Below are 72,089 nucleotides of genomic sequence, written 5' to 3'. Positions count from 1 at the left end.
ATCAAAACATTATCAGATTTTAAATGAAGACTACCTTTAAATATGAGAGTTCTACATACAGTACACTCTGTGTTGCTAAAAGAAAACACCAAACTAGTTTATTACCTATTATGAAATCTAGTTTTCTCATCTTACCATCAATTTAACATTTTCGATACACTAAGTCTCTTAGTCCTCACTAGTAAAAGAGAAGCCCAAGATTGTTTTTCTCAAGTTTAAGAAATATCCATAAACAGAATGGATATTTTGGATAATCCCCTGACAAATCCTGGTTTAATAGTGTTCATTGATGGGTCTTATTTTTAAAATAAAAAGGGACAATAGTAGGCAGAATATTCAGTAACTACTTCAGACTCTCTTGTACCATCCAGTCTCCTATCAAAAATCAAATAGTCTCAAGTGTCCAACTTTGTGGTCTTCTCTAGAGCATAACTTGTTCTTGTAAAAGGTGGACAATACCAATACCAGTAATAAAATGATCACTGTTCTAGACAGCTTTCTTTAATAAAACAAAAAGATAAGTCCATGGAGAGATTCAAGAATTCCAATCATAGGATAATAAATTTGGCCCTCAATTCTGAAAAGAAAAAATGGTAACAATCTGGGTATAAAATACATAAGAAAAAATATCCGGTAATGTTAAAATGCCTGCCATTAAATAACTTCAAAAAGACAGTCTGCAAAAATTCTCTTTGAGACAGTCCATCAGAGTATCTCTTAAATTTGAACAACTTAGTTTTTTATAGTAGCATGATGACTGAGTTAACTAAAACAAGCTCCACTTGGGAAGTATGAAGCATAAAAAAGAATTTTTTTTAGATTTATTAAAAATTGATGCAACAAAAGAAAATTAATGCAATGAGGGGACTTCTACTTCTTTTTTGTAATGGAGTAAAAGGTAGTGTGCTTGCCATCCTGCCATAAATAACTAGAAAGTAAACGAAATATATGAAATAACTGCATTATGATAATTACTTGTATTAGAAAAAAGAAAACAGCAGCTCCTGGGTGGCTCAGTCATTTAAGCGTTCGACTTTGGCTCAGGTCATGATCTCCTGGTTTGGCTCGTGAGTTCGAGCCTGGAGTCGAGCTCTGTGCTGACAGCTCAGAGCCTGGAGCCTGCTTTGGATTCTGTGTCTTCATCTCTCTCTGCCCCTCCCCCCCTCTCAAAAATAAACATTTAAAAAAAAGAAAAAAAGAACAACATAAACATAAGATTACAGGTTAAATAATGAGAAAAAAAGTATAAAGTAATCTCAGAATATGTACAGAAAGTAATAAAGAGCAGCAATTAACTAAAACATGGAGAAGGAATAGAGAAACTAAACCCAAAAGTAGTTCTTTACAAAGATGGACAAAATTGATCAATCTTTATGTAGACCAATTTTGAGGAGTGAAAACATGACAACAATACAGATTTCAGAAACTTTAAAAAAATAGTAAGCAGATATATTATAATCACTCTTCAGAAGAAGTATGGATTACTATACAAAATTTGGTTCAGATGTCAAGACTGATGATGCCATATGCATGCCAAGAAGATATGAAAATGTTTATTACTTGCATGATGAAGCTTTTGGGGAGAGCAGAGAAGGAACCCAAGCTATTTGAAAATGGTTTGAGAGAGCACGAAAAGGAGACTGACTTGATTTTTGTTTTTAATTGTGGTGATGGGATGGGGTTGGGATGAGGGTCCCCTGTGTAGGTAAGGGCTTGCATGGTTTGAAATTCCCGTTGCTATCAAAGGCAGGAGCATACAGGCTCATTATGAGGCAAGCGGGAAACGCAACGGGCTGAGGTTTAAAAGCTGTCAGGACTCATACATCAACAAATAGAGTCAGTCTTTTTATTATAGAACATTATGAACAAATTTATGGCAATTTTATAACTTGAAATAGATAAATGATAGATTCAAATAATCAAAACTTGAAAAAGAAGCAATAGAAACTCAGTGTATATGTGTGGGTGCATATGTATTTGTATGGAATCAACTTCACAATTAGTATCTTCTTAGAAAGAACATAGCTTCACTGTTGAATTCTTTTAGGAAAAATTAGTGGCAAAATATGCAAACGTGATTAAAAACAAAACAGAAAACAATATTTACCAACTAATTTTGGGGGGCAAACACTGTCATCATTCCAGAAACAGACCAAGACATGACAGGAAAGCAAAAAACTTTGAAAATCTTAGGAATATCGACACACAGTCCTTAACAACATTTTAGCAAATTAAATTAAATGCTATGTAAAAAGCATAATACATCATGACCAAGTAGGAATATTCCAAGGATGCATATTTGGCTTAACATTCAAAATCAGTCAGTATAATTCATAATATGAACAGAAAAGAGAAAACTAAGACCATCTCAATAGATGGCAAATAGGCATTTGCCAACATTCAGTACCTATTCATTATTAAACAAAACAAAACAAAAGAAAAACAAAAACTCTCAGCAAGCTTGAAATGAAGGAAGCTTCCTAAATCTGATAAAGGTCATCTACAAAAAAAACCTGCACCAGACATCATATTTTGTGAAGTATTAAATGTTTTCTCCTAAGCAAAATAAGAGTTATGTTCACTGGGATCATATCTATTCATTATTGAACTAAAAAGGGCCTCGCCAATGTAGTGTACAAGAATAAGAAACAATAGGATTCAATAGGAATCTGTAAGAAACAAAGAAACAGTAAGAAACAAAAAGAGATTGAAAAGGAAAAATAACCTGTCATGATATCTAGACATTAAAAATCCTAAGAAATAGGGGCACCTGGGTGGCTCAGTTGGTTAAGTGTCCAATTTCAGCTCAGCTAATGATCTCGCGGCTTGCGAGTTCAAGCCCTGTGTCGCGCTTGTGCTGACAGCTCAGAGCCTGGAGCCTGCTCTGGTTCTGTGTCTTCCTCTCTCTCTGCCCCTCCTCCACTCATGCTCTGTCTCTCAAAAATAAACATGAAAAAAAATTGTAAGAAAAGAAAATCTTAAGAAATATATTAAAAAGCTTTTAGAAATAAGTAAATTTAAAACAATCAAAGGTACCAGGTCAACACAGAAGAAGCAATTATATTAAGTATGAATATTCTAACTATTCATGAATGAAATGTAAAAATAAATATGCCCTTTTTTAAACAAATTTTATTCTTTTTTTTTTTATGTTTATTTTTGAGAGAGAGAGAGAGAGAGTGTGAGCAGGGTAGGCCAGAGAGAGAGAGAGAGAGAGAGAGAGAGAGAGAGAGACAGAGACACAGAATCCAAAGCAGTCTCCAAGCTGTTAGTACAGAGCCTTATGTGGGGCTTGAACTCATGAGGCATGAGATCATGACCTGAGCTGAAGTCAGATGCTTAACTAACTAAGCCACCCAGGCAGTCCTAAATATGCCCTCATAAAAGCATGAAAGAAAATGAAATATTTAGTCTAATTTAAAAAAAAATGTGCAAGACATGTACATTGCAACCTAAAATACATTGGTTGAAATCAATTAAAGAATTCTATATATATGGAGAGATAAGTCATGTTCATTAATTAGGAGACTCAGGGCTATTAAGATTTCAGTTTCTCTGAAAGTGAATCTACAAAATCTCAATTTAAATCCTTCTAGATCTTTTATTTTTAAACTTACAAGCTGATTTTAAAATTATAAGGAACTATAATAAACTTAACAAAGCCAGAATAATTTTGAAAATCAACAGTGTTGGGCGATTTACATTAACTGCTTTTAAAAATTACTATAAAGAAGCTTTCTTAACCTGGACACAGTTGATGTTTTGGGTTAAATAATTCTTGCCTGGAACTTTCTTGTGCATTGTGGGATGCTTATCAGTGTCTTTGGCCTCTAGTAGCATCTTCTACTTCCTGTAGTTGTTGTGTGTGTGTGTGTGTTTTAAGTTTATTTATTTTGAGAGATAAAGAGAGCAGGGGAAGAGCACAGAGGGAGAAAGAGAGAGAGAGAGAGAGAGAGAGAGAGAGAGAGAGAATCAAGCAGGTTCCTCACTGCCAGCGCAGAGCCTGATATGGGGCTTGAACCCATGGACCTGGAGATCGTGACCTGAGCTGAAATCCAGAGTCAGACACTCACAGAAGTAAGCCACCCAGGCACTCGTCCTACCCTCTGTATTTGTGACAACAAAAAATGTTTCCAGACATTGCCAAATGTCCCCTGCAGTCCAGATCATTCCCAGTTGAGAACTACTGCTATAAAGTTGTGTAAGTAAGACAGTGTTGGTATTGGCCATGGGATCAAAATAAAGTTCGTTGGAACAAAATAGATATTGTAGAAATAGACCAACATATAGTCTATTGATGTTTTTTACAAGGTGCCAAAATAATTGAAAGAGAAGAGGTAGTCTTCTCAACAAATGGTTTCAGAACAACTGGATATCCAGAAGGAGAGCAATACATGTCAACTCTTACTTCACAACCTACTTAAAAATTAATTCAAAATAGATCACATTCCTAAATGTAACACCTAAAACTCTAAACCTGCAGGAAGAAAACAGGAGACAGTATTTATGACAATGGAGTAAGTGAATATTTTTTAGATCAGATCACTGATCTGATCATAAACCCGAGTGCATAAATTAAATAAGAAAAACTCCGTAAACTGTACTTTATCAGAATTAATAATTTCTGTTCATTTAAATACAGTTAAGAAAATGAGAAACCATGTTACCAGACTGGGAGAAAATACTTCTGATATTTGCAAATGACAAGGAATGTCAAATCATTCTGCTTTCTGCTTGATACAAATTGTTATCAAAAATGTATAAAAAAGCATAATACTTACCTACAAATATGTAAAAGAATCTATAAAGAACTCCTATAGTTGAACACAAAAACAAGTAGCCACCTTCCCAAAAAGAGGCAAATGATTTGAACACTTCATAAAAGAAGCTGAACAAATGGTCAAAATAAAAAGATATTTTTTAGAGGTTTAATATCATTAATCAATCAATATCATTAATCATTAAATCAATCATTTAATGTCATTAATGAATGCAATGAAACGTCACTACACACATCATAGAAAGGCTGAAATTAAAACGACTGACAATATCAACTGTTTGTGAGACTGTGGGCCAACTGGAGTTCTAATGCATTGCCGGTGGTAATGAGACCTAGCACAAGTATTTAAAAAAACAATTGGCTCAGTTTCTAATAAAGTCAATGAGCACCTTCCATAGTACCCAGTGATTGTACTTGCAGGTATTTACCCAAAAGATATAAAAATTTATATCCAGCCAAAGAGTTGTACATAAATGTTCTTGGAAGCTTGGTTTATAATATTCCAAAACCGAAATGACCGAAATGTTCAACAGGTAGAAAGATAAGCAAATTGTGGTATATCCATTTAAAGGAATATTCCTCAGCCATAAGTAGGAGCATGATATCTATCTTATGCATGTCTTAAAAACACTGTGCTTAGAGAAAGAAACCAATCACACACACACACAAAAAGTGTATATTGCATGATCCCATTTATATAAATTGCACTACCATAAATCTATTAAAGAGGCATGTAAGAAACTTTTGGGGTGATAGAAATGTTCTACAAGGTTATTTGTGTATTCTTTAGTTGGGTGAATCTTTTATGGGACCACATCCTTTTAAAATGTGTATTTTTATGTATGTAAATTATATGTCAATAAAGCTATGATACAAAAATTAAATAGAAATAAAAATAATTTTTTTCCCAAAATTTACATGTAACACCTTTAAGAGTAAGTTGTCTAGGATATAGCCCCAAAATGGGGATTTTCTTTCTTCTTTTTCTTGTTCCCTCGTTTCTGATCCTTCACAGATGATACAAAATGAAAGAGGAACTTAAAACGATAATTCCTAGGGGCACCTGAGTGGCTCAGTCATTTAAGCTTCCGACTCTTGATCTCGGCTCAGGTCATGATCTCATGGTTCGCGTTGGGCTCTGCATTGACAGATTCTGCTTGGGATTCTCTCTGTCTCCCCTCTCTCTTCCTGTCTCTGCCCCTCCCCTGCTTGTGCACTCTTTCCCTCAAAATAAATACACTTAAAAGAATTCCTAAAGGGAGGCATGCTTATTTTGAATTTTAAACTTTATGTAACTACTTATATATCTATTTTACTAATATGAACATTCTTATCTACTTACTTCATGAAAACAACCACTTTCATTATTCTTATTGTAATTGAAATAATTTGGCTTCTTTAGACAGGAACTCAATTCTTACTGAGTTTTACAACCTCAAGCTGGATATATATTAAATTTTTTGTTTAGGTAACTGTTTTGAAAAGTGCTATACCAAAATATTTATTATAATAATAGCTATAATAGCAATAGCTAATTTCTAATTACTCACTGAAGGTACACATGCATATATTTATTTACACATGAGTTTTTATATAAACTAGACAAGTTAAGAAATCTATGCAATAATAATTATGCAGAAACAAACTGTGCAGAGCTTATACTGGGATACTATTTTCATTCCTAGAGTTCTACTGCCCTCTGCTGATTACTATAGCCTATATTAATGGGGAATTAGAATCCATAGGAACTGTGTAGCTCCTGGCAAATACACGAAGACTGAACATAAAAGTAATAACCTCAGGATTATCTCCATCGGTTGATCTCAATTCAATGGTGTATTATATCCACTAAAGAAGAAACATGAATCTATATAGAGTTAGAATTGCATGGAGTGTAGCCCTTTAAAAGGTGAGGTGACCTTGGAAAGGAGACACCTTCTCATTTTATTGAAGTCAAATTTGAGGCTCTTAAAATTGAAGTGACTTTATCCAATTTAATTCAATGATTCGGTGGTGAATCCAGGAATAAAATATAGAGCTTGTCTCTATTCAAACACATCCTAGCCAAAATATACCTCTGCTGAACACATAATCACACAGATTTCAAATTATTTATAAAAACCAGATAGCAGAGAGTATTATGAAAAATAATTGAACGTAGCAACTTTTTTTTTTTCCCCAGGTACCCTTAAACACTATATACAAAGAGCTTCCTTCCTTCCTTTCTCCCTTCCTTCTTTTCTCCCTCCCTCGCTGCCCCGCCTCTCTGCTTAATCTTTCTGTGTCTTTTTCTTTTCCTCTCTGTCCCTCTCTTTTCCTTCCTCTTCATTTTTCCCTTTGAGTGTCAGAACACTAATTACTGAAGACACTGACAATGACTGATAAGAACAGTGTGAGGCCAAGATAAAGAGCCACATAATTGTTCATTTCCAGTATACATTCATATCAGTATCAGTAAATCTAGTATTGTTAACCCTGTATCCCCAAAAGAAAAATTTATCAAATGGAGTGTAGTGTTATGTCCAAATCTTTTGCCTTAAGCCTTTCAGACTTTGTTCCATATCCAAAGTTACTTAGCAACTTTTCTTCCCATTCCCTTCAGTGAGATTGTTTATAATACAATTGTTTTTATATTGTATATATAATCATTTATAATACCTTTATATTCTCCTTTCACAGTCTGGATTCCATCCCAGGCTCCCCAAACCTATTACATGATTTTTTAATTTTCATACATTAAGGTTTACTCTTCGTACTCTAAAGATCCATGGGTTTTGATTAATGCTTAATGTCATGTATCCAACTTATTATGGTATTATGCAGAATAGTTTTGCCGCCCTAAATATCTTCTTTGTTTTACCCACTCAGCCCTCTCCCCGAACTCCTGATAACCCCCATCTTTTTCTTTAAATTTTATTTACTTAGACATACAATGCAATATTGGTTTCAGGAGTAGGGTTCATTGATTCATCACTTACCTACAACACCCAGTGCTCAAAACAAGTGCCCTCCTTAATACACATCATCCATCTAGCCTATCTCCCACCCACCACCCTCCATCAACCCTCAGTTTTTTCTCTGTCTCTAAGAGTCTCTGGTATTGTTTTCCTCTCTCCTCTTTTCCAACCCTCCTTCCCTCTCCTCTTTCCCTTCTCCTTCCTTTATATTCATGTTTTTTTTTTCTTAAATTTCACATTTTAGTGAAATCATATGGTATTTGTCTTTCTCAGATTGACTTATTTTGCTTAGCATTATACATTTTAGCTCCATCCACATCATTGCAAATGGCAAGATTTCATTCTTTGTGATGGCTAAGTAATATTTCATTATATATCTTTTCATATCTTCTTTATCCATTCATTGGTCGATGGACATTTGTGCTCTCTTTAGAGTTGATATTGCTATTGTTGATAATGCCGCTATAAACATTGAGGTGCATGTACCCCATTTGGATCTGTATTTTTGTATCCTTTGGGTAAATACCTAATAGTGTAATTGCTGGATCGTAGGGTAGTTTTATTTTCAGTTTTTTGAGGAACCTTTATACTTCTCTAGAGTGGTTGTACCAGTTACCACTATCTGTTTACTGTCTCTATTGTTTTGCCTTTTCCAGAATGTCATATAATTGAATATGCAATATATAGCCTTTCCAGACTTGTTTCTTTCACTTAGCAATATACATTTAAGGTTCCTTTATATCTTTTTTATGGCCTGATAGCTCATTTGTTTTTTATCACTGAATGATATTCCGTTATAGGTTGTATCAGTTTTTTTTTAACCATTTATCTACTGAAGGTCATCTTGGTTACTCACACTGTTTAGTGATTATGAATAAAGCTGCTATAAACATTCACCAGCAATGAATGAAAGTTACTGATGCTTCACATACTAATAAGTATTTGGTTTTATCATTTTTTTAATATTAGACATTCTAACATGTGTATAGTGGTTTTAATTTCTAATTTCCTAATGACTAATGATGTTGCATATTTTTTCATGTACTTGTTTGTCATCTGTGTATCTGTGTATCTTTAGTGAGTTATCTGTTGGGATTCATTGTCCATTTTTAAATTAGGTTGCTTTGTTTACTTATTGAATTTTAAGTATTTTCTCTATATTTTGGATACAAATCCTTTGTCAAATATGTGGTTTGCAAATATTCCCCAGCTAGTGGTTTGTTTTATCTTTCTATTGTCTCGTTCTGTCTTGCAGAGCAGATATTTTTTATCTTAATAAAATCCAAATTAATTTTTTCTTTTGTGGATCATGCTTTTGGAGTCACATCAAAAAACTCATTACCAAACCAAGGCCATATAGATTTTCTCCTTTGTTTTTTTCTGTAAGTTTTAGAGTTTTGGATTTTACTTGTAGGTCTGTAGTTCATTTTGAGTTAATTTTTGTGAAAGGTCTGTATTTTGCTTTTTTTTTAATTTTTGCATTTTTGTTTTTATTTATTTATTTATTTATTTATTTATTTATTTATTTGAATAGTGATTATTATTATTCCAATACTATTTGTTGAAAAGACTATCATTTCTCCACTGAATTTCCTCTGCTCCTTTGTCAAAGAGCAGGTGGCTATATTCGTGTGTGTGTTTTTCTGAACTCTGTTCTGTTCCATTTATTTATGTGTCTATTCATTTGCCAATATCAGGAACCATCTGGGTTATAGTTAGTACAGTATACTATACATGGCCATCTTACATATAGTAAGTCTTGAAATCAGGTAGCATGAGTCTTTCAAACTTGTTCTTTTTTTTCATTATTGTGTTGACTATTTTGGTCTTTTGCCTTTCCATATAAAGAATAGTTTGCTGATATTTTAATTGAGATTGTGTTGAATCTATATATCAAGTTGGTAAAAAGAGAACTGACATCTTAATAAGTCTTCCAGTTACAAACATGGCATGTTTCTCCATTTACTTTGATTTTGGTTTCTTTTATCAGAGATTTTATAATTTTTCACATATAGATCATGTATACCTATAGTTAGATTTATGTTTTAAGTAGTATCTTTATAAATTTCAAATTTTGTCCTGTGACCTATAACCACTTATTAGTTTCAGAATTTATTTATTTATTTTTTTTGGTCAATTCTTTGGAATTTTTTACATAGATTATCGTGTCATCTGTAGCATTGTTTATTTTTCTTCATTACTTTTTTTCTTTTCATCAAACTGGGTAATTTCAATTGACTTGTCTTCAAGTTTGCTAATTTTTCTACCAGTTCAAATCTGCTATTGAGGCACTCCAGTAATTTTTATTTTCATTTCTTTTGTTATAATTTTTAATTCCAGGATTTTTGTTGTGTTCTTTTTTTTTTTTTTTTGTAAGTTTAGATCTTTGTTGATATCCTTTATTTGGTGAAACATAATTGTCATACTTTAATTTTTAAGTTCTTTGAGAATATTTTTTAATAGCCAAATTAATGTTTTTTCTACCAAGTCCAACATCTGGGTTCCCTGAGTGATATTTTGTGTTGGCTGTTTTTATTCTATATATGCATTATAGTTTCATCTTTCTTTGCATGTCTCATAATTCTTGTCGAAAACTGGGCATTTTATATAAGATATTGTAACAACTTTATATCAGAGTTTGTTGTTTTTGTTGCTATTTGTTGTTACTGTTGTTCTCGTTGCTACGTATTTGTTCAGTGACTTTACTGTTCTAATTCTTTAGATTGTTTTATTCACTGAAGTATACTACCATGACTCCTGTGAAATGTAACATAAAATGGAGTCATTTATGTCAAGGATTTTTAAAATGGAGCCGGGAGGCCATTAAGAAGGTGGGACTTATGCACACTCTCAGCTACTGGAACCATGGACTCTTGATTTGGGCCAAATGACGAGTATTCCAAGGAGTATATAAGAACAACATCTGCAACTTGTTACGGTAATGGACTTTTGCTTAGTCATAGACTTAGAAACCATTACATTCAGCCAAGATTAGTTTTTTGCCATCAACATCAATCAAACTTCTTTTTAAACAGTGTATGCAAGCATTCCCCTTTTTCTTTAAAAAACCCTGACTTTTTGTTCCTCAGGAGGACACAATTCAAGTTGCTACCTCAATCTGTTCTCCCTGACTTACAATCTGAGACTCCACATAAGTGTTTTTGTCTTATTTCAGTTCTTCCTCTTTTGTCAATCAACATCCCTCTTCTAGCTTTCTTCTGTGTTTAAATTCTAGGTTTTATGTTTAAATATGGTTTCTACAAGTCATCTCTGGGTCAGTATAATTTGCTGATCATCAGTGATCAATAAGAAGTTTCCTAAATGCCTGAGCCACTCGTTTCAAGGAGAACTGTGGATGAAGTCACCTTTAAACTTCAGGCAGCTTACAAGTCACCTTTAGCTTTTACTTCCTGCCTGAAGAGGGTCTCCTGTCAGCTAGAGAGAGTAACAGGGCCTTGCCATCTCCTGGACCTCTCTCTCTTGGGTGTATACAGACCTTCACCTATACGCAGACTTTTAAATCCCCCAAATATGTGATGGCTTTTCAGAGTTCCCTATGGTTGTCCCTTTCTTCAGGTTTTCCTTTTAAGTGTTTTGTCAGGTTCTTGTTTGTCTCAACTAAAATTACAGCCTGAGCAGCTGCAGTGTTACCAGCAAACTGTTATTATTTTTAGTTTTTCAGTAATGTGCTGAAGGTGGCGGTTTCGTTGTTTTGTTTTTTTGCTTTATTTTTGCAGAGTTGAGCTCAGAGTCCAATAAAATAATGACAAAACTGTGGGCACGAAAAATTTTCAGGAAGTTGCTAGTTTGTTCAAACTATTGACTGCTCTAGGGATACAGCTATGAATAGAGTCCAAAAAGGGGTCTCAAGGTTGGCTGTGAGACTAACAGCGTTTCTTTTTTTTTTTTTTTTTAACTTTTATTTTTTTATTATTATTTTTTTTAATATATGAAATTTATTGTCAAATTGGTTTCCATACAACACCCAGTGCTCATCCCAAAAGGTGCCCTCCTCAATACCCATCACCCACCCTCCCCTCCCTCCCACCCCCCATCAACCCTCAGTTTGTTCTCAGTTTTTAAGAGTCTCTTATGCTTTGGCTCTCTCCCACTCTAACCTCATTTTTTTTTTTCCTTCCCCTCCCCCATGGGTTTCTGTTAAGTTTCTCAGGATCCACATAAGAGTGAAACCACATGGCATCTGTCTTTCTCTGTATGGCTTATTTCACTTAGCATCACACTCTCCAATTCCATCCACGTTGCTACAAAAGGCCATATTTCATTCTTTCTCATTGCCACATAGTATTCCATTTTGTATATAAACCACAATTTCTTTATCCATTCATCAGTTGATGGACATTTAGGCTCTTTCCATAATTTGGCTATTGTTGAGAGTGCTGCTGTAAACATTGGGGTACAAGTGCCCCTATGCATCAGTACTCCTGTATCCCTTGGATAAATTCCTAGCAGTGCTATTGCTGGGTCATAGGGTAGGTCTATTTTTAATTTTCTGAGGAACCTCCACACTGCTTTCCAGAGCGGCTGCACCAATTTGCAGTCCCACCAACAGTGCAAGAGGGTTCCCGTTTCTCCACATCCTCTCCAGCATCTATAGCCTCCTGATTTGTTCATTTTGGCCACTCTGACTGGCGTGAGGTGATATCTGAGTGTGGTTTTGATTTGTATTTCCCTGATAAGGAGTGACGTTGAACATCTTTTCATGTGCCTGTTGGCCATCCGGATGTCTTCTTTAGAGAAGTGTCTATTCATGTTTTCTGCCCATTTCTTCACTGGGTTATTTGTTTTTCGGGTGTGGAATTTGGTGAGCTCTTTATAGATTTTGGATACTAGCCCTTTGTCCGATATGTCATTTGCAAATATCTTTTCCCATTCCGTTGGTTGCCTTACTAACAGCGTTTCTTAATCACCATGCCATCTAGCTGAGGAGGAAAGGGGGATAGGTACAGACCCAATTAAAACACCACAGACTCCACTGTTCTTACTGAGGTTCTGGAGTTTTTTGTAAATAAACACTTCAGTTCCGTTCCTTTCGTGAATTTCTAGATTTCTAGAATGGTTGAGTTTAATTGCTTAGTCAGTATTTTCATTGGTGTTTGTCACAGTGGGTTCCTTGAATGCTTTACCATTCCAGAAGTCAATATTTCTGAAATGTATCTAAACTGTATCATATTATACACAGTTTTTTGAGTCTTATCTCTGGCTCGTCGTTAAGGCTGTGAAAGTTATCCGTGTTCTCTATAGCAATTGCTTGTTCTTTCTTTTAGTGTGCTGGTCCATTTTATGAATATACCATCACTTATTTATTCTATTGTTTATGGACATTTGTGATAGTTCCAATGGGTGGTTATATTATGAAAATTCTTACGGTTTTGGCAGATTGTTAAGTAGCAGAAGCAGAAATCCTGTGTCATAAAGTAAGAATAGATTTGGCAGTGGATATTGCCAAACACCTTTTTGAGTTATTGTAAGAATTTGTCTCCCACCAGCAACTTATGATTATATTTATACTATTTTAATAATTATCATTAATTTTGAACATAAACATTTCAGTATAAGTTTACTAAACAAAGCTTATAGCAATTCAGTATATTTATCCTTTTCTTGAAAATGACAAGACCTTATAATGCTTTCTCAGTTAAGCTGTTCCCTATTTTGTTATTTAATGTTGTAGATTTGCCTTTTTATTTTTTTGACAGTCACACACACAAATACAATTTTTGATAGTCAACGGTAAATTAATTTGCTAATAGATTTTTCACTTTTTTGTTGTAATTGTTTATATACTACTCTGTGCTTTTGGTTTCCCTATTCTTTGCCGAAGTACATCTTTTAGGAGATATTTTAATTAAAGTCTGTGGGTCACAAATTGTCACCATCTTTATTACCCTAAAATGTCTTAATTTTGCTTTCACTCTTTAATGGTAATTTGACCTACTTTATAATTCTTGAACAAAAATTATATTCCCTCAGCATTTTAAATATATTTCTTCATTTTCTGATGGCATCTATGATGACCACTTATAGTAATAGCGCTTGCTGTTAGTCTAAGTACTTAAAAAAAGTTTTTTTAATATTCTTTTATTTTTGAGAGAGAGAGAGAGCAAGCCAGGGAGGGGCAGCGAGCGAGGGAGACATAGACTCTGAAGCAGGCTCCAGGCTCTGAGCTGTCAGCACAGAGCACGATGCGAGGCTCGAACCCACGAACCGTGAGATCATGACTGGAGCAGAAGTCAGACGACGCTTTACCGACTGAGCCGCCCAGGCACCCCTAACCAATTACTTTTTAAGTGGTCTGTCTTTTCTTTCCGTTAGCTTTTAAAACATTTCCTTTTGTTTTCAACGATTTTCAGGTTTACTATGATGTGTCTGTATTTTTCATTCTACTTAATAATCAGAATACGCTTCTTTTTTATTTTTTAAAGAAGCAGGCACCTTGGGGAAAGGTGTCTGCAACTCTTTTTTTTAAGCATATTTATTTATTTTGAGAGAGACAGAGAGAGAGAGAGAGCATGTGCAAGTGGGGAAGGGGCAGAGAGGGAAGGAGAGAGAGAGAATTCCAAGCAGGCTTCACACTGTCAACACTGAGCCCCATGCAGGGCTCAGTCCCACAAACCATGAGATCATGACCTGTGCCAAAATCAAAGTCAGATGCTCAACCTACTGAGCAACCCAGCATCATTTTTAATAGTCATACTTTTCCTTAATTCTAGATACATTTAAAATATTATCCTTTCCCTGCTTTCTTTTTTCTTGAAATGCCAATTAATTCAAGCTTTTCAATCTACCTCCTATGTATCACGACGAATTATTTTTATATCTTTACACATCTGTATGTTTTTTTTTGAGTGGTTTCCTCATTGTCATCATTCGCAAATTTTCTCTTCTGTTGTGAGCTGTCTAGAGTATGTTCTTTATTATGCGTGTATACATTTATTTCAGTAATTGTGTTCACTATCAGGATTTTACATTGATATATTTTTTTGCTTCATTTCTACCTTAATTTTTTATAATGCCTTATTTTTTATAAGATATTAAAGGTGGAATGAATTCCTTTATTTGTCCCTTTGAGGACCTAAATATGCTTCTTAAAAATTTCGTCTATTTCATATAATTATTTTATATGAACTTAATTAATATTCTGATTGTAGAATTTTGCCAGCTGTATTTATTAGAATTCTATGTTTTTTTTACATCTTGAAATTTTGGTTTGCAGCTTCATTTTGACAGAGAAATATTTTTTGTTTGTTCATATTCTTTCTTCACCCTTCTGTATAGCAATTAGACCCCCAAATGAGAACCAGGACTTATAGTTAATAATATTTGAGTGTTTCTGTTTGTAATTATGTCAAAGATGACATCAAATGAGTGGGTGGTTTAATTCAGTTCTGTATAGGAGGCTGTGTCTGCTTCTCCCTGCCCCCATAGGCTTAGAACTTGCTAAAACTATGACTTCAGGTTGTGGTCAGCAGCAGTTTCTTTGATTGTTTCCAAGAGAGGGATTGAGGATGCTCCTTCTACAGCTAGATTCTCTCTGAGCTTGGATTCAGAAACTCTGTCATGAGGAACACTGAGTTCTCAGTACCTGCAAGAGCTGAGTTGCCTGTATTGACTTGTAGTTGGGCACCACGCTTGGCTTTGCATATTAATTCTATTTCTTGTGAAAGGAATTATTTGTCTTATTTTTTGACACTATGTTTTATTTTGTTTTAATTATGCTATATAGTGTTTCTGTAGAGTAGAAGTTGCCATGTATTGTCCTATTGTATTAGTTGCTCTAATACCTTGCACCTAGTAAGCTTGATTCTACCTTTGAGTCAATTTCCAAATTTCAAGTCATTTTTCGTCCTTGTCTGCTTGCTTTAGTTTTTCATTAAACAAACATTTCTCCTAATTATTAACAAATTAGTTGTCATACAGACTGTGTGTTGCAAGATATGAAAACTACAGTGACTTATTACATAAGACACAGTTTAGGTGTCTCCCAAGTAATAGTCCTACAGTAGGCAAGAGGATGGAGCATGGTGGGTAGCTTTGCTATCCTCAACATTTGACTTCCACTCATAGATTATCTTCTAGCCAGACAAAAGTGGCTATGTTTTCTGTATCTGAAAATGATATAGATCATTTTTGCTCAAATCCATAGGCCAGAAGCTTGTCACCTGGCCACATTTAGGTCGATGCTGGGAAATGTAGGATTTGGTTGTGTAGATCTGCGTCGTGTTAAAAATATATTATTATAGGAAGAGAAAAGGATACTGGGAGACTATTAGAAATGTGCCATAGTCAACCTCTCTAATCATGGAAATATTCATATTTATCCTTCTCTTCATTCATTCACCATTTCCTAAGGAAGATTCACAAAATCCCTAGCCAGTTATTATTCAGCTGATTTCCCATTATTTGGGTTATATTCAGAATTCTTCACCAGGTCTAGATATGGATCTAATAATGTATAAAATAATAGATAATTACCAATAATCCTTGCCTTCCATATTCAGTAGTAGATAAGAAATAAGATAGCTACAAATTCCTATTTTGAAAAGGAAAAAAAAAATAGAGAAAAGCATAGCTATAACAATAATGAGCCCTTGAGAAGCAACAATTGTGAAGATTCTCTGTCAAGCCATAGAATAAACTTTTTTGGTTAGCACCTGTTTCTGCTTTCCGGGAAGAACTCCTTTGTTCATTGTTCTCCATAAGAGCTAGAGACTCTTGCTTTTTCATTATTGCCTCTGGCCACATCCAAAGATTGCAGTGGGAGTATGCATGCTTGGGGGCTGCACAATCTCTTTTTGTAAGTTAGAGGAATTTCTTTAGGAATAGAGCAACTATAAACTTTCATAATATAGGCTTGCACTATCTTTGTCAATACACATACCTCAGAGCTTGTCTCTTTACTTGTAGTCAGTTTCATGTGAAGTAGCTACAGTCATGGGTCTTATCTAGTCATAGTGTTTTTAAACCTGCCCAAATCCTTTTTAGTTACTGGCCTCTGGAGCTGGACTGTCTCTCTCCCTCCATTTAATAGCAACTACCTTGAGGCTATCTGAAACAATAGGGATTCGAAAGCAGCACCTTCAGTCTAATCTGATCTAGGTCAGGTTCCATCTTCTGGCCAAGATCGCTTGGGTCAGAGCCCTCTAAAAAGGCTGAGGCCTCAGTCTTCATTTTGTTTAGGTTTAGCAAACTTGGCTTTCCCACACTAATGGGGTCAAAATTATTTGCCTCCCCTCATAGTTTGTTTAGATTGCAGGCTGCAGGCAGAGTCTCCATTATAAAAACATGTTTTCTATCATTTCTGCTTGAAACTACTCTTCATCAGAGTTTCTCTATTTCTCCTGTTACTTGTCGAAAAGCTTCAAACCATGAGTTAACATGCACCAATATTTTGAATTTTTCTGATGCATTAACGGAAGTACGACTCTAATGGCATTTGATTTTCTTTCTTAATTATCTGACAAAACACTTTCAACAAATTTGGACAATAGCTATAATGTAATAAGAATAAATGGATTTCTAGTCAGCTGTTTTTATATTCTCAGTACCTGTGCTTGCCTGCTAAACCAATTGTACTCATTTACTTTTACGTTCCTTCAGCACCCTCCTTGTTGCATAAATCTTTAATTAAACATCCATAACATACAATGATATTTTAAAAAGAGAGAGAGAGATAGATTAAGATTTACTTCCCTCTTACACAGTGGCTTAGATGTAGGCAGTTGATTCAGGGTGGGTAGCCATCTCTCCCATCCTCAACAAAGAGCTTTTATTGATGGAGCTAAGGCAGCTGCACTGGTTCTCACTGACTTCCAGCCAGTAGGAAAGCAGGAAAAAACAACAAAGTGCACATACAGTTGTTTCAAGGGCCTGATTCAAAAGTAGCACAAATTTCTTTTGACCACATCCTATTGGCCAGAGTGTAGTCACATTACTATAACTAACCACAAGGAAGACTGAAGAATTTCTTCTTTAGCAATGTGGCCGTGTGCAAATTTATAACTCTATTACCATGAAGAAAGGGGAAAACAAATACTCAGGGTTAATCAAGAGCATTACACGGGGAGGCACCATTGCGTATATAAAAAACACAAAAAGTTTGGCACTAGGAAGCTCTGGTTTGATGTCAGGCATTTCACTTAGATAAAAGGAAACTATAAGGATTCCTTTCCACTAAATGCTCCTTCTAAGAATAAAATTTGTATCATAGCTCCAAAAATATCATCTGATCCTCGCCTCTTACAACCTTTTTTTGGATCAGGCTTACCTAGTTGGACAAATAGGATTACTTTTTTCAGAACTAGAAAATTGAAACAAGCCCAAAAAAGTGAACCAAGCAAATTTTTTCTTCCAGAATAGGAAACAGAAAATGTGCAAAAATATGATTATGCAGAGAAATCATGGCTGCTGATAGAACTGAATTGATTAAAGGGACAAAGACAAGAGCCCATGCATACCATAGAGGAGAGGGTGAAGAAGAGAATGATTGATGACTAATCTCCAATTTTTCTGAGTCCTGATTCTGTAATCTGGGCTTTGTTTTTGTGATATTCTTCTATATCATGCAATGAACAATTTTTTCCCTTGAGCAATTTGATTTTTCCCCTTATCAGCAAATATTCTCTTATTTAATATTTCAATTCAGTATCACTGTAATTTCAAGATCTCTCCTTCTAACTCAGAGAAATACACAAACAAATATTGTAGTTCAGCCACTTAACTGAGTGCCACCAGAGAGGGAGAGATTTGTCTCAGAAGACCAGAGAAACTTGGTGTTGAAGGTGAGTGAGATTTTATCACTCAGAATAGGAAAGGCAAGAGGGCCCAGGGTAGGGCAGAATTTTTTAGGTGAGAGCATATTTATAGAGAAGAGAGTAATTACATGTGTTCAGAGTTTTATCTGTTCCGTAAATGTCAGTAAACACTGAGAAGTACTCTTTAAATTTTTTTTTTAATGTTCATTCATTTTGAGAGAGAGAGAGAGAGCATGGCGGGAGGGAGGGGCAGAGAGAGAGGGAGGCACAGTATCTGAAGCAGGCTCCAGGCTCTTAGCTGTCAGTACGGAGCCCTATGCGGGGCTTGAACTCATGAGCTGTGAGATCATGACCTGAGCTGAAGTAGGACACTTAACCCGCTGAGCCACCCAGGTGCCTGGAGAAGTACTCTTTTTAAGCTCAGAATTGGACATAGTATGGGTTTCAGATTTCTGTCCCAAGATATTTAGTTACTGGAAGTATTAGAAATGCCTTTATTAATATACAATATAGTGCTGATAATTATATTAATCTACAATACAATATAGGATGATGATTAAGGGAGTGTTACATGATTTATGTAAAGTTCTATAAGTCTCTAGTCCTCTTTGTTTTATTTTGCTTTATGTAATATTAACCGAGGTATTAAATATAAGAAAGAAAAAAGTATCCTTGTTTTTCCCTAAAAAAAAAAATTCCTCTCTGAGTTTATTCTACATCTTTGACCATGTTACTACTTGTAAAACTGTGTGGCAAATAATGTACATGTTAAAAAAAATGTTTTGTGATATCAGTAGTTTTGTTTCCCTTAATTAGGAAGACTAGAGGTTCATTTTGGAAGTCAGAATGACTTCTGCTTCAAACAGACAAATCTCATCACTAATTGGCAGGCTGTAGTCAATTAATATCCTATATGACAGACCAGGTGGCCAGATCCTGGGATAAATTTCAAAAGAAAGTACACAAAAGAAAGTAAATATGTACCTTCCCATCTGGCAGACTGAAGGATTTGGAAGAAGTGCCACAGTGGTTATTGGCTTATTGTTAGATAGAAGATCATGGCTGTTTAATGTACTATATTAACTACAGTTGTGTTCAGTTTGATTGTCTTCAAAGATGAAACTTGGAACATTCACATGATAATTAAATCTCAGTTTCTGATAACTACTAGGGAAATAGAGTTTGTTACCTAAATACCAAAGAAAATGTAAACATGTTTCAACTTCAAAGTTTGTTTTCAAAAAGATACTTGTTCTTAAGCTGGAAAGATACTGGAATACCTTTCTTCTGAGCTTCCTGCTGATATATACAATAGCCTACTTGGTATCTCCATTTGTCTCTCTCACTTAACATGTTCCAGACTGTGCTTTCAATCTTACTACCTAAGTGCACTTTTGATCTTACTTACCTACAGCTGATCCAATATTTTCCTTATTTCAGTGAATGGTTCCTCTATGTGCCTAGGTGCATAAACCAAAAGCCTACAAATAATCCTTGATACTGGTTCCTTCTCTTATATACACATCCATTTCATCTCCAAAACCTAGACAGTCTATTCTACTTACAAAGAATTTTTCACAAATCTGTACTTTTTTCCTTGGTCATTGTCACCATTTTATTGTAAGCTTTACCTCTTTCCTGGATGATTGAAATAAGTTCTCAATTCTCCCTGCTTCCATTCTTTCTAATATCAATCTGATCTATACATGGTTGTCAGAGTGTCTCTGAAATATTTTTAGATCAGTTTTATCTTTTAATCAATCTCTTAGGTTGTCATCTTATTACACTAGGAAAGAAGACATAATTCTTCGTCCTGTGTGTTCTGTTCCTTGCTGGCTCCTCTAAACTCTTCTCATTACACTGTTCTCCTTCCACTCAAGGGTAAACTTAGGGTGGAGGAGAGTGATGGGGTTTTAAAAGCATTTATTGAACAAATCGTTTATAACTGGAATTTATACGAGCAACCCCCTTATCGCCTCAACACCTCCCCATTATGGATATTTATAGATTTCCAGATAATTTTGCTATGTTAACTGAAAATTTTGGCACTAGCTGAAATATTTATTTTTCTGCTTATTTATTAGGAAATATCACTATTCTTGTGGATTTTCCATGTACTATTAGTTTTTATATTTCTTGACTTTAAGAACTTCAATAAGTACTATGGATCTTCTTGTACCCATAGTATTTGATAAAATTTTATCATGTGGAAATTTCTCGCACATTAATTCTTAAATTTAAATATCCCCATAATTCCTTCTAAGGTGGTATTTTAATACCACCCTTTCTTTTATTACTGTTTTACAGATCTAATTAAGTTCTCCAATTTATAATGCCTTCATTTTCTCCTGTTTGTAAGCCCTGTTTCACCATCCTCTTTCTTCACTAACACTGAATTTCGTTTACAAAGTTTAAAAATCTTTTTCACAAGACCTTCAGTATTCAGGGAAACAAAATTATGGACACATCTCTTCTCTGTTAAGCTCTATGATTTTGACAAGTTATTTGATACTTATTTCATAGTTTAGCTTCGAATCTCTGCTTGGAATGCTTGTTACAAGTGGGAGAAAATCACTACTAAAAATGCTTAGTCTAAAACCCAAGCTAAACCATCCAATACCTAACCTAACCTTGTCCATTTAGTCTTTTCAGGAACCATTCTACATATTCACTATTTTCTCCAATTTTCTCACTGTCTTTCATCTCTATACTCTCATAAGGTAATATTACCATTTTTTGTTTTTTTGTTTTTCACTTCTAGAGCCTTGCCCCACCCCCCAAATGGTATCTAGTAGAGAATCAAAAAAATTGTTTAATTCAGGAATTCTCAATGCTGTGGGTACATTAGAATCATCTGGGAGTTTTTAAAAATACTGATGTTAGTACTCTATCTCAGACAAAATTAACTCTGAAGACGGTGTTCTAACATGGGTATTTTGATGAAACTCCCGAGTTCTAATGCGTAACAGGAATTAAAAACCTTCGGTCACTGAATACCTAGTTAAAATTAGGTCTTCTGATTATGTGAAATATCAGAATAAGTCAATAACAGTGGCAAACAGGTGTTTAAATATCCATCTTATCCATCCAGCTCGTAAGTCCTTGTGAACTACCAAATACTCTAAGTGAATTAAGATGTTCTCCATAGAGAATTGGTGTTGCATACACACATAAAGAGTTGATCATCAAAGTGATATCTGTAAAACTACTGAGAAGTGCCTTTTCTATATCTGCCCTGAGGCTTCAGGAAGCTGCACTTACATCTTCCTTGAATAAACCTGTTGAAGGTGAGCAGATTGGCAAGGAGCTTCTTTTAAATGTTGGTATTTGAACTTGGCCTAGGCAAGCACCTCTTGTAATTTACTTTAAAGTTGGCTGAAAGATTTTATACCTGGGCTAGGGATGAAGGGAGCTTCTGTTTCCCTCTGGGTACCTATGAAGGAGGAGAACATTTTCTGGGCATGCTTTTTTCTCTCCTTCCCTTTTAAACAAATAAAGCCACATTGTGCTGTTGCTCCACTCAGTTCAGGTGCCCAGTGCCGAGTAAGCTGTATTTGCTCCATTTATCCTGTTGCTTGATGCTTGGAATAAAAAAGTATTATAAAAAGCTTGATTTGTTTCTGATAACCCAATGATGGCATGTAACTAACGACGGATTTTACTCTAATAGTCCTAAATTCAAGAATATCATATTTATCTCACATTACCTACATACCTTCAATAGAGAATTGAATCTTAGTTTACTGGGACTTCAGATAAAATAATATAGGTATTGTATCTAAATTATGTGTTGTTTAAAAAATCCCTAGTGCAGGGGCACCTGGGTGGCTCGGTGAGTTAAGTGTCTAACTTCAGCTCAGGTCATGATCTCCCGGTCAGTGAGTTCTAGCCCGCCTCGGGTTCTGTGCTGACAGCTCGGAGCCTGGAGCCTGCTTTGGATTCTGTGTCTCCCTCTCTCTCTGCCCATCTCCTGGTCTTGCTGTTTCTCTCTCTCTCTCAAAAATAAATAAACATTAATTTTTTTTTTAAATCCCTAGTGCTTAGTAAATCTGTGTACCAAATATCACAAAGAAATGTAGAAAAAAATGTGAGGAGAGGGCCAGTATTGTAACCATCAATAGAGAATGCGTTTTAAGGAATAGCCTAAGGAAAAAAAGTCAACTTCTGTACCTAAGGAAACTCATCAACTTTTATTTTAACTTTCTGAATAGTTTGAATAGCTAAATAGAGTTGTTTAAGGAAGTAAGAAAATAGCATTTTGGCTTTTTTGTCGTTATTGCTGTTTAACATATCAGGTTACATTTTGGGAAAATGTTATAACCAATTTGAAAATGTCCAAGAACAGTGATATATAAGTACAACCACAGACATAATGTAATTATATTGCTGAGAAAGGTACATTAATATATAAATCCCTTCAAACATTTTATTTTTATCAGACAATTTTAATAGTTACTGTTTTATTAAATGGTACTTTATAAGATAATATTCAAATACTTTTGATATAAAGAATATCATATAATATTTTTATTTTATTTGAGATCTTTTGTGATATATATACTTAGATAAATATTAAAATATTTTATGATTGATATTTGAAATGAATTTAATTATTTGAAAGGAATTCAATTAATATTTGAAAATGAACCAGTTTGGGCTCTATACACTTCTCTATTATTTTGTTGGCTGGATTGTGTGCACAGTATGCTAAGTATGATGCTAGCCTGTAGTAGACAATAAGAAAATGCTTTAGATTGATTGTTTAATGTCATTAATATAACCTATGTTTTAACTTATAATATTCTCAATAGTGATTTTTACTTTGGCTATGTCTTTATATCTTAATTATTATCTACAATAAAATAAGATAGAAAGATGGCAAATAAAATGTATAAGTTCATTATTAGCAATTAATTTCTGAATTTATACTTTCCATACCTTTTACGTTTCATTCCTAACTGACAGAACTTTTATGAGTATAAATTTTAAAGTGGTAAAGGAGGAATATAAATAAAAAGAGAAAATTTAAGTAATGAGGAAGTAAATTAAAGGAAAAAGAAGAAAATATGTAAGAAGGACCTGGAATGGTAACTTCTAACTAATGGATATATTTTATCTTATGACATTTTGATTTGTTTCCTTAGTTGCACACTCTGAATTAAATGGAAATTTTGTCCTGTGGTTTTCAGTGAGTGGTAATTATACATTGAGGTAACACTAAAAATGTCATAAGGTATCAAGCATTTTGGAAACTGAAAGAAGACAAGGTCTGAGCTCATCGTCCAGAGTGTCACTGCATGCGGCAGCTTATCTGAGTTTTGGGTAGAGTTTGTATGTGACACATGTGAATGAGGTGTATGTGCTGGGCCCTGCTTCATGCCTGAGGCTGCCTTTCTTCTAGAGTATGAGGCTATGCTCCATAGGCCTTAGTGGGCTTTTCTTTGTTGGTTTGTTCATTTGTTATAAGAAATTATTTTACTTTTACCAAATAAATAAAATCTAATTGATTTCTCCCCCTTTGGAGGAATCAAGACAGAGCAAACTTAATCCACCATCCCGAAGCCTAAAAGTACTTGCTTCAGCACAATATATTTGAAATGTGAACTCAATTCAGTATTCTGAAATGTGAATTTCTTTTTTTCTTGGATTGTGTGTAGAGGAGATTCAATGAAAACCACATGTTGATTTTGTAAGGGAGGAAAACATTTCCCTTCTTACCTTCTAGGTTCTTTGGCTGGCCTCATAATTAAATTGACATAAGACAGATTAACAGAAGAGAAACAAATTTAATTTCATATGTATGGGAGCTAATGAAAATATGAGACTCAAGTGACCAAAGCAGGCAGCTTTTGTACCTTTTAAACAAAGAAACAATACATTTGTGAAGAATTGACAAGATAAAGAAGTTTGGGCGTGGGTGGTAAATTAGTAAAGAAGGTAACAGGGTTTGTTCATATAGCCTTCTCAGCCCTGAATTTCCTATCTCTGGTGATGACGATGTCTCATTGAATATTTATGAAGATGGGAGATTTATTTCCTACTTTCAGGGAGACAAAGGAGGGTCAGAGTGTTCTTGCACTGGCTGTTTCTTAAGTAACTTTAATTCAAGGTCATCATTATGCTAAAGTGGCATATTCTGGAGCATCCTGCCCTGAATTCTGCCAATTTCAATATGAATTTCATGGCATAGAAATGAATCCAGAAGTAACAAGAGAAACTTTAGATTGAAATCAGAAGACCTCCCTTGTGGACCTGCCTGCTGGTCCTGTCCAAAAGGGTCCTAGAATTTATATGGAGTGAGGGAAAGTCTAAATTGAAAGGAAACAAGTTTCTGACATCTCAGAATGACATTTTTTCATAATGAAGGTAAATGTGGACTTCAATTTACTTGAGTAATTGAAAAAAACAAAGCTACATTTCTTTCATATCTAAATGTGCAGGCTGAAATTTTGTTCATGACAAATTTTTTTCTTTCCTTCCTCCCCGCTCCCTTCCTTTTCCTCTTCCATCCTCTCCCCTCCCCTGCCCTCCCTTCTTTCTCTTCCCCTCTCCTCCCCTTCTCTCCCCTGTCTCCTCTCCTCTCTCTTCTGTCCTCTCCTCTCCTTTCCACTAGAGAGATTTTGGCAAGTGTGTTGTGTCGTTTCTTAAGGACCTCTCCCTAAATAATTACATTTTGTGGATTTTTGCTTTAATGTTTATAAAATTATCAATACAATTTTAAAAAATAACTTTATAAATCTTTATCTTTCTCACTTTTAATATCAAGGAGATTAATGGCATCACAGATAGTACATATATCAACAAGTTGAGAAATTAACTGAAGAATTTCAAAGAAATGTATGTATTCCTCTTCTCTTCAGGTGATCCATAGAGAAGTACAATTTTCTTTTAACCTTCCCTTCCAATATGTTTGCTTCTGGTGCTCTTGCCTAAGTGCAGTGAGTTTCAGAGAGTTCATGCTATTTAATGAATAGGGTTTAGAATCATAATTTTGTCCTTGAAAATACCTATAATTAAAAATAAATTAGGGGCACCTGGGTGGCTCAGTCGGTTAGGTGTCTGACACTTGATTTCAGCTCAGGTCATGATCTCATGGTTCCTGAGTTTGAACCTTGCATTGGGCTCTGCTCTGACAGTGAGGAGCCTGCTTGAGATTTTCTCTCTCTCCCCACCCCCACTCTCTATTCCCCTCCCCTGCTTGTGCTCTCTCTCTTTCTCTCTCAAAATAAATAAATAAAACATTAAAAAATAAACAGAAATTATTAGTATTATCTTGTGTTTGAGAAGAAAATAGAACAAAGTTTTGAAGAACTGTTTTTAATTGTATTTCTCATCTGACATTCTCTCATGATTGGCTGTGGAGACTTTCACAATTTATTGCACGTTTTTTTGCCTTTGGGTTCATTACCTATCAAATAAATAATGGATTAGAGGCCTATTTAAGATCTGTGAAGGTACTACATGATTTTACCAAATTTGGTGGATCCTTTTCTTTTTTAATTCTCTAATCACAAGAAATATAATTTGTAAATAAAATGTGATAGGTCATCATTTCCTTGTGCACAGAGAATAAGGATAATAAGGAGACGTATCAAAGTTTAAAACTAAAATAGTGTTTAATTAAAAATTTTGTATATCATCTATAAATGACATAGAGGATAAAGTCTTACTACTTGAAACTAAAACAATTCCATTTTTAAATAAATCCATTCTAACTAATGTCAATGGGATTTAAAGCCTATGAGAGTATGAGTACTATTCCTACAATTAAAAATAAAATTAAAGTATCTGCTTCAAACAATCATTATTGTTATTCCTGTGATTAAGTTACAAGGATAGAAGTTGTCTTGAAAATTCCCAGGAGGCAGCAACACCTGAATAAGTTATTTAAATTTAATACCAGTGTTTTAAAAATAAGTCCCAGTTGACACTTGAAAGCTGTTTAGCTCAGTTCTCCTTTTCATCTACAGTTCACCCTAAATCAAAGAAAGGAAAGTCTGAAGCCACAGCCTGGAAATTCCTGGTGGACTTTGAACATTTGTTTCCATACATTTTCATTGTTATGTATACCTCTGAGACAAAATCCACTGAGAGCATCTTCAGGTTTAAGCTCATGTAAGAATAATATAATCAGCTCCCTTCTCTTTATGCAACCCTGTCCCCCAAACCACCAGTCTCTATAATACAGTTTATACTCATGCCTTTTCTTCTAATATTGTCTCCATAAAATCTTACTAGAGAAATCTCATTTATTCATCCTGTAAATCACTTATAATCACTCTCACTGAGGGAATGGTCTGTGTACAATTCTTGCTTCCATCTCTTCATATCTTATTCACATAACCTGCTACAATTTTATTTCTGCCTCCTCCACTTCATGGAAATGCCTCCCTACAATAGACAGAGCCTAATTACCAAATATGGTGGTCAGTTCTTCATTTTTGTTTAAGATTGTCAACATTACAGTGCTGCTCAAGATATGATTTCTTCTTTCTTTGACATCATTACATCATCTTCTCAGGCTTTTTTCTCTAAGTTTGCTGAAAACCTCCTTCAAGTTACCATCAGCTATTCAACTGTTGAAATAAGTACCTAGGGTCTACCATTTTCAAAATTCAACTTTTTTTTTTCCTTCCCTTCACTCTGCATAACATATTGCCTTTCTATTCCTTAGTTCTGTGTCTAATTCTTAAAGTCAGAATACAGGATGCCAAATGTCATTCTTTACTACAGTAAATACCTTACTATGTCTTTTTATTTCTAAATATTTCTTGATAACTAGCCAATTCAAAAAATTATTACTTATTATTGGACTATTGAGATTACCATATGTTTTTTTTTTTCTCAATCTCATATTCTATTATCCATTTTGCAAATTTATCCATTAAAAACTTGAGTTATCTTGGGGCACCTGGGTGGCTCTCGGTTAAGCACCAGACTTTGGCTCAGGTCATGATCTCACGGTTTGTGAGTTCGAGCCCCGTGTCGGGCTCTGTGCTGACAGCTCAGAGACTGGAGCCTGCTTCAGATTCTGTGTCTCCCTCTCTCTCTGCCCATCCCCAACTCGTGCTTTCTCAATCTGTCTCAAAAATAAATTTAAAAAAATGATTTATATTTTTATTATTGTGTTGAAATCATTATCTAGATATTCCTTTATCAGATATATGTGTTGTAAGCATTATCTTCCAACTAGTGGCTTACATTTCATTTTCTTGATGGTGTCGTTGAAAGAAAGATTTTGTTTAATTTGCAAAAGTTTAATTTTTCATATTTTTATAGTTAGTGCTTTTCGTAGTCTAAGAGATTATCTCCTCCAGTCTCAAAGATTTCCTTTATATTTTCTTCTAGAAGGTTTAGAGTTACATTTAGATCTGTGATCGGTTTTGAGTTAATTTTAGTAAGTAATATGAAGTAAGGGTGTGGGTCTATTTATGGACTTTCTGCTCTTTTCCATGGATCTGTATAGCTATCATTTCACTGATATCAAACTTTCCTAATGACTGCAGCTGTATAGTAAGCCTTGAAATCAGGTGTAGAAACTTCTTTAACTTTGTTCTTTTAAAACATTGCTTTGTTTTTATAGTTTATTTGTATTTCCATAAAAATTTACAATTTACTAGCAATGTCTACAAAAACATAAGGACAGTTGGGATTTTTATTAGGATTGCATTAAATCTGCAGGCCAATTTAAGAGAGAATTGCCTTTTTAATTAGTATTCAGTGTTTCAGTCCATAAATATGATATATCTCTCCATTTATTTAGGACTAATTTATTTTTCTCAGAAATCCTTTATACTTTTTAGTAGAGAGTTCCTATAATTTCTTAAAAAGAATATACAGTAGTACACAGTTCGATAACCAAGCACATGGGGAGACAGGAAAAATGAAGCAAGAGCCAGAAGAATGAGAAGAACCGTAGAATTTTGCAGAGACAATATTGGGAAGAAAACTAGGGACTACTTTTTTGAATACAAACCCCTAGAGACTATACATAATGGCATTACCAGATAAACAGTATATAAGAACTATATTTTGTGTCTTCAAAGTAGTAACATTCAAGCTTGAAAATTTCAACAGATATTGTTTGACAACTATAAAAGGTGATATAATAGATTGAAATTGAACCAAATATAAATTCTAAAACTAAAATGTACAGTACCATATTTAAAATGTAAGGAGAGGTTTAGCAACAGATCAGATGTTCCTTTTTGGCTGAAGATGAATTAATGACCTAGAAATTAGATCAAAAGAAAATACCCCGCATTAAGAAAAGGTGGGAAATAACAACAACAACCAAAAAAGTGTGAAATATAGAGCTAATACATTAAAGGTCTAAAATAGACATGTGTTTTTTTTTCTGAAAGGAGAAGAGGAAAGAAAGGACAAAAGCAATGTTGAAAAATACTGTGGATAATGAGTGCTTGGGTGGCTGAGTTGGTTAAGCAGCTGACTTCGGCTCAGGTCATGATCTCATGGTCCATGAGTTTGGGCCCTGCGTTGGGCTCTGTGCTGACAGCTCAGAGTGTGGAGCCTGCTTCGGATTCTGTGTCTCCCTCTCTCTCTGCTCCTCCCCTGCTTATGCTCTCCCTCTGTCTCAAAAATAAATAAATGTTAAAATTTTTTTTAAATAAAAGAAAAAAATACTGTGGATGAGAAGTTTTGAAAAACTATGAAAAACATTAAGCCACAGATCCAATAAGTCCTATGGCCCCAAGCAGAAAGAAAAAATACTTGAGAAAACAATAAAACAAAACAAAAATTCCCTCACTGAGACAAAAATGATAAAAATCTTAAAAAGTGAAAGAAAAAGATACTTTCTTTCACAGTTCAAAATTTATATAAACAGATGTTGTCTTCGTTTTGCAATAATATAATCCCAATATATGTCCCAGAAAACTCTGGGAGAGAATTTTCAATATACCACAAAGATGAATTACCACTGTAGAATCTGTACTCAACAAAAATATCCTTCAGGAATGTGGATGAAATAAATGTATTTTAGACAAACAAAAATTGAGCAACTTTCAAGCAACAGATGTTCTTCAAATGATATTTTTTAAATAAGAGAAATGTACAAAATAAAAACACGGTGCTGCAGAAAGAATTAAGAACACAATAGAGTAAAATATATGGGTAAATATAAATGTATGTTAATGTATAGAACAGCAACAACAATATCTTGGAAGATTTAAAAATATATTTCTAGGGGCGCCTGGGTGGCTCAGTCGGTTAGGCGGCCGACTTCGGCTCAGGTCATGATCTTGCGGTCCGTGAGTTCTAGCCCTGCGTCGGGCTCTGTGCTGACAGCTTGGAGCCTGGAGCCTGGAGCCTGCTTCACATTCTGTGTCTCCCTCTCTCTGACCCTCCCCTGTTCATGCTCTGTCTCTCCCTGCCTCAAAAATAAACGTTAAAAAAAAAATAAAAAAAATAAAAAGAATAAAAATATATTTCTATATGTAGTTAAAATATGTAATAATCGCATGTGTGTTTGGAATTACTGTTACAAAACTTTTCAAGTTTCAAAAAGAAAAAGATAAAAATTTCAGTTAATATCTGTAGTCATCACTCTAACAATAGATGTATAGTATAAAACTTTTGTGGAAATAGAAAGATATGAATACTATATGAATTCAAGAATAGTGAAACCAGATAACATAGAAGGTACATAGTAAAAAGGTAGCCATAATCCCAAAATACATTGCCAAATGTATTAACGTGGAATAAACTATGTTATGACAAACTAAATTATGACAGGTAAAAACAAAAAGTACCTGATCAGATTAAAAAGTCCTAACTAGCTGTAGATAGGTGGTAGTGGCCTTACGTTCTGGTGCAGGAATATAAAATATGTACAACGAGTGAAACATGGAACACAGAAAAGTCGAAAAAGAAGTTAAAATTTTTATGCAAAAACTAAAAAGGAAAAAAAATCATAGTAGTTATATTGATATCAGACAAAATAGATTTTAAGGTACAAGGCATTATTATAAGAAAAGAGTGTCACTGTATGGTGCTAATAAATTGAGTTTAGTGCTTAATAGTATAACTATTCTAATGCACGACTTCAACATATAAAGATAGATAGATCTAGAAGGAAGATTAGATTATGCTAAGTCAGAATGGATTATTTTCATAAAATTCTCTTACTAACTGATGGAACAATCAACGTATAATGGAGGATATAGAAGACGTGTGCAATACAATTGACAAATGTGATAAATATATCCCCGTGACTAAAGAATACATATTTTTTTCTTGTGGATAGGAAACATTGAAAAATTGACCATATATGGGGTAATAAAGTACATTTTAGTACATTTTTAAAGTTGAAGTCATGTAAATAACATTCTCTGATCACATATATTCCAGAAAACAATAACAGGAAGGTAAATAAAAATCTCAACTTTTTAAAATTAAGAAATGCTTTATTTATTTATTTTTTTAATTGTACTGTTTTATATTAGAATTTTTTTATAATTGACTTCAGTGTTACTAGTTACAAGTGCACAGTATAGTGATTCAACAATTCTATCCATTACTCAGTGCTCATCATAATAAGAAAGAAAGACATTTTGAAATAACCCATATATCTAAAAAGAGATCACAAAGGAAATTAGAAAATAATTTGACTAAATGATGTTTAAACATTCTAGTTCAGTACTTGTGGGATAAAACCAAAGCCATTTTTAGTGGAAGTATATATTCTTAAATGTATGTAATAGAAAAGGCTAATAATTAATGATGTACACATTTATCTTAAGGACTTAGAAAAATAATAGTAACTTAAACCAAGAAGAGAATGTTGTAAAGAAGAAAATAATGAAGATAAAATTGAGAAAAAAAAATACATTGGACAATACAGACACACAGACACAATAAAGATAAGTAAAACCAACTATTTTCTTTGAATAAACTATAAAATTGGCAAATTCCTGGTGATACTGATGAAGAAGTAAGAGTTGAGACAAATTACCAATATCATGAATTTTTACCTATGAATCCTTATGATACAAAATGTTATAAAATGATATTGTAAACAATTTATAGCAATGAGTTAAAAAACTTAGATGAAATGGCAAAGTTCCTAGAAAAGCACTTCTTATTACCACTTAGTTTTCTAGTCTAAGTAGAAGTAAAAAGTCTAAATAGTCTCATAACTACTAAGATACTAAATGTGTAATTGAAACTTTCCCATAAGAAACTTGCAAGTGTGGGTAGTTTTCCAAGGGAGCCTTACTAAATATTTAAGAAAGAAAAATTGCCAATTTCACACATTGTTTTTCCAGAAAATTATATATGACATAGATACCAAACCTGACATGTTATAATTAATTTAAACATTGTTACATAGCTAGTACATAGTTAAGGAAGGATTCATTATCAAGGCTTTCTGATTTCAAAGCTCTTAATCTCTTTGCTGTAGTCTCCCTTAGACTATAATGTGGATCCGTGGAGGCATATATAGATGCCCTGTTTTTAAATGTAATCTTATTTCCAATTTAGTCTTATTTGAAAAAAGTAGAAGGCCAGTGGACTTCCAACTCCACTAAATGTAATGGCTCCTCAAGATGGGCTGTAGAATATCTCGGAAATAATCACAGAGGCTTGTCTCATAGAAACTACATGTGTTTAATCCATCATCTGTCACTGTCTAAAGTCATGAGTGGCTAAGGGACTTAGCCCTTAAGTAGCAGCTTCAATGTTTCTTACTAACTAAGTCCTAAAGTATTCTTTCAACACTAAAATCCACATCATAAACCACACACCTGGGAAATCTTGAAATCTAGGGGAGAGTCATGGGAAGAAAACTATTTCCATGGGCTTTTGCTCAAAAAAAAATCTTATCTCAGGTACATTAACAGTTAGAATCATTTATGATGAAAACTGTTCTTTCTACATATGTCCAGCTCCCTTTCATATGTAGCCATCACTCAACAATTAGCCTCTTTAGGGAAGTAAGTAGCTCCTCTGGTCTGACTGGAATGAGGCAGAGTAATGCTGAACTCTGTTGCTACATGTTGCAAATTCTGGAGTGCTGACGTTGTTCAGATTTGATGATTTGGGCTGACATAAGCACTTTCAACTACTTATAAACTTTTAAGCAGAAATAATGGGTTTGAAGTGTTTTATAAAGGCTGTTGCAAGTCTCTGTGAAGTGGGGGGAAAGAAGGAGAGGAAAGAAAGTTAAAAGTGGATTAGAAGTTATTTTTGTCCCACCAGGAGACTGGGGAGTGAAAGAACTAATACGATTAATAAAGGTACGTGGCTCTCTGAAAACATTTTACAGGTTTTCAGAAAACAAAGGAAAAAAATGTATTCACCAAAATCAGAAAATGTAGAGCCTCTGTTCATAATAGCTCAGAATATTTCTCATGATCACATAATGCTTCTCTTTGCAGCCTCATGTCCTACAGCTGCATAAGTCCTGGAAACAGGCTATTCCTAAGCATCATGCCATTGCTGTAGCACTCTGTCTCAACAAATGCCTTTTCTCCTGAACTCATCAGTCTGTTATTTGCATCTACTTCAGATCCTGTCTCAGACTGCTCAGTGTTTCTTGACTGCCTCAAGATGGGTTAGATATCCTCCCTCTATTCTGGAAGTTATTAGTGTCTTTCTCTTACCTCAGTGAGTATAATGCTCAGTTCAGAGGTCTCTACTTTGGGATATTATCTTATTTATCTTTCCATCTTACCTTCCTGGCACAGGGCCTTACACATACTATCTACTCAATAAATATATGCTAAATCAGTGAATTTTACTTGAGGGGTAAAAAACAATTCATTTTCATTTCTTTAAGCATTTACTTTCTTATCTGTAAAATGAAGAAGTCAGTATCCTTTTTAACTTCCCCTTCACCAATAAATTCCTATATATCCTGGAACGGGTGTGGGCTTCTCAGTTTGATGTTGCAAGGAGGCTCTTAGTATGAAATTTCACATCAGAAAAACAATAAAATAAAATGGGGTGTGCCTTATAGTTGTAGGCCTCACATTCATTGGAGACACCCATAAAAGGAGACTTTAATAAACATGCATGCTTTGAATATTGTAGCCCTTCTGCATCCTGATGTCAATAGTATATTTTCAGTATTTTTTTCTTTTGTATATATGGCTCTATATCTGTGATCTGGTTTTTCTTTTTTTTTTTTTTTTTTTAATTTTTTTTTTTTTAACGTTTATTTATTTTTGAGACAGAGAGACAGAGCATGAATGGGGGAGGGTCAGAGAGAGGGAGACACAGAATCTGAAACAGGCTCCGGGCTCTGAGCTGTCAGCACAAGGGCCCGATGCGGGGCTCGAACTCACGGACCGCAAGATCGTGACTTGAGCCGAAGTCGGCGCTCAACCGACTGAGCCACCCAGGCGCCCCGATCTGGTTTTTCTTTAATGGAAAATGAAGTCAAGGGAGGAGGATTTCCCAGTTTTCCTGTTTTATGTTAGATTTTATGCTTTTACATACAAATTCCATTATAAAACTGGAATTAGAAAATCAAAAGCTCAGAGAGGTGCTGAGGTTTTGTCTGGAAACAAGAGATGCCTGTTGTTACAAGATCTCATTAAATGTAACTACAATTAAAGACAAAGTTTTTTATTTGTTTTTACAGATTTATGCCTAATGGGTAGATGCCTCTTGAGATTGAGAATAGTTTTAACTAGACCCCCTGAAAAGATCATTGCAAAAATTAACTTATGTCTTAATACATTTCTATCCCAAAGGAATTGAATTTCTTATAAACTCATGAGTTATGAAACCAACTTTTCATGAAGCATGAAGAGCTGTGCTTTTAATCTTAATTAAAAAGTGAATGAACATAAGAAAAACAGGTTACTTTACTATGGTTACTTCACTATGGTTACCTCAACAATACCTTCAGGGGTTGGTACCAGTAAAATCATGCATTGGATGTTTGGTATCTGACATTAGCAGCCAAAGTGCCCTGCCTAGGGCTATATTTAATAACTGGGCTATATTTAATAACTCACTTTTGTGGCAGAGGGTATGAAGATTCTGAATGCTCCAATATGACTGTGTTAATTATTCCCATGTAGGTTCAAAGGAAGGAATATATATATAGTAGAGCCGATAGATTTTCAGAAAAGGTGTAAAGGTGGTGAAATGTGATGGAAAAGTAGGCATTTTTCTCCATTTATAGTGGTGATTAGATGGAACTCTAGGTGACAAATAGTGTCACATCTGATATTCAGTGTCGATCACCCATCCAGGAGTAGCTCAGTGAGCGTGCTGCACTGAACTGCAGGCAGAGAGTAGGGACTGGATTCTCCATTTTCTATTTATACCTGTAGTTCAGCTCTATGCCTTAAGTACCAGAAGCTCAATGAACCAGGAAAATTTTTCAAATGATGAAGAAATAGGCAGAGCAGGGAAATACCGATGAGTTATAAGTGGGATATTCCAGTGTAATTTCTCAGGCTAAAATCCCATGTAGTTTGCATTTAAATTAGTAACATTTGAAAACTAAAAAGACCTGTTCAATCAGATGATACAGACACTTCAGTCTTTTTCAGAAGCAGGTGTTTTATCTTCCAGTTTGACTTTTCAAATAGGAAACCTTGTTATTTAAAATATCAAAATGTCCATTAGCAAAATGGTGATTTCCTAAGAAGACAGAGACACTTGATAGCAGATTGTGCACGTGATCAAAGAACTGCTTTTCTCAAACCATTATCTTCTCTCAGAAGTAAACAAAGGTTACCATGAAAAAGATCAAATATGTGAAACACAGTGTTGTCTTGGATTTCTATAACAAATTACCATACAATAGGTAACAAACAACAAACATTTATTTTTCACAGTTTTGGAGTCTGGGAAGTCCAAGATCAAGGTGCAGGCAGATTAGGTTTTTAAGGAGATGTCTTTTTCTATTTGCAGACGACCATCTTGTGATGGTAATTTTCCAGGGCTGACAGAGAGAGCTCTAGTCTCTTTCTCTTCTTATAAGGAAAGTAATCCCATCATGGTGCTCCACCTACATGACATAGTTGGATCCCAAAGACCCCATCTCCACATACCATCGTACTGGGGTTTAGAGTTTCAACATATAAATTGTGGGGTGACACAAATACAGTATATAACAGATATTTAATTTTATTATAAGTACCAAATGTTCTAAAAACATATGCAAATATATTTTTCAAGTGGCGAACATGTTTAATATGTACAAAGAATATATGCCCAAACTTTCTTGAATCCTCAAATTCTCCCATGTCTCAATTGAATATAATGTACTTTATTAAATACAGTATGACTTAAAATTATAAGTATCTATTCTGATCTTAATTAAAGTTAATGCCTACCAGGCCCCAGATGATGGGAGAGCATCTAGTTTCATTTACTGAAAAAAATACTGCATATCAATCAGTCGCGGTCAGTGATTTATATTCACATATCATGGACCTATGAGCTCATCTCCAGTATTCCAGCTGTAAATGTGAAATCTTTTAAATACTAGGCTGCACTGTGCTTCTATATTACCAAGAATGACATTTACACTCTGGAATAGATATCTGTACTGGACCTCCCAAACTCAATATCATTCTCTCACAAAAAGAGATGCCTTCATTGTTCTTGGGTACATCTTTCAACACGTATTTCTGATCAGCATGGCAAGCCTGAAGAAACCTTACAAGAGGGGAGAGACTCACCAGTTCCTCTTTAAATACTTACACGAAGACACTTTCTGCCTGAGAGTTCTACGTGAATGGAAATGCAAGTAGTTTTCTTAAGTATGGTTGGTGGTGATAGGTATGCTATCTCCCTCCCCCTGCCGTCCTTCTTCCCTCCTTCTCTGGTCTCTTGTTCCAACCTCCAGGCTCATTCCGCTGTATTTACAAATCTCAGAAATAAAGAAGCAGTGAATCTAGTTCATAAATCAGCCTCCACAGGGGAGAGGACTTAGCTGCATGCTGACTGGAAACAAACAGACCAGCGGAAACCTTAGTGCCAGAAATTTAAACCCACAAAGAACCCCGGATGTCATGTAGACGAAACCATCATGTTACAAACCATAAAAGTGGAGTTCAAAAAAAGTTGAGTGATGTAAGACCACACAAATTGTAGGAGCAGAGGTAGGTTGAAAACACCCTTTCCTAGACTTATATCATGAGGTTTATCTAGTTTCGTGCCAGAACTAAAGTTTTACTCAGAGATTTGTGCATTGTCACAGCTTTAGAGGAAAGGCAAATAGATCCAGTGTCCAGTGTAAATGCTTTGGTCAGGTGATAATACTTTGGGCAAGTATTTATTGAGTACTTTACAAGTTGTTCCTTTTAGCTGCTACTTGATTGATTTTTAAAGTGTAACACAAGGTTTTGCCAACAGAGCCAAGTAGAGAACCAGGATTGACAGCAGCAATTTATTTAGCAATTTCATTGATATACAAATAAATTAAGAGGAAAGGAGAGATGTGTCAACATTTTGGGGTACAAACATTTATACATAAACATTTTGAGATACTCTTTGTTTATGAAGTACATTTACATGTCAACTAGGATTAAGGGTTATTTTTTTTTCCTCTTTTTTTCTTTTAACATATTAACAGTTGATGTCCAGCCAATATATTTATACTTTAAAATGGCAAGAGTGGGGTGCCTGGTTAGCTCAGTCGGTTAAGCATCCGACTACGGCCCAGGTCATGATCTCACTGTTCATGAGTTCGAGGCCCACGTTGGGCTCTGTACTGACAGCTCAGAGCCTTGAGCCTGCTTTGGATTCTGTGTCTCTCTCTGTCTCTGCTCCTCTCCCACTTGCACTCTGTCTCTCTCTTTCTCAAAAATAATAAATAAAACATAAAAAATACATAAAATGGCAAGAGTTACATGAGTCAGTCAAATTTTAATTAGTTAACATTTATTAGTAAAATGTCAATTTATTGATCTTACTTGTAAACAGAGTGTAAAACAGAGTGAAGGATTGATTCTTACTTTAATTAAATTTATGGGAGTTAAAAACTAAAACCCCTTTATAAGGAACACATGCGTAGAATACATAATGTCTTATTGGGAAATATGTCAGGAAACTCAAATAAGAAAATTGTCTAGCCACAGGAACAGTGAAGAGTGAGAACAGGCTACTGTATTGCCTGTTTGTTTAGTTAAGTGATATATGTGAATATGCTCAATATTTTCAGACAAGGAAAATGGAGAAAAAATAGAAAGAAACACACGTAGTTTGATGACTCTGGCACCACTTTAAAGCACACAAAATAAAGGAAGCATTTGCTCACATCAGAAGAGGAATTCATTGGACACCACTCAGAATGTTCTTACTTAGGAGAGAAACTTTCCCATACTCACATCCTCTGACCTTCAACATGTGGCAAGCAAAACCCCAAATCTGGGAGGGTTGGTTAGCTTAAGCCTTCAATAATTTGGAAACTGAGCCAAAATATCTAAAAGCTTGCCCAGCTGGGCAGGAACATTTGTTAAGCAGACTTCCTTAGAAGATTTCCTGATCTTTGTGGGAATTTTCTTTACTTTTTTAATGTCTGCTCACTGCAGTATCTTTTACCAGATAACTAGAGAGTTGACTCTTGCTTGTCATTTAGGTATTTTCTAAAATGACTGACTTCCTTAGGGGTGCCTAGGTGCCTCAGTCAGTTGACACTTCAGGTCATGGTCTCGTGGTTCCTGAGTTCGAGCCCCTTGTTGCATTCTGTGCTGGCAGCTCAGAGCCTGGAACCTGCTTTGCGTTCTGTATCTCCCCCTCTCTCTGCCCCTCACGTGCTCACGCTCTTCCTCTCTCAAAAATAAATAAACATTAAAGTAACTTTTAAAATAAAATAAAATAAAATAAAATAAAATAAAATAAAATACTTGATTAGTCCTGAAGGATGTTCCTTAATCGGTTTATCTAAAATAAGAATGCCCACCCCCACCAGTCACTCTTTATTTCTTGCCCTGGTTTATTTTTATGTAATACTTATTACTATACCATTACTATAAACATTTTATTATTTTTCCTTTTATTTGTTTACTTATTACTGTCTGTTTCTTCCTCTTTAGTAAATATTCTATAAAAGTAGCAACTTATTCTGTCCTGCATACTAATGAAAAATTAACATGTAGAAGGTGAGTAATAAAAAAAAGAATAAATTACTAAAGAGAGACCTTGATTGGAAAATGAGCTTTAAGCATTTCGTCTCTAAAATCACATTCCATTCTATCCTTTTGTTTTACTTTCTTCATTGCATTCTCATTCTCTAAAATTATTGTGTAAATTTGTTCTTTTATATGTTTCTCCCAGTTAGAATTTAAAATTTACCACTCATGATGGCAGTGACATTTTAGTACTTGGACTAGGTCTTAGCACATAGTAAGTAGTTGATAAGTATTTTTGGAATTAATATTTTAATAATGTTCTACATCACTATCCTTATGTTAAAGTGAATACTATTCAAAGTTAATAAATATAACTAAAAGATACCCATTGATTACTTACTTAAAAAGATTTATAAAGTCTGTATTATAATTCTGATTTTCCATGTTAAGGAAGCTGAGGTTGAATTCTCACCCTACTATATTTACCACATCATGCACAAATTAGTAAACTTTGTAGCAGAATGTTGTAGGAAAAGTATAGGGAGTTCTAAAGGTCCAAGTGAGAGAGTGAGATCACATCCTACCAAAGGTATTATGTTGCAGGTATTGCTAGAGAGGTGGAGGAACAGGATGAGGCAGGATAGCATTGCAGAGAACTTTGGGAATATTCGAGGAAGCATAAACAGTCTAATTTGGTAGAAATAGTATGCATATTGAGAAACAGTTATAGGTGACAATGCAAGAGTAATTTAAATCCATGTTAGAGAGCCTAAATGTCAACTTGGCAAGAATGTACATAGATATGGAGAAAATAGGAGCCCTGCAAACTTTCAGACAGTGACATGACATGACTTAAACTCTTTAAAAGCATTTAGAACATAAAGGCTATGCTTGGTAGATTAGAAAAGAAAGGTTTGGAACTAATCTAGAAGAGAGGGATTGGAAGTTAAAGGTCTCACATATTTCCCTTAGTAAGTGTGGGATATACTGTGTGAAAGCAAGCCTTAACAATGGTGATTTACATTTAGGCCACCATTTTGGGAAGCATCCTGTCTGGCCTGGGGAAAAGTACACACTGACCCAATTCACTTAGACACTTCCCCTTACTGTAGCACCACTTTCTTTCCATCTGGTTCCTGTTTCTGAAATGTATTACCTTGTGCCCTTACAGTTAGGCTTTTCAATGGGAACATGTCCACTGGGGTCATCCTTTTAGAACTGACTATTCTTTTTGCATTATAGCATTTTACCTCAGCTGAGTCTTGGTACTCTTTCCTATCCGGAGCTTTTCCACATCATTCCTTGGGGAGGATGCAGATTCACATGCAGTCACTTCTGAGGGAATTGGAGATAGGATCATTTAAAAGAGAGAACATACATCAGCTCATAGAACAAGAGTGTGCCTGATAAGAATTTATCAGCAATTACTAACTTAATGGTTATCAGAACTTCAGCATGCATCACAATCCCCTGGACGACTTGTTAAAACACAAGTTGCTGGGTGCTATCCCCATTGTTTCTGATCTTATTTAGTGGTGGGACTGATCCTGCTTGTTTGGGGACCACATTTTGAGAACCATTGCTTTAACATAGACTGAACTACATCCTCAAAGCTTGTCTTTATTGTCTCTTGGATTTAGTAGTGGAGAGCTCAAAGATACATACTGTTTTTCAATGGCTATAGATGGTATGAATGGACAAATTGTCAGCCAAAAGCTATATTGAATAAGAGTTCATGGTTTTTAGGAAATACATCTTTGAATTCATAATTTCAAGAGGTAATAGGACTAATTGTTACATGTCCTTCTTAAATAAAAATTGAACTGTAGCTAACATTTGGAAATAAGACTACAAATTCACGAGTTAAAACTGTGATTATAATTACATATTCAGAGCTTTCTTAGGTTTAAAGGAATTATATTTTATGAATGTTAACAATGAAAATGTTGGCTGAGGCTTTATTACCACTTTCTTACTACTGTGAATCTAAGATGTCATTAGCATTCAAATAGCTTACTTTTATTCATGAACAATAACGACTTTATTAATATTAGGTCCAGAGTGATTAGCTTTCATAGTATAAACACAACCACAATGAAATGAAATCATCAACTAATCACTCTTTCCTGCTATGTATGGTGGGACAATTGACTCTTCAGATTGATTCTGACAACATTGTTTTTTGTATATAAAGAGAAAAAGAGCTATTTATAAATTTTTTTTTTCAACTTTTTAAAATTTATTTTTGGGGCAGAGAGAGACAGAGCATGAACGGGGGAGGGGCAGAGAGAGAGGGAGACACAGAATCGGAAACAGGCTCCAGGCTCCGAGCCATCAGCCCAGAGCCTGACGCGGGGCTCGAACTCACGGACCGCGAGATCGTGACCTGGCTGAAGTCGGACGCTTAACCGACTGCGCCACCCAGGCGCCCCGAAAAAGAGCTATTTATAAAGAGAAGCAATAAGCAGGTCTTAGTTGAAGAAAAAATACATATGAAATTTCCCAGTACTCCACTTACTAGCAAAGGGGAAAAAAAAACTCACTGTATGTCATACAATATCTAGAACAGTTTTACATTAGATTATAAGCACTGCATGTATTTTTCACATATTTTAATTAACAACTACATGGGTTACTCTAGATCCTTTTTCCTGTTTTATTTCCTTCTTATAATTAGAAGATACTCAGATACTCAGATTTTTTTTTTTTATCTTTAACGGGGAGCTCCAGTGAAATAAAACAATAAAATACTTCTTTAAAAGGGTATGGAAATTGGCAGTTCTGTTTTGGTTTTGCCTGGTAGCAAGCTGACAGAAGATCCCTTCCCTTCTGTGGATTAGTCAGAAGGATAAGATATGGTATAGGGCCAAGAGAAGAACTGTTTCTTAATTCATCCTGACTATAATTCTATAATTCTTAGTTCATCCTCTCACAGTCCCCCCAGTTTAAGTGAATTACAGGTGCATTAGCCTAGAGTCTATACAAATGACAGTGTAAAAAATATATCCCAAGGGAAGTCAATTATATATCTTTATCTGAAGATGATGAACTGACTTTTTCTTCACACCATATAGAAAAAATTAAATCAACATGAATCATGAGCTAAATCTAAAAGTTAAATTATAACACTCATAGATGAAAACATTGAAGAAATTTGTCAAGAATTTGTGTTAGGTAAACAGTTCTTAGATACAACAAAACCAAGAGCCACAAAGGTCCAAAAAAATTGCAATAAATTGGATTTTATTAAAACTATTTGTGCTTTGAAAAAACACAAATAAAATAGAAAGATATGGAATCAATTGGGATAAAATATTTGCAAATAATATATGTGAAAAAGCAACTTATATTCAGAATATATAAAGAATTCTTACAACTCAGTGACAAGAAGACAAATAATAATTTAATAATGGGTAAAACTTTAATAAATATTCACCAGTGAAGATAGGTTGAAAGTTAATAAGCATATGAAAAGTAGTCAATTCATTAGTCACTAAGGAAATACAAAATAAAGTCATCATCAGACTCCTACATACATATTAGAATGATCCTAATCGAAAAGACAGACGATATCAAGTGTTAGCAAAGATAAAGAAAAACTGGCACTCTCATACACTGTAGGTGAAAATGTAAAATGACACAAACACTTTAGAAAACAGTTTGACAATTTCTTAAATAGTTAAACATAAACTTATCATTTTATCCAGCAATTCCACTCCTAGGAATCTACCCAAAAGAAATGAAATCATATGTCTGTGCAGACTTGCAGGTGAATGTTCATAACAGCATTACTTGTAATAGACCTAACTTGAAAATTATCCACATGCTTGCTAACCAACTGGTGAATGACTAAAAATTGTATATTTCTCTGCTGCTATATTATTCTGCAAAAAAAGTTGGATGATGCTAAAATGTGATGCAACATAATCTTCAAAAATGTTATGATAAGTGGCACCTGGGTCTCAGTCAGTTAGGCATCCAACTTCATTCGGGTCAGGTCATAATCTCACTGTTGGTGGGTTCAAGCCCTGCATCGGGCCCTGTGCTGACAGCTCAGAGCCTGGAACCTACTTTGGATTCTGTGTCTCCCTCTCTCTTTGCCCCTCCCCTGCTCTCTCTCTCTCTGTGTCTCTTTCTCTCAAAAATAAATAAACATTTATAAAATCGAAAAAAAAAATTATGATAAGTGGAAGAAGACAGATGAAGAAGATTACATGTTGTATGATTTCATTTACATGAAATACTTAGACAAAGTGAACCTATAAAGACAGAAAGAAGACTGATTGTTTGGGGCTGGGAGTGGAAAGTGAGATTGACTTCAAAGATGAGGGGTAAATTTTTTAGCACAAGGAAAAGTTCTAACATTGTTATTTTGTGGTGGTTACACAATTCTTAACCTTTACTAAAAATTAATTGAATTTTCAGTAATTCAATGAATTTCACTTATAATGAAAGAATTTATATGTAAATTATACCACAGTAAAACTGTAAAAAGTAAACTGCAAGATCAATAAAAAAAATGTATGATTAACCACAATTTTTGTGAAGTCACAACTCTGTGTTTATGTACTTTATCAAATGTTTAGCATAATCACATTGTTTGACTCCTGATATACACCTTCTTAATTATGGAGGAAGAGAATTTCTGAATTTATTTTTTTTATATATAATTGGCTGGGAAAATGACCAAGTGAGTGATCCATACATTTTTATAAGTTTTTTCGTTGGTTCATTTGTTTGTTTTTAATATTGTATGTGTGCTTGGGAAGTCTTGGTTATAGTGGCATAACTTCAATTAATATTTACTAAAATATTAGTATTATTTATTAAGACAAATAAAAGGGCATTTCTGTATTAACACACTTTATATTTAACTAATATTTTTTGTTATGCACTTAATCCACTCAGGCTGTGATAACAAAATACCATAGACCGTGCGGCTTATATACAACAGAAATTTATTTCTCACAGTTCTAGATGCTGAAGTCCAAGATCAGGGTGTTAGCTTGGTTTGGTAAGGGCCCTTTTCCATGTTGCAGACTTTTCATTGTATCCTCACATAGTAGAAAGGGGCTAGGGAGCTCTGTGGTGGCTCTTTTATAAGAGTACTAGTCCCATTCATGAGGGCTCCACGTGACCTAGTCACATCCCAAAAGTCTACACCCAAATAGCATCATAGTGGGGATTAGATTTTCAACATATAAATTTTGGCAGGATGCAAAATTCAGACTATAGCACACACTATATACAAATCACTTTAGAAATTGTGTTCATATAAAAATTTCTCAAATACACTTATCTTGGCCCTTCTTAATTGTAGTTCTTTTGTGTATGTGAGTATGATTAGACTTAACTCAGATTGAAAACATGGTTGCATTCATGATCTAACACACTTAAAATGTCCTGGTCTAATTATACATGATAGGTCATAGGACAAAAGGTTCTCTGCATACCTTCTCCCTCTATTAAATATTAAAAGTGAACTCACAGGCTAAGTGGTTATGGGTGCCTTGAATGCATCACATAAACAGATAAACCACACTTAATTAGCTGCCAGTTTATTAGGGAGATAAATATTTCCATGATAGTTACTGGCAGCACAACAGTCGCACATTCCATGTTTGAATTTTTTGACCAAGGTGGAAGGGAAAAAATAGAGGAAAAAACAAGTGCCAATTATTTCCTCATCCAATTAGTAAACATTCTTTTTGAGTCCCTGGCTGAACCTCTTCTCATACTTTCAAAATGAAGAGACTGATTTTCTTGGCACTAATTTCAATAAGTTCAATTATGCTATTTCTTTACTATAGACTATCTAATTAGGATATTAAATATCTTCTACTGGCCAAATTTGTTTTTTTTTCTAAATTGGGGCACTTACCTCCAATTATTTCCCCATAGTCAAAGTTATAAAGTAATGAATTATGTCATACTCTGAGTCCATTATCATTTTTTGTAGTTACATATGTTAAGTTAACTCATATTTAAAATTCTTTTAATGTTTATTTTTTGAGAGAGAAAGCATGAGCAGGGAAGGGGCAGAGACAGGAAGACACAGAATCCAAAGCAGGCTCCAGGCTCTGAGCTGTCAACACATAGCCGACACGGGGCTTGAACTCACGGACCGTGAGATCATGACCTGAGCCGAAGTGGGATGTTTAATCAATGAGCCACCCAGGCACCCCTTAACTCAATAAACCAGCCAACCAGCTAAACCCCCAATGTGTCATTTGCTAGTTCAAAACTAAAAGTATAAAGCATTTGTCATCAGGCACCTGGGTGGTTCAGTCAGTTGAGTGTCCAACTATTGATTTCAGCTTAGGTCATAACCTCACAGTTGGTGATTGAGCCCCACGTAGGGCTCTCTCTCTCTCTCTCTCTCTCTGTTCCTTTCCTACTCATGCTTTCTCTCTCAAGATATATAAATAAACTTATAAAAAAGCATTTTGTCAGAATATCATTACAAACATATCTTCATTAATATATATAAATACTGTATATATGAATATATATGCATGCACATATACAAGTTTATGTTTGTGAATATAGATATATATGGATATACATATAAATATAGGTACAGATATATTCATGTCCATGTGTGATCCCTTCCCCTTGAGTATAGATGGACTCATAGCTTGCTTCTGACCAACAAAGTAAAGCAAGGGTGATGGAATATGTGTGATTACAAGCACATGATAATATGATTTTGTTATGTAAGATTGTAGTTCCTGTCAGAATGGAGTCTCTCTCTCTCTCTGTCTTTCTCTTGCTGGCTTTAAGGGAGGAACATTTCATGTGGCAAGGAACTGCAGGTGGCCTCTAGGAGCTGAGAAGGGTCTTCAGCCAACAACCATCAAGAAATGGGTTTCTTCAGTCTTACCACCAAAAAGAAATGAATTCTTCCAACAACCTGAGTGAACTTGGAATCAAATTCTTTCCCAGTAGAACCTCAGGTAGATCCCAGCCCTGCCAACATGTTTATTGCAGCTAAAGCATTTCCATCAATGCGTTGCATTATAGTTTGGAACCAGCTAAGCCATGTCCAGATTTCTGATACATGGACACTGAGATAATAGATGTGTATGATCTTAAGCTGTTAAATTTGAGGATATTGTCATGCAGCAATAAGTAACTCATACAAATTTTAGGAACTGGAAGTGTGATGCTGCTGGGATCAGCTGAAATAAAAAAAAAAAATGTGGGAGTTGTTTGGAACCAGACAATAGGTGGATGCTGAAAGAATTTTTGAGAACCATGATAGAGAAAGCTTAAATATCCTCCTACAAACTGTTAGTAGAAATCTGGACTTAAAGGGCACTGCTGGTGAGAGCACTTCAAAATTTTCTAATCTGTGATACCAAGATGAATACATTCAGTTACTCTGCCATGAAGTTAAAATCAGCCTTTTGAGACTACTTATTATTAAAGTGTTCTTTTTTTTTTCAAAGATAACTAAAATGTTTTTTGTAGTTCAAGAATGACTGAAAAGGATAGCTTTCTGCCCTTGGGCAAGGCAAACCGGAATAAAGTGTAGTTAGGTTTTCATCTGTAAATTGAAGTAGTGGTTATCTAAAGCAGTCATTTTCAAAAATTTCTGGCAGCTGATTTCTCTTTACAAATGAAAGCTGGTGTATAATGCAGTAAGTGTTGAGGAAGCACTGAGCAGCTCATATCCCTTCCCACTTAGCTCCTTTCTCCCTATCCAGTGGCATCATGGCCCATCTTTAGGGTTTCCAAGGAGACCAGATTAACAACACAGTTAGGAAACCTTTAAACTGCATAATCCAAAGTCAGGTAAATGTCAACTAACTCATTAATATCTGGATGCAGAGGATAAACAACATGTACACACACACACATACCCACCGTGTATGGATCATTTAATTCCTAAGTCAAATGGTCATGGAAAAATTATATTTTTTATCTGTTTACAAATAGCTAATTTATACACAACCTGGAACAGCTTGAGGAAACACAGTTTACAAATGTTTGCAAATGATGTATCATAAGAGATACTCAGATCAAATGACAATTCAGAGTAGTTTTGAACCCATGAAATCAGTCAAATCCTGAATTCTTACCTTAAAAACTTGATCAACAATTCTGGTGAAAATACCTTTTTCTAGGTCTAGAATATCAATATTATCATCACATTATGTGTCTTAAAGAAATTCTGACAGGTTTATGTTTGACACGAAAGTCACCTGTAAAGTGGCAAGTCTATAATTCTATGCTTTGTAGTCAGCTGCTCCCTTCAGGCAATCTGTGCTCAAAATTAATCAAGAAATTCTTCTCCAGGGAACCTCTTGCTCTCATAAACTACTAACCCGCTAGATAACGGAATTAAATATTTTGTTGTATTACTACCAACTTTACTTAAAAAAAAAAAAAAAAAAAAGCCCCTTCTACGTCCAGAGGAAAGCCATATGGCTGGGGCCAATATATACTCCTATAAACCTTGCTTAATAGTAGGTGAATAGGAAAGAAAAAACAATCCTGAAACTCTCCTTTATTTTTTACCCCTGCCTTGTCATTTATGGTGATGAGCAGGTAGCTAGGTACTTGGCATGGATTCTATTGCTTAGTCCTCATAGTTATACTGCATGAAACCATTCTTATAAATAGTTTTGCACAGAGGAAACTGAATCTCAGAGAAACAAAAAAAACCTTGGTTAAAGTCACATAGCTAGTATATGACAGAGCTAAGTTTTTAATTACTCAGAGTGAAGAAAACAGTGAATAAAAAAAGGAAAAAGCAGTCTTGAGTGTGTGTGTGTGTGTGTGTGTGTGTGGTATACTGATACCTATGGCTGAGACTGTGGCTGGTTTGATTTATATAATACCTATGGTTGAAAATCTTACTAGGTATCATAGAAGATTATATAGCTGCTCTAGCAATTCATTCATTCATTCATTCATTCATTCATTCGTTTATTCATTCACTTGATAAGGACTTAATAGACACAGCTATATGCCTTATTAAATGCTTGGGATTCCTTGGTGAAAAAGATGTGGTTCTTGTCTTCATGTAACTTAGGTTTTGGTTAGAGAGAGGAAAAAAAAGTAAACCAAATTAATCATGATAAGGTGGTAAAGTTACTGTGATAACTAGTGTATAAGATTCTTCAAGACATAGGCATGGCCACTTGAACTTGTTTGAGCATAATGTGCTTATGATAATCACGTTGTTTCACATGTAAGCACAGGTGCGTACATCCCTAAGTATCTAAAAGTTTTCTGTTTTTGATATTTGAAGTGAGAATACATCTCATTGTAGGAAAATTACTCCATTAGATTCCTAATGACTTTAGGTAAGTGCCCTACAAATATGTGTGAGGTGACCAGAGATAGCCACTGTCAGTATTAAAGGATGTTTACCTTGCAGTCATCTACTTGCTTTGTATGTAGTTTTGGGATTCCCTTATTTCACTGTGAATGTGAGATCTCACTGCTAGTGACTCAGGAAACTTCAAGGACACTTTGCATCTGTTCTTAAGCAACCCAAGAATGCCCAAGGCTCAAGGTGATCCTTTTAACTATTTCCCCTGAGAGACATTCTCCCTGACAACAGTTACATGGGGATATTCTGGCCCCAGGACAACTGTCTTCTCTGAAAGGATAATTTCCTCACTTCTGTATTATTTGTTCTCCTAGGTATTCGTGGATTATTAGATTATTATGTTTTCTTCCCACGTAAAGCTCTTTATCATCAGCTGACCACTGCTTGTTGTTAACAAAAACATGCTGTCCTCTCAACCTTGGATCCTCTCTCTAGACCCACCTCAGGACCCCATAACCCTTTCTCCTTGGTGGATCCTCTCAGAGGTCTCACATGTCCTTTGCAATTTTTGTTAACTTTGCACCTTCAAGTCTTCAGACTTCAGATACAGTCTACCTGTGTCTCAGCTCAACTTGGGATGTGGTCCTTGTTCTTTTCCCAAGAGATTATTTTTCAGCTCCCATGTAAAACCAGTATATGTAAGCAAATAGAAATAGGAAAAGGATAGAGGAAAAAAAAAGGCAGAAGGTTGTGTGTGTTTGGAGAGAGAGCACAATAGACAGAGAGAGACAGAACATCTTAGGCAAGATACTTTGATAACCTATGGTTATCAGGATATGCCTTGCAAATAAGATTTCTCATTGTGATAGAAATTAATGAGAACCTCAACGTCAAAGAGTGAAGTTTCTTCATATGGGTATGAAAATCCTTCACATATAATATTGTTAAGTTGCAAAAAGAAGGTGGAAACCCCGAGCTTGGAGAGATGAGGTGCCAAGGGCGTTGCGAAGGGTTGTAAACTACTGGCTTGTCAAAGGGTAATTCCTAGAAAACAAGGAGAAGGAAAAGAAAAGAAAAGAAAAGAAAAGAAAAGAAAAGAAAAGAAAAGAAAAGAGAAAAAGAAAGAAAGAAAAAAAGGAAGAAAGAAAGGAAGGAAGAGAAAGAGAAAGGGAAAGAAAAAGAAATGAGAAAATAAAAGGAAAAGAAAAGAAAGGAAAAGAAAAGAGAGAAAAGAAAAGAAAGAAAAGAAAAAAAAAAAAACAAACACAACAACCAGCAGGAGGTCACAGTAGAATCTATGGTCAGAAATGAAGAGGACAGGAAATGTCTATTTTCTCACAGCCCAGAGAGGAGAATTAGAACCTGCCAGGCCCCACATGCTTGAGAACTTCTTATCTCTCTTGACTTCAGGAACCATCTCTCTCTCTCTCTCTCTCTCTTTCTTGCTCACTGTACTCCAGCATGGTGACTTCCTTATTCTTCCTCAGACATGTCAGGAGTGTTTCTTCCTCCGAACTTTTGGATAGAATGCTTTCCCCTTCCATATTTGCATGTCTAACTCTCCTACCTCTTCCAAGCCTCCGTTTAATTGCCTTTAATTGAGAATTGTTTATTCTCAATAAGTCTTGCAAGGACACCTTCAAAAAACTTTGTCTGTTCTCCTAGCACCCCAGTACCCCATACCTTACATTTTCCATGGTGTGTATCACCCTCTAACATGCAAAATAATAGACTATTATTTCTGTTGTTTATATCAGAAGTTCCACAAGTGCAGGGATACTCGTTCCCATTTCCCTTCCCACATCCTGAGTCTAAAACAGAGAACAGACTGCCCATTCAATATCTGGTGAATGAATAATGAATTTCTGGGGAAGAAGTCAGATGCACTTTTATAGGCACAATGAGAAGACTTGGGATGCTAAGATGACAGAGTCAGAGCCAGTTTTCTTGACAGATGACTGCGAAGTAAGATTCCCTAGTTTTTGTTGGTAGGACTTAAGAGAGGAAATATGAATACATAATTGTGGGCTCTGATATTTACTTGTCTCCCAGCAAAGACCCCAGTGGTAAGGTCAACAGGTCAAATTTTCTTGATAGATTTGGGGAATTTGAAAGTGAAGTGGATCTTTTTTTACAGAGACAAATGATACATGGTCATCAGACTAGTTTCTTCTTCTTCCAGGGCACATTTCTAGTTTCTAACTCCCTTTTATGTCGGTGGGGATTATTGATTAGTTCTCACCAATGGAGTGTGAGTAGAAGTGGTGTGTATCATCTTCAGGCCTTCTCCCTGAGTGACTGACACCCAGGGTCCTTCCTGCTCACCTCTTCCTTCACCTCTTAGAAACTTAATTACAAAGTTTCCAGAAGAGGCCTCCACTGGATGGAAGGAATCCATATGCCTGAATGACTGTGTGGAATAGAGGCCCTCAGTGTACATAGGATTGTGATGTGAGACAGAAACAACATGTTTTTATTGTGTTACTAGCCTGGTTTTGTGGGGTTATTATTCAGAGTAATGCATCTGTTCCATGTAACCTGGAGGAAGTGTCAAGCCTTCAAAACATAACTTGCATTATGGCACATCAAATTTTATAGGTCCCAAGGCCCGACATTAAGTAAGATAGAAATGTGCTTATAAAATGGAGAGATATTATAGAACAATAAAATGGCATTTCTAAATATTTTGAGTTCCTAGGCTAAGAATATTGTAGTTATTTCATAGTTCTTAGATACTTTGGCTTAGATAAGTCTACATCTGTCTCTTCACAAATATGGTTGCCCTTTTTATGCTCATATGTAACAGAAATGGAAATCCATCATTAGAAAACAGTCAGCTTTGCCTAGAGGACCCTTTATTTGGTGAAGTGCAGTCTTTCTTAGACAAATCAGCCTTCAGGCCATATATATAGACCATCCTTAAAGAAAGAGAAAAACATAATTTATTAAGTAATAAGATCATTGATTTACTCTCATCAAAAATTACAATTTAAGAAAAAGAGGGGAGGGGCTCCTGGGTGGTTCAATCAGTTGGACAACTGATTCTTGATTTCAGCTCAGGTCATGATCCCAGGGTCATGGATTTGAGCCCCACTTTAGCCTCTGCACTGAGCATAGAGCCAGCTTAAGATTCTCTCTCCCTCTGCCCTACTCCCCTGCTCATGCGCTCTCTCTCTCTCTCTCTCCTATAAATAAATAAATAAATAAATAAAGGAGGGGGAAGTGATGGTGGAGTAGGAGGATCCTAGGCTCCCCTAATCTCACAAATACAACTAGATAACTATCACGTCATCTTAACATTGAAGAAAGTAGGAAGTGTGGAGACACCATTTGGGAGAGAAACAGATCATGGCCACTGCGGAGGGGAGGGAGCTATGGTCACAGAGAAGGGTGAGAGACAAACTAGCACACGGGAGCACATGAGGAAAACGAATTCCCATAGCAGTTGGCTTGGAAAGCAAGAGGGGCAGAATTTCATGAGTTCTCACAACCAGTAGGGCTTAAAGATTAGAGTTCTAAAGGTCAGTAGGTTTTGCTCAAGGATAGCTTGGAGGCATTGGGGCTGCTCTTGGAGAGAAGGCAGTGCAAAATGCCCAAGGACATACAGGGTGGAAACACTGATCTGAAGAGTGCCTGAGGCACACAGTAGGGAGGTTATTTGCTCACCTTGGAGCGTGTCCCAGAGAGGCAGCCCTCATGGAGATACCCCTCTAGAAACAAAAGAACTGGCAGGCATGATTTCCTTCAGCATAAGCACAGGGCCACCAGGGCAGTGTGGATACTCACTGCTTAAGTTGCATATACCAAGTGAAACTCCCCTTCACAATCACACTTGCTTCAGTCCCCCTTGCCCCAAAGACAAGCCCTAACACCTGCCAACACTACATTTCCCATCTCTAAAGTTTTTCAGGGCCTTGGTTTTGGCATCAGTGGCTACAGGTCTTATTTCAGAAACAGAGCAGAACACACTTAGTGAAAATTTACCTAATTCAGGCAAGGGGCCCAACACTACCCACAACAGACAAAGAGAACCTCTGCAGATGACTGGTCTAAAGGATAAAGCAGACTACATGCAGCACACATTAGAGACACTCCCTTAAATACCAGTCCTTGGGGAACAGGGGCCGCTATATTGCAGGACATTATAAGACCTCTTCTTCATAAGGTCACTACCTTCAAGTATAGGAGATGTAGTTGAATTTCCTGACATACACAGAAGCAAAGAAAATGAGAAAACAGAGGAATTTTTCCCAAATAAAAGAATAGGACAAGTCCTCAGCCAGAGATCTAAATGAAACAGATATAAGTAGCATGTCTGATAGAGATAAAAAGTAATGATCATTCATGAAGATACTGACTGGACTTAAGAAAAGAGTGGAGGACATCAGTGAGACCATTTACACAGAGATAAGGAATAGCATAGTAGAGATAAAGGGCTCATTAAAATCAGAAACACGCTTGACAGAATGAATAGCAGGCTGGAAAAAGCAGAGGAATTAATTAATGACCTAAAAGATGAGTAATGGAAAGTAATCAAGCTGAACACAAGAGAGAAAAAGAATTCTGCAAAATGAGAATAAACAGGGAATTCAGTGACTCCATCAAGTGTAACAACATACATATTATAGGACTCCCAGAAGAAAAGGAGAGAAAAGTTGGCAGAGAATGTATATGAAGAAATAATAACTAAAAACTTCAATAATCTGGGGCGGTGGGAACAGATATCCAGATCCAGGAGGCACAGAGAACCCCACAACAAAATCAACAAAAGCAGATGCACGCCAAAACATATTGTAACTAAAATGGCAAAATATAATGATAAAGAAAAAAATATTAAAAGCATCAAAAGAATACAGTTACATCCAAGGGAAAACCCGTTAGGCTATAGTGGATATTTCAGCAGAAACTTTCCAAGCCAGAAGAGTGGCATGATATATTCAATGTGCTGAATGGGAAAAATCTACAGCCAAGAATACTCAAGGTATCATTCAGAATAGAAGGAGAGATAAGAATTTCCCAGACAAACAAAAATTGAAGGAGTTCATGACCACTAACCAGCCCTACAAGAAATATTAAAGGGGGCTCTTTGAGTAGAAAGAAAAGACCAAAAATGACAGTATGAAGGTAGGAAACACAAACTTTCAGTAAAAATAAATATTTCTGTAAAAAATCAGTCAGGGAACTCACAAAATGAAAGGATGTAAAATATGACACAGTATACCTAATGTGGGGAGGAGAGGAGTAAAGAATGGGTTCAAACGTAAACGACCTTTGACTTAATAGAGACTGCTATATGCAGAAAATGTGATGCAAACCTAATGGTAACCACAAATCCAAACCACTAATAAATATGCAAAGTATAAAGAGAAATAAATCCAAATATATCACTAAAGAAAACCAGCAAAACATGAAGGAGAAAAAGACAAAAAAAGACCGGAGAAAATCTTCAGAAACAACCACAAAACAAGTAATAATATGGCCAAATACTTATCTATCTGAATATAAATGTACTAAATGCTCCAATCAAAAGACCTAGGGGACAGAATAAAAAAAAAAAAAAAAAAAAAAAGATACAACTATATGCTGCCTAAAAGAGACTCATTTCAGACCTAAAGACCCTGCGTATTGAAAGTAAGGGGATGGAAAAACATCTATATCATGCAAATGGATTTCAAAAGAAAGCTGATGTAGCAATACTTAGACAAAACAGAATTTAAAACAAAGAATGTTACAAGAGACAAGGGCAACAAGAAGATATAACAATTGTAAATATTTATGAACCCAATGTAGAAGCACTCAAATACATAAAACAGTTCATAAGAAACATGAAGTATTTAATAATACCATGATAGTAGGGGACTTTAAACACCCCACTTATGTCAATGGACAGATTATCTAAACAGAAAATCAACAAGGGCACAGTGGCTTTGAGTAACACCCTAGACCAGATTGATTTAACAGATATATTCAGAACATTCCATCCTAAAACAGCAGAGTTCACATTCTTTTCAAGTGCATATGGAACACTGTCCAGAACAGATCATATATTAGGTCACAAAACAGGCATCAACAATTCAAAATGATCAAAATCATACTATGCATCTTTTCTGATCATAATGCTATGAAACGAGAAGTCAACCATAAGAAAATGTCTGGAAAGATCACAAATATACAGAGATTAAATGACATGTTACTAAACAATGAAAATATAAACCAGGAAATCAAAGAAGAAATTTAAAAAACACATGGAAAGAAATAAAAATGAAAATACAACAATTCAAAACATTTTGGACATAGCAAAAGCATTCTAAGAGGGAAGTTTCTAGCAATACAGGCCTGAAACAAGAAGCAAGAAAAATCTCAAATAAACAGCCAAACCTTACACCCAAAGGAGCCAGAAAAAAAAACCAAAAACAAACAAACAAAACCTAAAACCCACAGAAAGAAGGAAATAATAAAGATTAAAGCAAAAATAAATAATATAAAAACTAAAAAGCAAAATAAACAAAAAACACCCAGTAGAGCAGATCAAAGAAACCAGGAGCTGGTTCTTTGAAAAAAAAAAAAAAAAAAGTCAATAAAATTGATAAACCTCTAGCCATATTTATCCAGAAACACAAAGAGAAATGGCTCAAATAAAATCACAAATGAGAGAAGAGAAATAACAACTATCACCACAGAAATACAAATAATTTTGAATATTATGAAAACTATATGGCAACAAATTGGACAACCTGGAAAAAATGGATAAATTCTTAGAAACATATAACCTATTGAAACTGAAACAGGAAGAAATAGATAATTAGAACAGAATGATCACCAGCAAAGAAATCAACTCAATAAAAAAAAACAAAAACAAAAACAAAAAAAACCTCCCAACAAACAGAAGTCCAAGACCAGATGGCTTCACAGATGACTTCTACCAAACATTTAAAAAAATAGTTCATACCTATTCTTCTCAAATTATTTCCAAAGAATAGGAAAGGAAGGAAAACTTCCATGTTGATTTTATGAGGCCAACATTACTCTGACACCAAAACCAGATAAAGACACCACAAAAAAGAGAACCACAGGCCAATATCTCTAATGAACATATGTGCAAAAATTCTTAACAGAATATTAGCAAACAGAATCCAACCATTTTAAAAAATCATTCACCACGATCAAGTGAGATTAATTCCTGGGTTTACGAGGGTGGTCAATATTTGCAAATCAATGTGATACACCATAATAATAAAAGAAAGGGTAAGAACCATATAATCTTTTCAATAGATGCAGAAGAAGCATTTGATAAAGTACAACATCTATTCATGATAAAAACCCTCAACAAAGTAGGTATAGAGGGAACATACTTCAGCATAATAAAGGCTATATATGAAAAACCAATAGCTAACATCATCCTTAATGAGGAAAAACACAACTTTTCCCCAAAGGTCAGGAATAAGACAAGGATGTCCACTCTTATCACTTTTATACAACATAGTATTGGATATTCTAGCCAAAGCAATCAGACAACAGAAAGAAATAAAAGGCATCCAAATTGGTAAGGAAGAAGCAAAATTTTCACTATTTGCAGATGACACAATACTATATATAGAAAACCTGAAAGACTTGGCCAAAAAACTCCGAGAACTGATAAGTGAATTCAGTAAGTTGCAGGATACAAAATCAATATACAGAAATCTGTTGCATTTCTATACACCCATAATGAAATAGCAGAAAGAGAAATTAAGGAATCAGTTCCATTTACAACTGCACCAAAAATAAGATACTTAGGAATAAACATAACCAAAGAGGTGAAAGACATGTACTCTGAAAACTATAAAACACTGATGAAAGAAATTGATGATGATGCAAATAAACTGGAAAACCTTCCATGCTCATGGATTGGAAGAACACTATTGTTAAAATGTCTATACTACCCAAAGCAATCTACACATTCAATGCAATCCCTATCAAAATACCAACAGCATTTTTCACAGAACTAGAACTAACAACCAAAAATTTGTCTGCAACTACAAAAGATCCTGAATAGCCAAGCAACCTTGAAAAATAAAAGCAAAGCTGGAGGCACCACAATTCCAGACTTCGAGTTATATTACAAAGCCATAGTGATCAAAGAGTATGGTACTGGCACAAAAGTAGACATATGTATCAATAAAACAGAATAGAAAATCCCGAAATAAACCCACAACTGTATGGTCAATTAGTGTTGGACAAAGTAGGAAAGAATATACAATGGGAAAAAGTCTCTTCAACAAATAGTGTTAGGAAAACTGCACAGCAACATGCAAAAGAATGAAGCTGGGCCACTTTCTTACATCATACACCCCAAAAAATTCAAAATGGATTAAGTACTTGGGGCATCTGATGCCTCAGTCAGTTTAGCTTCTGACTCTTGATTTTGGCTCAGGTAATGATCTCAGGATCATGGGAGTGAGCCCTGCGTCAGGCTTCATGTTTAGTTTGGAGCCTGCTTGGGATTCTTTCTCTTTCCCTCTTGCCCCTCTCTCCCACTCATGCTCTCTCTCTCTAAAATTCGGGAAAAAAAATGGATTAAGTACCTAAATGTGAGACCTGAAACTATAAAAATCCTGGAAAAGAGCATGGATGGTAATTTATCTGACATCAACAGTAGCAACTTTTTTCTAGATAGGTTCCCTGACACGAAGAAAACAAAAGCAAAAACTATTGGAATTACATCAAAATAAAAAGCTTCTGCACATTGAAGGAAACAATCAACAAAACTAAAAGGCGGCCTACTGAATGGGAGAGATATTTGCAAATGACATATCCATTAAAGGGTTAGTATCCAAAATACATAAGGAATCTATAAAACTCAACACCCAAAAAACAAATAATCCAATTAAAAATGGGCAGAAGACATGAATAGACATTTCTCCAAAGAAGAAATTTGGATGTCCAACAGACACATGAAAAGATACTCATCATCACTCAACAGCAGAGAAATGCATATCAAAACTACAATGAGATGTCTCCTCACACCTGTCATAATGGCTAAAATTAAAACATAAGAAATAAAAGGTATTGGGGAGGATGTGGAAAGAAAGGAACACTCTTGCACTGTTGGTGGAAATTAAAAAAGGTGCAGCCACTCTGGAAAACAGTATGGAGGTTCTTCACAGAGTTAAAAATAGAACTACCCTGTGATCCAACAATTACACTACTGGATATATGCCCAAAGAGTACAAAAATACTAATTCAAAGGGATAAATGCACTCTGATGTGTATATCAGCATTATTTACAATAGCCAACATATGGAAGCAGCCCAAATGTCCATCACTTGATAAATTCATAAAGAATATATATATATATATATATATATATATATATATGTATGTATATAAAATGGAATTTTATTCAGCCATAAAAACAATGAAATTTTTCCATTTTCAATGGCATGGATGGAGCTAGAAAGTAAACTGCTGTGTGACATAAGTCAGAGAAGGACAAATACCATATGGTCTCACTCATATGTGAAACACTCATATGTGGAAATTTAAGAAACAAAACAAATGAGCAAAGGGGGAAAAAAGAGGCAAACCAAGAAACATACTCTTGAACTATAGAGAACATCCTGATGGTTACCAGAAGAGAGGTGGGGTGGGGTGATGCATTAAATGGGTGATGGGAATTAAGAAGTGCACCTGTCATGATGAGCATGGAGTGAGGTATGGAATGTTGAATCACTACATTGTACACCTGAAACTAATAGAACACCGTAAGTTATCTAACTGGAATTAAAATAAAAATTTAAAGAATGATTATAACTTAAGCCCCAGAATAGGAACATAGAACACAAGAGTTAACAATGCTTAATCTAAATGCAAAAAAAAAAAAAAAAAAAAAAAAAAAAAAGGCAAACTTGAAATCTATAGCAAGTCAAGATTAGAAGATTCTAGAGAAGAGAGCTTCTGTTAGTACTCGTCTACTCTTCTTGATGCTATGATAATGTTAGTTGTCTGTGTAAGTGAGTAGAGGGCTACACTGCAACACTGCATCGTGTATTCTACTTGTGCTCCAGCCTTGTCTGGCTTATTAACACTGTCTCCTGCAACTAGGTTTGACATTTTGTTAATTGCCTCTCTAGAGCCCAGTTCAGCAAATACAGCCTGAGGGCTAATTCCAGTGTGTTTTTATAAATAAAGTTATATGGGAACACAGCCACACCCATTTGTTTATATATTGTGTATGGCTGTTTTCACAGTACTGCAGCAATGTCCAACAGTTGCACAAATCCTAAAATATTTGCTGTCTGTTCCTTTACCCAAAAGTTATGCCAACCCATACTGCACTGTATGTTATCTGCACATTTCTTGCTACCCCACTCTATTTAGTGCAATAATAGTGTTTTTATTTGTCTTATCCCTTGGGTTGATTTTAAGCTGTTGATATTTGCAATCTGTCTACTTATATGTGTGTCCTTTTTAATGTCTTTCTCCAGAAGAAAAGCAATAACTATTTGTTGAATAAAGTTAAACTGAAAGTAAATCAAAATAAAATCTTGCAATTTTACTTAAGGAGAGCTATAATAAGGCCCTTATGTATTTTGGACCCAATATGTGTCTAACATTTTTACAAAGTTCATGCAATCACTTTTTCTGGCATTTTGTATTCTTAATCAAATAAATTATTTTATGTTTTAACATTTTTATTACTCTGGCAGCTATAGACAGCTATCCATTACAATGCTCACTTCAGCTCTCAAGTATAGAGTTGTTGGCAAGGGGCTATTGGGGAGGAAGAACTTCCTCTGATCTTCAAGGTCCTCCTCTCTGGAATAAGAATCAAACTGACATGAGACAGATCAACAGGAGAAAATCAAATTTCATATTGTTTGTATGGGGAATTCACACGGCCCTGAAATTCCAAAGACAGTGAGGCAATATGAAGCTTATATGGGCTGAGTGAGTAGGGTCTGAGGATACAGAGGGTAGAAAGACTATTAGCAGGAAGGTGAGAGGAGATGTTTGGAAAACAAAGGCCCTATTATGTGGACAAGTAGGTAAAGAGGAATCTCTGATAATAGCTCTTTTCCTGATACACGTAAGAGAAGTTGAGGGAGAGGTAAAGAGATTTTCCTGATCTGTTGGGTTTTGGTTGCTTTTTTTAGTTTACTTTTTAAAAGTTTTTAGATTTATTTTGAGAGAGAGAGAGAGAGAGCGAGGGAGCAGGGGAGGAGCAGAGAGAGAGGGAGAGACAGAATCCCAAGCAGACTCCAGGCTCTAAGCTGTCAACACAGGACTCAAACCCACAAACCGTGAGATCATGACCTGAGCTGAAGTCAGACGCTTAGCCACCCAGGCGCCCCTTTTAGTTTATATTTTTGTTCATAGTTGCTTCTGACTCAAAATAATGTTTATGCCAAAGTGGTTCATCTTGGGGTGGCCTGCCCTTGACCCTGCAGGGCCATCCAGGACACTTTGCTGTTTATGTGACCGTGTGACAAGGTGTTGCCACTAAATGCCACTTCCAGAGAAAGCATTTATAAGAAGTTGGTATACTATCTCCACTCTGTCTTTTTCCTTCTGCCACCAGAGTTCAGTGGATCCCAAGACCCTAGAGGGATGGCAAAGCCACAAGGTGGAAAGAGCCTAACCAAGATACTTCCACTAGGTGGTTACGTGCCTGAGGAGTAAGTCACTGTTAAGCTCATCCTGTGAAACGTGGAGGTTTATTTGTTTCAGAGGCTAAGCTACATTAATGAATAATGTTACTTTACACAATATTTTCTTCAAGTTTTCCCAACAATTGACTATCCTCTGAGATATAACATGCATTACTTCATTAACAGGCCAGATACTGTTCCCTTCAAGTAACATCTTATGTCTCTGGATTAATTTAAGATTCATATGAGATCTGCACAAGAGAAGCAGAGCATAAACACTTCAAGCCCCTGAAATATGGCCTAAGGAATTGTTCACATTAAGACAATGTCCTGTATCCCTCCAACCCCCACTACTCATGTGTTGTCGTTCCCATTACATAGGACAGGTTCTCGCCAACATGTCTCTACATGCATAGGTATTTATGTAAGTCAATCCTCCCCTGAACCCCCTGAAACAGCCAGGCCCAGTGTCAGGCCTATGAGCACATTGTTTGACTGCTTCTTAAATCTCATCAAGTCACAGGCTATGACAACAGAATTGCTGAAATAACAAATTTAATTAAACAAGTTTACTTTTTTATAGGATAGCTGCAATCCAGTTTTAATTTTTTGACATAAACTTGTGATTTTATGTTTGCCAAATTAATCAGATTAAGTCATTTTTTTTGCCATTGGTGAAAATAGAATTATTATTTTCACATATACCAAGTTAGTTTTGTTCAACCTATATTTAATAACAGACATCCAATGTCTTTTTTTAGCAATAAATCTTTGTTAAAATGAAAGGGATTGCCCAGCATGAGGAGGGATGAATGTCTATACATTCTGGTTGAAATAAGAGAGTGAATAGAGTCAGACCTTTTTCCTGCTGTCTGGGCAAAGGCCTCACACGGGTCTTCATAGAATCCCCAGTACTTTGTAGGGGACAGTTTTAAATCTATTGGAGTTGAGAATTAATTCATATAAGTGAAATTTCTATTGGAGAGTTGCATATATTTCTTTGGTTCAGTGTCTGGTGTTTTACAGTTTTTAAAAAATTGGCAGGGCTTTCTTCAGCTTTGGGAAATTAAAAATTTTTTTAAGTACCATTTACCAGAAAATCCAAACCATTACTCACCTTACCACTGCTTATGGATATAATCAAGATATTTCATTTTATAGTGCTTAACCTTTTAAAAGGCTGTATTTCTAAAAACCCAAGTAATTCCTTTAGTCAATGAGGGAAACAGAAAGTTCGCTGAATGGTAATATGACCCAGAAATAGCATCATCCCCTTCACATATTGGTTTGGCACATGCTTTCACCTTAGAGTAGAAACAGAAACGAAGGTGTTTGTATCCATTTTTGAGCCTTCAGTCACAGTTAAAATTATTTAAGTTTATTAAAGTTTCATTTTCAGTTATATAAAATAGGAATACCTATATGAGTAGTATTTTTTTTCTCATTGACCTTATCACCATGATTATATCATAAAATAGTCATTTTATCATAATTTGTGTTTGTGCTTACAGTCATAAAACAAATCGTAACAAGGTACATGGCAGGTATTCAGTAGATGATAACTTTTGCTGTTCTTGTTCTTTAAATAACTTAATAGAGCATCAGAAGTCTAGAATTTGAAAAGAAATGGAGCAACACAATATGCTCTACATGAAAGGAACAGCCATTAGGAGCCTTTTTCATAGAAGTAAAAATGGAGGACTGCTCTGCCATCTAGTGGACACAATGAGAAATGGAAAAGTTTTGTTTTGTTTTTTATTATTTCAAATAGAGTTGTATTAAATTTCACCAAAATGCTGATTTTTTTTTTTTTTTTTTTTTTTTTTTACTGAGCAAAGTAGCACCTGCTCTTTTTATTGCTTTTGGCAGATATTGTGAGGATTTCTGCATGGATGGGGTAAGATCATTTTTAGAAAGTAGTTTAGAAAAAATGGGATTTGGAGATTCCAGGTTAGAAGCTTAAAAGGCTACAGTGCTGGATAAATGTTTTCATGTGTGGCATATTACAAAGCGAGAACATGAGAGAGTGAAAGAAAGGAAGGAGAGAGAAAATGATATTTTTATTGAATTGTTTAAAAGGGGGAATGAATAAAAAAGAAGCATTGTTTAGCCAATTTTGAAAGCCTAAAACCGGAGCCCCCAGGGTTCAAGGAATAATTCTTTAGTCTAACATATGGAAAGTTTGGCGGAGAGGGAAAATGTCTTTTGGAAGAAGTGCCAGTGTCTGGGAAGAAACGGGCAGATGAAGAGCAGCTGCGGAAAGAAAGTGCAGCTTGTCAGGAATTCTGCAGCCTTGCAGCCGGTCAGAACAGTGCTTGCTTGGTGGCAGTTTTCCTTTACTTCACTTAAAAGTTCCTGGGTTGTAGTGGGAGAGAAACCGGGAGAGAAGAGTATCGCTGAAGGAGACCTTTCAATAAGCTGGACGCTAACTCTTTGTATTACCTCGTTAAAATGAAGCACTATCATAGAAAAGAAGACTGTCAAATCACACGACGTGGAGAGTCATTCTCCGAGTGTAAGCCCGTACCCTCTGCCAGCCCAGTCATTGCGAGGCCTGCAACTTGGGAAGCTTTGGATGGACCTGACGGGCTGTACTATCACGAATAATGAAAAGAGAAGGAAAAACAGGCAGTTGGATATTTTAAAACTTGCGATGGCCAAATCCAACGTACTAATGATCTCAGTGCATTAGAATGGTTTGCAGTGTATCAGATACAAAGGAAGCTCTCCTGTGACCTTAGTTGGGGACAATATTCCTGTCCCTGGCTCTGGCCAGTGCCGAGGATAGGTTGGGTTCTGACCCAATTCATTTGGAATAGTGCGAAAGTCTTAGACAAGGGGATGATAAATAGGGAAGACAATAAAATTGGGACTACTACCATTGCTTTATGAAATGGAGAGAACATCTTCTGAGATCTATTGGAATGGTGTCCTACTGGCAGGAAAAAGATAGCCCTCACATCTCCTTCTCCAATTTATAGCCTTTTGAAGGGGGGAAAATTCATGGAGCATGGAGCTGACAGGATGGAAGAACTTACAGTAGCACAGGGATTTGGGGCCCATCCAGAGTATGGTGCGTTCTGTAGATAGTGGTGGGGGCCTAGATATACTGGGCAGGATAGGAGACTTCCAGCTACCTGGGAACTAGGAAGGTCTGAGAGGGGTGAGTATAGAGGAAACCCAGAAACTTCTCTGTGACAACCTTACATCGTGTGACAGTGATGTGGCCCTGAGTGTTGTATTTCTGTATTTTTTGGATACAGCTCACTGGGTCAGATGTGGAGCTAAGCAATATTGAACCCATCAGATTCTTTCTTTCAGAAACTTAGAGTTGGGACCACTTCCAACTTGGACCTGAGGCTGCAAGAAGCTAGACCTTCCACATAGAAACAGGAAAATTGTGCTCCATCCATGGTTTGCTTGTGGAAGAAGGAGCAGAAAAATCTAGTGTACAGAGAGACAAAGGGAAATGAATGCAAAGTGAGAAGCAGAGATGAGAAATATTGAAAGAAATATCTGAAAAGTTTTTAAATTCTTTGTTCTCTTTTCTTTCTACAGCCAGCTATATTTCTGCTCTTGGGTTTCAGTTAGATACCTCTCCATTCTAATAATACATACCCATTTTGCTTATGAAAGCCTAAATATCTGTTATTTGCACAAAGATTCTTAACCATATGGTGATTTTGCACCCCCACTGTCCAAATTCAGCTATTTGAGCCAGAAAGAGGAAATTTGAAAAGTTGGGCTTCCATCTGTCCCTTCGACTCCAGGAAATAGGGACTTTCATCTGAGCATGGCCTAAGAAACCTGACCTTTTTAGTTCTTCTTCAAACATTTTAGATCTGCTTCCATTGTTTGGGACCGGCAGGAACCTGCAGTACAGTTTAGGAGGGGCACCTGGTCCTGGTCTCTTTCTCCCCTTGAAGAACCTACTCTCTAGGACTCTCAATTGCCCCACACACTTTGAGGCAGTCATTTTCCTGGAAGATCTCCAGTATGAATCCTTATGGGGTTCCTTTGGAAGCCCATGGCTGGGTCCCCGTTCCAGGAGGGTGGCCTGGCAACTAGATGTATAATAGTGGTTGGTGGAGGGCGTGCACTCAGGCACCTTAAAGGAAATAAATAACATCTTGCTGGAATTTGAAGCTTCATTGGGACTACCCAAATGATTTGATTTAGTTTCTCCTAGTTAGAGGGTTCAGCCAAGTAAAAAAAGCCAGAGAAAAGAGAGAACTGCGTGCTTTCAAATACATGAAAGATTTTAATATTGACAGGGAGAAAAAAGATAGGAAAAGAATGAATAGGAATAGGGTAAGATACTGCCAGAATTCATAAGACGGAGGGTCTAAAAAAATTGGACTCTATCGTCAAGTCAATGGGAAGGTATTGAAAACAACTCATAATTGGTGTTGTAAGGAGTTGCTCTGGTCGCAGAGCAAATGCAGGAGAGTAAGTAGACAGCTTTTCAAAGGTGGTAGCCGTGAAGATGAGGAGAGATGATTGACTCTGATGAAGTATGTAAGACATGGAAGTGGTGTCGATTGGCTGAAAATGTGAGAAAGAGAGAGTTGCCAGTGCCGACCTCCAGATAGGCTGCACCATTTCCTGGAAGTGGAGGTAGGGATGGCTTAACGGGAAGAGAAGTTGAGGGCACGTGGAGTGTGGGATGCCCGAGGGGCTTCCCAAGGGGACACGTACAGTAGGAAGTTGGAGGCACGTGATTAGAACACTTATGATGAAATTGGCTTGTTCTCCTACTGGCAAAGCCCTGTTGTTTGTTGCTTTTTCAAATGGAGAGCAGAGTGTTGAGCCTGGACACATGCTTTCCTCTCTTCAGAAATGGCTTTCAAATGCAAAAGAGTACACATGCTGAAGTAGCTGATCTAGACCAGAGAAAACGCTCACTTACTTCACACATTGACTTTGCCCCAGGCTGTGTCTCCAAACGTAATTCAGAAACTTCACCCATGCTGAGGCTAGAAGTTTTACACAAGAGTGTTTCCTCTCGCATTGACAGGAAAAATACACAACCTTGCCCTTTATAAGCCATGGTCTGTCTCCAATGGTTACACATTAGCTGCCCTAACAGGACTAGAAGTGGTTCCTTATCATCATAATAGGCAGCCTGTTTATAGAAAAGAACATGTCTCTTATCCATAATATGAACTTCAAGGTAGCTATTTAGCTATGCAAATAACCACATAGAAGGGCCAGTACAAAATTTATATATTTTTGAATTTCTTGAAATATTTTCCCATTTCCAGATGTCTTCTGTATTTTTGGTTTGACTATCCAAAGTAAGGAAATCAATGTATTTATTCTCCATGCTGAGAAAAACATTGGCCTGAAGAAAATGTGAGAGGGTAGCTTAAAAAGAAGGATTTCCTTAGAAACTGTGCATTACCAACCTGATAAAAAAAAAAAAAAAAAAAAAAGAGTATTCAAGTTTTAGTTTTCCTTCTGATATTTTTTTTAAATGATATTTTGCAAATTTAAGTTACTTTAAAACTATAATGGATCTTCACAAATGTGAAACAGTGTGGTTGATACAGCAATTTAACTCGCCTGGAAAGCATATGTTCAGATTATCTTTTATGTGACCAGGCATACAAGAGGGAACTTCATTCCCATTTATTTAATGGTCTTCACACTTTGATACTTTGAAGGTATAAAAGAAAATTCTCTTGGCCAAAAACCTAATGCTGAGAATTCTAGTTGTAGATACTGTGTTTACAGTGCTTTATCTTGGACTTGGTGTGTCTGCGAAAGAATAAAATGTGAACTGGAATGCTTCTGTATGTCACAATTGTTCCAGTTCAAACTCACACTTAAGATAGGAGGTAACTAATATTTATGAAACTCACTGTGTTCCAAGGACTTTTGTATACTTGAGTTTATTATAGTAATACACTGAGTGGGGGATTTCTCATCCCATTTTTTGATAAGGAAACTGACTCTCAGAAGGGATATTTGAGTGATTCACTCTGCTAAGTAAAGGATGGAAACAAAAGGCTGATTTTTTTGCCCAACATTCATGCAATTTCCACTCTGCCAGAGGTTTCTAAATTGAGTTCCATTGAGTCCAGGGCCATGAGAGGCACTGTGGGAGCCACCTCGTGGTGAGAATGTAGGGGGAGGAAGGCTGTCTGACTAGAGCATGGTTCCCTGTGCTCATTTGAAGCAGAGCGGTTCTTTTCGTTGTCTTACTTATTGGGTTCACTTAAAATTGTTACTTAGGAAAGTGGCTTCTACTACTTAAAACTTATTAGTAAACTATTGCACCATAAAATTAACTCTGATGAAGCTAATCAGTGATAAAACTAGGGAGTTATAGGTAAAAATAACATCAAATTTGTGGTATAGTAAACTCCACATGCCACTAATTCTATTTAAAATTGCTTTATGTCTTTTTGTCTAATGTTTCCTGAGAAATGACCAGTCAGGTATTACTTTTCTGTCTGTGTTTTTAGGATGAATACACAGGATTCTGGAATACTGAAAGAGAGGGTTCTAGGTATACCTGAGAGAGCTAATGGTAAAGACTACTATGGAGTATAGAAAACATGGAGCCCTTTTTCAGCAAAAGATTAGAAAATTGTAGGTTGTAACCTTGGTTCAAGGAATGCATTGAAAGAGATCATGATTCTGATTAAGAGCAACTCTCAGTGGAAGCCTAGGCCTGGAAAGGAATTATTGGCTTTATTCTAACATTTATTTTTCAATCGGCTTTATTGAGGTATAATTTGCTTGATGATTTGTTATTCTGACTTCTATGTCCAAAAAAAAGAAAAAAAAAAAAAAACTGCTTGTTTTATATCCACTGAAGAGGGACACAACCTAAATTATTTCTTTAGTAAAAGATGATCACTATTTGCTTTGGGGCAATTTTTTTATTGTTTACTTACTTAATTTGAGAGAGAAAGAGAGAGAGAGAATGAGTGGGGAAGGGGCAGAGAGAGAGAGAGAGAGGGAGAGAGAGAATCCCAAGCAGGCTCCACACTGTCAGCACAGAGCCCAACGTAGGGCTTAGGGCTGGATCTCACAAAGATCTCAGGAATGGTGAGATCATGACCTGAGCCAAAATAAAAAATCAGATGCTTAAGCAACTGAGCCACCTAGACACCCCACTTTGGGGCAGATTTTTAGAAATACAGTCCCTGGAACAACAGCATCAGCATCACCTGGGGACCTTTTATAAACACAAATACTCAGTTCCGCCATCCCTGGCCGAGGTCTACTGACCGGAAACTGTGTGGATGGGGCCCGGTAATCTGTGTTTTTGGTTTTTTTTTTATTAATTTTTTTTTCAACGTTTTTTATTTATTTTTGGGACGGAGAGAGACAGAGCATGAACGGGGGAGGGGCAGAGAGAGAGGGAGACACAGAATCGGAAACAGGCTCCAGGCTCCGAGCCATCAGCCCAGAGCCTGACGCGGCGCTCAAACTCACGGACCGCGAGATGGTGACCTGGCTGAAGTCGGACGCTTAACCGACTGCGCCACCCAGGCGCCCCATAATCTGTGTTTTTATAAGCCCCCCAGGTGACCCTGATGCACAGTAAAGTTTGAGAACCCCTGCCCTGGCAGGTGCCCTCTGACCAAACAGAGTCAATCTAGAGACTGGCCAGAGGAAGGCAGGATTGCCAAACTTGTGCCAGAAGTAATTCTAATGAGTGAAATAATACCTTCCTGAATCAAAATGAGAAAACTGGAAGAAATTAACCAGCTGTTAGCAGAAAGAGGTAGAGAAGACACTTAAATAGAAGCAGAGACCGAAAGTTACTAGAATCCTGTCAACGGCAGGCTGCTAAAATTCCTCTTGGTGAAGGGATGAGGTTTGTGTTTCTCACTTCTACATGTATTCTTACAATAATCTTTCATCATGTGAGGTATCTCACAACCAAAATGGCTTCAATCATCTTGTTCCCTGAACTCACAGTCTACATGGAAGGGAAAAATTAACAGAGTAATTGAGCCAAGAAGATGGGGAAGGGGACAAAGAAGCAGTGTTCCTTTAAAAGGAATCAGACGAACACACTCTCTGATAAGACATCTCTTTCAGACAACAAATGCCTTCTGCAGAGCTGGTGACTTAATAACTGTGTGGGCTCAGTTGTGCACTCAGTTGTGCAGGATGCTGTTTTGTACCTGTATGTGTGTACATCTATGTATATATTATATATGCAGATTCGCTTAAGTCACATGCTAACCAACCATGTTTGTACTATTACTGTATTTGTTTTATAGAGTTATGTATAATAACATTAAGGTAGAGGGAAATTAATTAGCTTGCCCAGAGACATACACATCATCTGTTATGGAAAGAGGATTTGCATCCCGGCAACCTGGCACCACAGCCTGTACTATCAACTACGATGCTATATTGCTTGTTGATGGAAGTTATTAAAATTAATCCTCTAGGTTTGTGATTCTGTAAGTTGCTTGTTTGTCTCTACGGCAACCATATTCTAAGCCATGTGCTTCTAGACTCTCATTTGAAATCTCCAGTAACCATAAGAACCACATGGCTCCTGTGTGTCCCACCAAACATGTGCATATGATTACACTTTATATATGACTCCTAACATCTTCATCATATAAATGCTCTATATTGTGAACTCTGGTTTTAGTTTATATATGAATTGTTTATGTTTGATTTACTGGTTGTAATCCTGAACAAAAGAGGAAGAGAAGTAGGTACTGTTCTCCCCTTTCTCGATCATGAATATATTCAAAAGATTTGTGGTGGACCAGTTTGAAACCTTAGATGTTTTTGTTTGTTTGTTTCTTTCTTTGCTTGCTTATTTGTCTATTTTTTTTTGAGTTTATTTGTTTATTTTTGAAAGAGAGCATGAGCAGGGGAGGGGCGGGGCAGGGAAAGAGGGAGAGAGAGAATTCCAAGCAGGCTCAAACCCACGAACCATGATATCATGACCTGAGCTGAAATCAAGATTGGGATGCTTAACTGACTGAGCTAGCCAGGTACCTTGAAACCCTAGAGTTTTTTCTAAAAGATATGGAGGCCCTCACCTCCATAAAGACAGTCAACATAGTCCTGAGTTGATTCTGAGAAAGGCATGCCCTGCTAAGCTATTGGTCCTCAACACTTTTAAATATTTTTTAACACACACAGGATACTTCAAGGAAAAAACTGTATATAATATAATATAATATAATATAATATAATATAATATAATATATAATATTTACATATATACGATGTAAATATATCATATATATTAGATATATATAAATGTTAATTTTATGTGTTAAAATGAAAGTGGCACAATGAAAGTGGCAACTCAATGACTGGTAAAGCAGAGCCTAAGGGCTTTGTCTTTTTTTTTTTTTCTTTTTTCTTTTACTGCGGTCTTCATATCTGAGATATATCAAGGATTGCACCCGTCAATACAGGATTTTCAGAGAAACAGTTTGTCCCCACCCTACCCTCATCTGTCACTGTCCGGGCTTTCTCTGATGTTGCACTATCATTGCTGTACTCGGCGGGTCACAGCAGGTGCCCTGCGACTTGCACACCAGCAAGATCACAAGGGCTCTGGGAGAGTAGACTGCCTGCATCCTCTGCCTTCCCAGAGCCTCAATGGCAACAGCCTGATAACTCCTGCCACCTGGAAGCCTTTGTTGGGTGAGGACCTCAACCCAGTTCCGGAAATGGATAAAGAATGCTCTCACAAGGTGTAACATCCTTCACCTATCACTAGCCTCCACCCTTGGTTCCCTAGAATGTTCTTTCCATCAATCCATCTCTGGTATGGGTTAAAAGGCTGAGTATATTCTACTTGTAATCACAAAACCTAGGAAAACAGTGTGTATGTGTATATGTGTGTGCATGTCCCTATGCATGCATGTGGGTTGGTGAGTGAGTGGAGGGGATATCGGATAGGGAAGTGAAGCAATTTCAAGTACAGATAAAAGGAACTGAGCATGAGTTTCTGGCTTCTGGCTCAAGATATGGTTCTCAGAAGTTTTGTAGTATTTAGAAGCCTTCCCTGACATATCGGGTAACCCACATTTTCCCACTGGTCTGACCTAGTGGAAATGGAATGTGCATTTTCATAATCTGCTCAACCTGAATCCCTAAGTATCTTTTATCTGGTGAGAAAAATATATGATCATTTCAGAAATCCTAATTGACATTTAAGAAGTGCTTTTTTTTAATCTAAATATGACCCAGTGTAATTACAGCTTTTCAAATAAAACATAAGATATTCTGCTGAAATTAGGTGTCTCAAAGAGCAACGATTTGCAAATAAAAAAACTATAGAAAGCTTATAATCACGATCATTGCTTTGTATAATTTATATATATTATAGAATCATTAGATTCATTTCATTTGACATATTAGAAATTATACACAGTGGTTAATGGACTCCCTTTTTAGAAAATGCTATCACATACACCTCTCCACTTCTTGCCATTAAAAACAATGATCCCACTTTCTTTCCATTTAGCATAAATCAAATAAAAATATGATATTAAACACTATAGCATTAAGGTCAAATAATTGGAAAAATGATGGAAACAGTAACTGTTGAATAATACTACTTTAAACAGAACATAGTTAATATTTTATAATTTTATTCAAACTATTTAAATTAAAAAAATAATGCCATGAACAGAAAGCTAAATGCTAGCTTTAAAACCATAATACCATCTGGGGGAGATGCCACTAGATGGAGCCCATGGTTTCTAAGATTTAAGGTCAGTCTCCTGCATTTTTGGGATAAGTGTTTTCGAGCTGTTGAACCACAGCATTGTTAGGGATAGTCAGCAGGCTGGTATATTGTACAATCCTTTGGCTACCACAATTAGGAAATAGAGGAATTTGAGAACAGGGCAGTCCATTGTTCTTTCTGTACAAGTACATAAAAGAATTTAAATATAATCTACCTATTTCTGGAAGTTAACAGTAATTTACACTGACCACCCGGAAAAGAATTGTCAATAATTTGATAACCTAATAGCAAAGAAAGTCAGCTATGGAATGGATTTATTAAAATGCAGGTTCTTTTCTTATAAGTGGGCATCCAGGGTCCACTTTAAACAGTTTACTACATGAAAAGTATAATAGAAACACACTGTACAGTGTATTAGTTGGTCATATGACAAATAAAAAAACCCATTGGGACACATTATTTAGATTGCTTTCATCAAGCAATTACAATGTGTTAAGTACACTCTGGGAAAAATGTAAATGCAATACAGCTATACTCTAGTAACTGTTCTAAGATAGTAAGTGAACAGCTTTCCATACTGTTGATACATGCTTAAGCCTATTAAAAGGGATTTTAAATTACTGACTTAACAGTCATTCTTTTTGAATTTATTTTTTTTAAAAAATTAAAAGTTTTATTGAAGTATAATTGACTTAAATAGACTATATGTATATTTATTTTTATTTAAAAAATTTTTAATGTTTATTCATTTTTGAGAGACAGAGTACAAGTGGGGGTGGAGCAGAGAGAGACACACACACAGAATCTGAAGCAGGCTCCAGGCTCTGAGCTGCACAGAGCCCAATGCTGGGCTCGAACTCATGAACCGTGAGATCATGACCTGAGCCGAAGTTGGATGCTTAACTGACTGAGCCACCCAGGTGCCCCACATTTTTTTAAATTATATACCTCGATAGATTTTCACATACACACACATACACACAAAATCACCACCACAAAGATTGTGAACATACTCATCTCCCTTGAAATTTTTTTTTTTGTGTTTTTTTGTCATCCCTTCCTCTCTCCTCTCCTTGTTCTCCCCTTCCCCACCCAGGTCACCACTAATCTGTTTTCCATCATTATAGGTCAGTTTATATTTTCAGTATGGATTTATACACCATGAACACTTTTTTGGGGGGTTGGTAGTCTGGCTTCTTTCACTTAGAATAATTATTTTGAGATTCATCCACATTGTTGCATGTGTTGTATTCATTTATTTTTATTGCTAAGTAATATTCCCAGGTTTGGATATTCCACAATGTGTGGAATGTGTTTATCCATTCATCTGTTTATCCAACAGATGAATGTGTTTATCCGTTCATCTGTTGATGGACATTTGGGCTTTGGGTTTTTTCCCCCCCACAGTTTAGAGTTATTAGAAATAAAGTTTCTATGATCATTCGTGCACCAATTTTGTGCAGACACACATTCCCTTTTCTCTTGGCATGGGCAAACATAGTATCTGCTTAGCTTTTTATGAAACAGTTGAGCTCTATTCCAAAATGGCTGTCACATCTTCTTCTTTCATATATAAGTAAGCACAAATATCCATTTTATGGATATCAATAAAAGCAATGAATATCATGAGTTACTTAATTTAAATTAGAAGACAAAAGACATTTTGCTTTTCTGTTTAATACTACAATGTCCTGTACCGCAATATTGAATCTGTCTCTGTACTGTGCAGGGACAGAAATAAATCCATCATCACTACCTTTACTTGACTACAATAAATAATTTAAACACCATTGGACAATTTATGGAAAAAATAAAGGAACAAATAGGATTTTTATTTCACCAAAATACAAATGTGATGAAACACCCTAGAATTGTAAGCTGTGTGCAGAGTCTCATAATTCTGTCACTTTA

This window comes from Panthera pardus, unplaced genomic scaffold (assembly GCF_024362965.1).
Source record: "Panthera pardus isolate Hobbes unplaced genomic scaffold, ASM2436296v1 HiC_scaffold_13, whole genome shotgun sequence".
Taxonomy (NCBI): domain Eukaryota; kingdom Metazoa; phylum Chordata; class Mammalia; order Carnivora; family Felidae; genus Panthera; species Panthera pardus.
This window is presented reverse-complemented; position numbering follows the sequence as displayed.